The 72,089-nt window shown below is 40.9% G+C and overlaps 1 pseudogene; it reads left to right on the top strand.

Annotated features, from left to right (window-relative positions):
- The first annotated feature begins 53,439 nt into the window (after positions 1-53,439).
- LOC122005462 lies at positions 53,440-57,920 on the top strand (annotated as a pseudogene).
- Positions 57,921-72,089: the final 14,169 nt, after the last annotated feature.

Raw genomic sequence — 72,089 nt, 5'->3', positions numbered from 1 at the left:
GTATGAGTTATTATTGATGAACTTGAGTTGGGTGTTCGGGGCAAACACAGGAAGCTCAAGTTCATCAGGAGGCCAAAACCAATTCCTCCTCTCGATCCTTGTTGTAGCCTCTATAAAGTCTAGCGTTCACCCATTTTGATTTTCCTTCTTACCCAAATGAGGGGCCGACCACATCCTTGCTTGGTGCCCAAGCAAGGGGTCGGCCAAGCCCTCTTGGTGCCTAAGATGTGGACCGGTCAAGCCATGCTTGGCGCCCAAGCATGGGGCCGGCCATACAAGAAGAGAAAAGGAAGTTTTGTTGAAAATAAAATTTTGTTAAAATCTTTCCTTTTATAGCTTTCTACAATGGATTAAAAGAAAGATTTTAATTTTGTTAAAATCTTTCCTTTTTTGTAGTAATCTACAATGGTTAAAAGAGAGATTTTAATTTTGTTAAAATCTTTCCTTTTTTGTAATTATCTACAATGGTTAAAAGACGGATTTTAATTTTGTTAAAATCTTTCCTTTTTTGTAGTTATCTACAATGGTTAAAAGAAAGATTTTAATTTTGTTAAAATCTTTCCTTTTTATAACCAACCATTATAGGAATAAAAAGAAAATTTTGTTTAAAACAAAATTTTGTAATAATCTTTCCTTTTATAGCTATTTACAATGGTTTTAAATAGAGATTTTAATTTTGTTAAAATCTTTTCTTTTTTGTAACCATCTACAATAGCAAATAAAAGGAAATTTTATTTAAAAATTTCCTTATTAGCCACTAGCAAAGATTATAAAAGAGGAGGAGAGGATGCTCTCTAATAACACAACCTAAGGCTCCTCTTTTATTCTCTTGTGTGCTCGGCCCTTCTTCTATCTTCTTCTATTGCCTTCTTTCCCTAAAGGCCAGCGGCGTCCATCCTTTCTTCTTCATTAGGGTTGGCACCCCTTTGGAGAAGACTCTACCTTGGTGGTCGGTTGCTTGGAGGAGAAGAAGAAGGAGGAGGAGGCCTCTCCACTTTGTATTCTTTGGTGGCCGAAAGCTTGGAAAAGAAGGAGAAGGTCGGGTGTCTTCGTCTTGGTAGATTGTCACCCACAGGACGTCCAAGAAGAGGAGAGGAATACAGCAGTAGACTAAGAAGTCTTTAGGTTATAAAGAAAGGTATAACTAGTTATTTATTCCGTTGTATACTAGTTTAGTTTTTCTTTGTATGGATCCTAAAATACCAACACAAGAGGCTAGTGAATTTGTGTTTCAATTTTGTGTATCGATTTTGAGTTTCAATCTTGTGCTTCGATTGAGGTCTCTTTAGTTAAACCTAGGGTTTACTGTCAGGAGTTTAAATATTCACTTTCTTTGAAAGGCTTTGTCTAGGAAGTGGTGGATGATCCCATAACCAAGAAGGTCGAGTGTCTCGCTAACGACCTGGAAGTCAATCCTTGAAATAGATATTTAATCAACTTCTGTAATATGGTTTAACTTCTGAAAAACACGTGAGTTGAACTTGGAGTAAAAATGTTAAGTTTCATTTCCAATCCAAGTTTAACTTATGAAGAACACATGGTTTGAACTTAGAGTAAAAATGTTAAGTTTTGTTTCCAATCCAAGTTTAAGAACACATGGGTTGCGAGAAAAAGTTGTGTGCTTGTACAAATTTTTATACAAGGGAAACAAAACGGTATTCCAAGTAGCACCCAACAAACCTTTCCTCAAGGAAAGGGAAAGAACACCCAAACCCCGGATGTCTCCAAAAATGGGAGAAAACTCCTTTTTATTAGTAGGGGGCATAACCCCTACTTTTTACACCACACGATCATGCCAAAGGGCACGACTGATGTGAGCCCGCAAGTATACGGGTGTTATCAAGTAATAAAATATTGATCATACGAGAACTATTGATTAAGCACTAGTTAACTTCATATGGTGAGTTATCTAGACAATTGAATATTGGCTCACGAATGCTAAGAAGAGAGAGAGAGAAGGGAAGAAGAGAGAGAGATTGAGAGAAGAGAGGGAGAGAATGAGTGTAAGTGAGTGAAAGGTTATACATTCTAAGATATTGATTTCATTATGATGCTAGTTAATGTCCCTATACATTGTTCTAACTCCATGCTTACACTTGTGTAGGAATTCTAATTCAAGTCTGACACAATCCCAAGAAAGTCACATTGAAGAGTTTACTCAAGTTCTAATGTCATTAAGCAAAGAAGCAACTCTAGAAAGTCTGGTTAAAGGGATACCCTTTGTCATAGGGCCCTCGATCATACAATCACTAGAGTTATCCAATTTACTCCCTAACAATAGATTGATGCAATTAAGTAGAAAAGAAAATCTAGAAAGTCCGGTTAAAGGGATACCCTTTGTAATAGGGTCCCCGGTCATACAATCATTAGATTACATAAATTACTTCATAATATTAATTTGGGAGAAATCTTCTAAACTCTAATTAGCTTCCCTTATAGGGAATTGCCCTTCGTTTTAATGATGATACTCTAGAAAGTAAGGGATACCCTTTGTCAAAGGGTCCTCGGTTAAGCAACCCAAATTATACCCTCTACATAGTGAACAAAACCATACATCTATATGAATTGACCTCACACACATTTTGTCAAATATATAGAAGGCACAACACACATAGAACATGACATAAATACTTCATAGAATAAGAAAATATCCAAATACATAGTTTGTACATTAATATCGCATCACAAAAACTCCTTACATCCAAAGAATTAGATGATCTACTCCTTAGAGAAGGAAATACAACTAAGAGACAAGAAGTAAAGCAATCTACAACTAAAAACATAAAAAGAAGAGAAGAGAAGGCTTATCCATATAGCGTTGGCCTTCTTGGATGCAATTCTTGCTCCGGAGGTCGACGGATCGAAAAAGATGAAGCTTTAGGGATCTCCAAATGGGGAGAACCCTTTCCCAAGGAATTGGGGTGAGGCCCAAGCCAAAGATGAGTTAAAGAATGAGGTTCTTAACCCTTTTATACCTTGTCTAAACTGCCTAGGAAAACAAAGATTACAGGGGTCCAGTAAACTAAATTTTCACCCATTAAACCCAATTTTCTTATAATTCACCCTGAACCAAAGTTGTATCCCTTAAATATAATCATATATTTATAATCTCTAAACAAGTTGAAAGCTATGGTGGTTCAAAGTTTGGTTTGCAGTCTAGGCGGAGATCTCGATGAAGTCGCAGTTATGAGGCATGACCATGCCTTTTAGCTATGCTAGACCTTGTTTTCTCTATATTGAACCTGAAGTAAAGTTGTAGATCTTGAAATTATCTATGTTTCGGTATAAGGAACATCCTATAAATTTAATCAAGCGCAAAGTTATAGCCATTTCAAAATAAATCTGCAATCTGCCTAAATTCAACACAACCCTATTTTTGGCATGATACGGTCTCCTCATTTTCTCTTCCATGTGTAGGGATCTAGAGCGCTAAACACGTGAAAACGCAGCGAAAAATAACTAGATCCTCTATCCAACAGATTCATGCGAAGGGAAGAAATATTACTAAAAATAATCTATACTAAGTTATACATGAGAGGTATACCTTTATTGCGTGCCCTTCGCAATCCCGACAGCAACTTTTCTTTGGATGCAGATCTCAACGTGATCAAGCGTCCGCGCCTCTACAATATCCACATGAACACATCCTTCATTCGTCACACGAATGAAGCTTTCGGAGAAAAACCATTTTCTTGTGCTAGCAAGAAGAATGGTTCAGCCAAACTTCAAGAATCAGCCAAGGAAGGAGGAGGAAGAAGAGGGTAATATAAAAGTCACACTTTTCATCTCATTTCTTCTCTTAATCATCTAATGAAAAAATAAATCTAAAAACCTATTTATATTCATCCCATGAATACCAAGGGTTTTTATCTCTTTGTATTCCTCTTAATAGGTTAGATTTATATTGAATTAATTATTAATCCAATAACCCAATAAGTCTAATCCATTGAGTCTAACCCATTAATCCAATGTGTCTAATTTGAATTGAACTCAATCCAATGAGTGGGTTCATTTGAGTCTAACTCAATGAATAACCCAAAAGACCTAATCATCTCATGATGGGCTCTTAGGGCTAATTACTAACACCATGATCATGCCTTTTGGCATGGCCTAGGTGTGAACAGTCTAGCCGTGTGAATCCACATGGCCAGAAGCTACCTTGGCTCTAGTTCGGTGGCACGGTCGTGTGTATTCCACAAAGCCGCAACCTGCTTCATCTCTAGAAATTCCACATGGTCACAGCCTGTTCCTCTGGTTCATTGACATGGTCATGTGGATTTCACACAGTCGGGGCTTTCTTCTTCTTTGCTTTGTGGCATGGCCATGTGGGTTCGCATGGTCGTGTGGATTCCACATGGACGTAGCCTGCTTCATCTCTAGAAATTCCACACGACCACAACCTGTTCCTTCTCTGGTTCATTGACACAGTCATGTGGATTTCACACGGTCAGGGCTTGCTTCTTCTTTGCTTTGTGGATGGTTATGTGGGTTCACACGGCCAGAGCCTTCTCCTCCTCTAGGCATGTGGCATGACCGTGTGGATTCCACACGATCGATTCCCTTTTCTTCGTTTGTTCTCTGAATCATCTACAAGCCCCGTTTTCGCTCCAAATCACATCCTAGCAATCAAAATATATAAAAAGTAGATCTCTAAATAAAAGAAGTCGAAATATGATATTATAATGAAATAGAATGCAATAAACATAGATTATGCTCATAAAATACAAGTAGATGTGCGTTAAAGTATGCCTAAAAGTGTATATAATCTATGCATATCAACGACCATGGCTTGTGAGCTTTAGGATGATGGGGTACGACCTGACCATGGTTTGCTTCTAGAAAAGGGGCACGATAATGCCCTTTTGGCATGGTCTACCTGTGGGAATTTCTATAGGGTGAGACACGACCATGCCTCTAGCATGGCCAAGGCATATTTTGCATTGGAGAGGGGCAGGATCGTGCCTTTTGGTAGGATCGTGCCTTTTGGCATGACTAGTTCTATGGAGGAGACACGACCGTATGCCTATGAGGCACGTCCATATCTACTATTGTAATCTATTCTGACATCCAATTTACTCCATTTTCTCCCAAAATCATATCCTACCAATCAAAACATATAAAAAGTTATACTCCTGATAAAAAGAGTTACTATGATAATAAAATGATAAAACACAATGTAATAATACAAATCATGTTCAAAAAATATAAGTGAATGTGCGTCAAACAATATATAAAAACATATATACTCTATGCACATCACACCCTCATATTTAAACCTTTGCTTATCTTCAAGTAAAAACCTGAAATCTAGACTCATGTGTCAGTATAGTGCATCATAATCCCTAGTGAATCAATCTAACTCTATCAAATAATTTTATTGGTAAGCATGATACCAAAATGATTTGAGTGTGGCCTAAGAAAAAGTTCTCCATGCTCTGTGCGATAAGTGACATAAATTCTTCAAGTTTCAATCTCTATGCCTAGTCAAGTCATCATCTGATTGTATTCATTATACTCTCGACAATAGATATTTACCTACCACATGCTTGGTTCATCCCTCTCAAACTACACAAGGGCTCAAAGGAGTACTTGGAATCAAGAGAAGCATAACATTTATTTCCCCAATAACCTAATTTGGTCTCAAAGCAGTAAACTGCTAGGTTCCATTCACGATAACTATTTTTTATATCCCTTATTCAAATGATTTTTTTTTGTTCTTTAAAGATGTGTCACTATACAAATGCATATATGTAAATGTAAATGTTGGGATAATAATTTTGCCAAGTGAGTTGACGTGATCCAAGCATCATCCACTAACTAAAAAGTAGTTTGAGAAATCATCATGGAAACACAATACTAAAAAATTCTATAAATCATGACTATTTATAAAGTTATCTACTTTCCAAACTAGGAAAAGTAAAAAAGTGAACCTAAAAATAGGTCATCACTCAAATATTTTCAATAAAAATACTGCTCACTTCGTGCTACTAAAAATAGAGAAACATTATTCACTAAACACACTAGAACTAAGGATCAAACAACATAAGTCTAGAACAAGCATGCTAGAATTTTTTTCATTAAGAATAATTCAACAGTAATGTGATTTAATGATGTAACTATAAGAATTTATTATGCAAAAAGAAATATGAAAAAAAAATAAACTATAACCCAACATATATACATCCCCCAAACTTAAATCTTTTATTATCCCAATGCAAATAAAAAAATAATATGGAGGATATTTGAAGTAAGAGAAGTTACCAAATGATATGTGTCAAACACCTAAGTAATTAACTCCTCCATCAAGTAGTCGCATTCCTCCTAATCATTAAATCCTACAAAAATAAGATTAGACAATAAAAACTATGTAGAAAGTTTGGGATATGTAAAAGAGACAAAAGAAAATCAAAGAGAAATGAAAATAAGAAAGAACTTGGGGTGCCTCCCAAGAAGTGTTTGTTTTAGTTATTATCTTGATGCCTTATTAGGTTCATCTAAATCTCTCTTGTGGTGGAATAAGATATTTCAAAACTCTCCTACCAAGGGCTCTTAGTCTCTCAAAAAGTATCCTCTCCTTCAAGATTTATCATGAGGTTGTCCATATGATTGCTATGCAAAATATGCTCGACCACCAACATGCATGAAAAAGAATTGGTTAATGGCTTTAGATAAATAAAATAAAATCTTACCATTCCCAACTACCAAAGAAAGTAAATCATTGAATAAGGACTCAGGTGGCGGTAGGGAAGGCTCTTCTCAATCTTTGAGAATATGAGGTATTTACATTTGAGTAGTGCACTCCTTTGTCAAAGCCTCAATTTGATGTTCCTCAAGTTCATTTTCATAGTCTTTGCTCATCTGAGACTTCTCCCAAGTTGAGAGACGAGCTGACATGCTAGCACATAATGAGGTTATGTTATTGCACTTAGCAATCATTTGCTTGATTTCCTCATGCATTTGAGCTTGTGAGTTTACAATCCATCTTCTCTATTCTATTCCACTGAGATGGTGATCCATAGTTATTCTCCTCTTGATTATTCTTGAATAAATTTTGATGGTTCCTCTAATTGGGGCTATATTTGTAAGAATGCAATTTGACCATTATATCGAGTTTTCTATAGAGATCATCCAATGATGTTTCCAAATTGCATATTTTGATGTAGTTTTTGATTGTATGGTTTGTTACTTTGCAAACCTCACAATAATATTATTCTAAACCTTAATTGTAGTTGGGGAGGGCACCCCATCTACCTCTATGTATTCTATATGTGCAGTCAAATAGTATTAGGCAATCATCGTTCCTATGACTTGTTGCACCACAAATTTGACAATAAACATTAGGAGAATTAACATCAATAATTTGGTCAAACATTTGAATTAGAACATCCATCCTTGTATTTATAGAAACATGCCCTCTGAAAGATAATAGTTAGAATAGAATAGACATATTAAAAAATGTTGAATATTGTATAACAAAAATAAAAGTGTTTAGAGTAATTAAATTACTAATCAACTAGTGTTAATTAGAAACAGTCCCCAACAATAACGTCAAAAACTTGTTCATCAATCCGTAAGTACACAAAATATCATCAAGTAATAAAAATATCGATTTCACAGGGACTGTTGTTTAAACATTAATTAATTTTGCAAAGCAAGTTATTTAGATAATCGAAGGTTACATGCAATCTTGAGAACTAGAGTTTGATAGAAAGAGAGAGAAAATGAGCAAAGGTGAGTGAATGGAATTCAGGATGTGTGAGATCTCAGAAAAATTTAAATAATAGGGTTATTTGAGAAATAGCCTTATAAAATTTTTTGGAATTTTTAGAGATTTTCTGGGAATTTTTCGGAGCTCGTATGGAGGGTTTTGAGGGGATCGATCGGCGGGCATGGATAAAGCCTGTTTGGGATACCCGTTTAAGTGAGGAAAAGTTTTAAATATAAATACTTTTCTTTTTCTTATTCTTTTCCCTAAACCAATCGCCGATCCCATTCCTCTCCTCACCCGAGCTCCTTCCCGTCCTTCTCTGTTCTCTCTCGCGGACAAGCGGCACCGAAGGGATTAGGGCTTTCAACTCCGGCGATCTTCCTCTACCGACATTGGCGGCCGTTGAGCTCAGATCCGGGCGGCGCTATTCCTCTCTGGATCATGGACACGGCGTTGCGTCTTCTCTAGTCGGCAGCCGACCTTTCTTCCCCGATCCGACGAACCGTGCCCTAGGTTCATCGCCGGTGCAGATCGGAGCTCGGAGCACAGAGGTGAGGAGCTAGCTTCGGTTCTTCTTCCCTTTTTCTTGAATTACCGTGCTTAGATCCCTTCAGTCGGATCCGATCAGTGGTCGCGACGACAAGCCGTGCCCTAGCAGCGATCCTTAAGGTAAGGCGTCGTCGAATTTCGATTGATTAAACTCTATTTCGTGTAGATCTTTCTTGTCAGGTTTAGGGAAAAGGGTGGGATCAGGTTCTTGCTGTTTCCCCCTGATCGGATTTTGATCCTCTTCTTTGTGGCTGATTTAGTTTACGGGATTGATTTCCAGTGAGGTTCTGTGTTCTGTGAAGGTGATCTGGGGTCTCCTCTTCCTTGTTGCTAACTGAGGTTCCGGTTGAAGGTGAGTTCTAGTTGGAATTATGTGTTGCTTGATCAGAGATCACCATTTCATGTTGATATGTGATCTTTGCTTGATTCCTTCTTGATCCGGGTGATCCAGCAGGTTGAGTACTGAGGGGTTTTTGGTTGGTGGTCAGTAGTTGCATCCGGGCAGAGAGGTAGATTCCAGCAGCTCATTCGGCAGGACCTCTTTCCGGTAACCCTCTTGTTGGCTGAACTTGAGGTATTGTATATTGATTGATACATGATTAGTGTAATTAGTTGTTGATCATGTGTAGATTAGTTAGGTTTATGTGTTGAATTGGAGATGTTATGGATTACTAGATGGTTAGTATATCACTAGTTGATATATGATTAGTGGATTAGATTTAATTGCTTAGATTAATTTAATGGAATGATTGGGGTTAGGGTAATTAACCCTAATCAACTATTGGATTTAATTTAGGTTAGGATTACTAATCTATTGGTGGTTAGGGATTAGGTAACTAACCCTAATTAACTATTAGATTTAAATTAGGAAGGTTGAGATGATATCGATTAGGGTTTTGCCCTAATTTGTTATTAGGAATTTTATTTAGTTATTCTTTTGGATTTATCTAAATAAAATATATATATATATATATTGTTTGATACAGGACTCTGATTTGAGACAGGCGTCTCGACGTTGGATTTAGCGTGATTGTACCTTCTATTTGAGGTGGGTACCCTTTGACTTATCTTTTGATAATGTCTTATGATATGTGTAGCTTATATATATTTACTAGTGGTAGATAGTAGATCATTTCTTCCCTGGTTTTAGCTAGTGAATACCTATCACATGCTTCATCTGCTAGTTGCTTTACTTCAGGATTGGATATTATATCTCTTGCCATGTGTATAGATGATCATAGAGATGCATATCTATAGTGATCTACTCTACTGGATTAGTTGCTTTACATGTGTGATACATGCTCTTGGATTCATGATACTTACATCATTGTTATATGTGATATCTTTGGATTTATGCGGTTTATTATCATCGTTATATATAGGTTTGTTTGTTTGGCATCTACACATATGGAGGATATGTTCAGGTATGATATATTATAGCCGCATGCACCATATCGCATGATTGCATGCTGGGCGATTGACGACTCCATTATTGTTGAGCTCGTCGGCCGGCTACATTGACCTGCACACCACGTGACCATTGCATGGGTAGTGGCACAGCACACAGGGTGTGTAGGTTGCTCGGTGGTGCTCCGCTGGAGGCTCCACTCATGGGTAGTGTGATAGGCAGCGTGGTAGCACACCGGGGTCCCTCCCCGTCATTGTGTACCGGGAGATGAGAGCATGGCGCTCCCTCCTATAGTGAGGTTGGAGGATAGGTGTACTCCGGTGCATCCCGTCCACTCGGTCACTCTTCAGGGGTAGTGACGGCAGAGTGCACGGTGTCACAGCCCTACCCACGCGGTCTCACCATTGTGTGTGAGATTCTAACTGGCGTCAAGGGTGACCATGTCATTTGCATCATATGCACAGATTGCATTAATTATGATTGATGCATTTTGGTGATTGCATATGATTGACATGCATACAGGTTATATGCTTTTGCTCTGACTATCTTTGTCTGTGTATGTTTACAGTCAGTTGCACAAGCCTCGCAGGTAAGTACAGTTTATTTCAGTTATGCATTTTCTTATTATTCTTGCTATAGACTGTACCTTATGCCTATTGCTAGTTACTACAGTTTATTTCGGCTATGCATATCTGTTGAACTGTTAGGAGACTATACCGTAGGTTGTATGGTTAGAGAACTGTACTATTGATCCTATGGTTTAGGAGACTGTACCTTAGGATATTACTGGTAGTTATATATTGTTGTACATATCTATTGGATTACCAGCTGAGTTCTTTGAACTCATCCCGTTGTTACTACTTTTCAGGTTGAGGCCGTCAGGAGAGATTCCAGTCGCTAGCCCCTTTATCGCGAGGATTTGCCTGTTGTCGGGATCTGTTTTGTTTTTGCATCTTATATACTTGTGATGTGGGTTGTATTGTGGACTTTATATCGAACATTCGGGTTTGCTACTTTGTTTTCCGCTGCGAATATTTCATTACTTCGTGGATTTCATTTCTTCGTTGTAGTGGAGTAGGATGTGTACGTATATCTTCGTTGATTTCTATATCATCTTTTCGTTAAATATAACTGCGTGGATTGTTTACTATTTGTGTGTATTGTTTCGGCCGAGTGTGGCCGAGGTATAGATATATGTATACTGAGATTCATATTGTCCGCCGTACAGGGGAGATGCTGCCGAAATTTCTTCGGACAGGGACTACCTGGGGCGTGACAGGATGATTCTAGGATTTTGGTTTCACTATAATACTATTTAATGTCCCTATGAATAGTTCATCACCTTACCTCCATACTTACACTCTTATAGGGATTCTAACCAAATACCTGTACAGTCTCATGAAGATTACACTGAAGAGTTTACACCAATTTTCAATACTATTAGTAAAGAAATAACTCTAGAAAGTCCGATTAAAGGAAAACCTTCTTATATTAAGGGCTCCCGAGTCATATGATCTCTAGAGTTGTCTCAATTACTTTCTAATGTTATGTCAATGCTATTAAGTAAGAGGTAACCTAAAAAGTCTAGTTAGAGGAATTCACTCTGTTACCTAGGGCCCTCAGTCATACAATCTCTAGATTACACAAGTCACTTCCTAATATTAAATTAGGGAAAACCCATCTAGCTCTAAGAAGTTAATCCCTTTGTAACAAATTGGCCTTCCTTCAATAGGATCATTCTAGAAAGTTTGCTTAAAGGGATACCCTCTATCATAGGGCCCCCACGGTCATACAATTTAACACTTCTCCTCTATAAGGTGACCAATCCACCATAATCCATATGCATGCACCACACACAATTTTGTCAAACTTGAATAAGGCACAATACAATACAAGTTATAATCATATCATTGAATAGAGAAATGAGTAAATTCATAGTTTAAACATTAACATCACATCCTAATTACTTCCTATATTCTAGATCAGGAGAATCTACTTCATAAAGAAGGAAGACACAACCAATAGACAAAGTGAAATAAAGAGAAGAAAAATACTTATCCATAAATTCTGGAGTTGTTGGATGATCTTGCTTGAAATCTGCGAAGACGAGCACTGGCTCCAATGATGAAGATAACCTTCTGTAGATCCGGGAGAAGCCCTCCACGATCATACGTATAATGAGATAAACCAACAAAGCATTAGTGCCCTAAGATCAAGGTGGGGATCTCTGGCTAGGCCCTCCAACGCTCAAGTCAGTTTCTCTCTCAAAAGGTAAAAGAAAGGAAGAAGAACAGTAACTGAAGTGAAACAGAGTTTGGATGCTAGAACTTGTGTACCTTGCCAACGGAGAAGATTCTCCTTTTTATACTACTTCACGTGACCTCCGTAATCGTCAAGTAGTCCCTGGTTCGTTAGGGTTTGTTAGGAGATAAAGTCATCTTCTATACTTCGTGCAATAATCCTTTAAGGAATCTTTTTTGTACCCTAGATGTATCTCTTTTGTCGGTTGTGACTTGTATTTGTGATGGGGGACACGTCATTGTAACTAAAGAGGCTTCTAGAAGATATTTCCCACCAAATCTTATGTTGGGCCTATCTCTGCCGGTCGTTCAAGATCACCGTATATTGAGAATATCTTTTGTTGAATATGTCTCAACCGGTCGTTCAAGCTGGCTGTATATATATATCAAGAATACCTTCTATTGAGCATGTCTTTATGCTCAGGCGGGCTTTGCCCGGTCGAGTGTATATGAGCCCGGTCGAGTGTATATGAGCATAGGGATGCTCACTCGGCCTGTGGTCGGTCGGTAATATGCTGAGAATTATATATAAGGCTAAGTAGCTTTATGCTCAGGCGGGCTTTGCCCGGTCAAGTGTGTTATGAGCATAGGGATGCTCGCTTGGCCTGCGGTCGACTGGTAATATGATGAGAACCATATACAAGTCTACATGCCTTTATGCTTGGGCGGCTTTTGTCCGACCGAGCATATATGAGCACGTGGGTGCTCGCTTGGCCTGCAGTCGGCCGGTAATATCCTAAGAATCATATACAAGTCTTTATGCCTTTATGCACGTGGGAGAAAAAAAGTTTTTTTCCCCTCCTTTAGTGTCAATTCCAACCTGACATTTATATCCATAAGATCCAGTCATGCTACTGGTCCATCTTTTGTTTTCCCTATAATGTCAAGTAATGTGCCAACCAAGCTTTCACATATATTTTTCTCGATGTGCATCACATCAAGAACATGTTGGATATGTAGATGCTCCCAATACTCAAGTTCAAAGAATATTGATTTCTTCTTCCAATATGGTCGACTACCATCCTCTAATGCTTAAAGCTTTTAACTCATTTTTTCCCCAACAACAATAAATTTTATCAACTTTTTTTGAAAATATCATGACCGCTCAATGGTCTCAGTGTAATGTTAAAGTCTTGCTTCCCATCAAATACTTTTTTTTACCTTTGATAAGGATGGTTCTCAGGAAGATACCTTCTATAACCTTTGAATGATAGTTTTTTACTATGTTTCAACCTTGTCGCATATGTGTTTTCACCACACATAGGGCATGCCTTATATCCTTTCATGCAACATCCTGAAAGGTTTTCATATGTTGGAAAGTCATTAATTATCCATATAAGACTGCCTTAAGGGTGAATCTTTTCTTGTTGATATGCATCATATGCTTCAACACCTTCTTCCCATAGGTACTTTAAGTCATCAATCAGGGGTGTTAAGTAAATATCAATATCATTTTCTGGTTATTTAGGGCCTGAAATCAATAAAATAATTGATATGGGTTAGTTTTGTAGGTCCCTGGTGAAAAAGGGAAAGGAGATAGAAGAATTAAGAAAATAGATCAATATCGGTCGGGACGTACCTTGAGAGAGATAGGTCACCCCGGCCGGATAATACCTTGAGAAGAATAGGCCAATATCGGTCGAGAAATATCTTGAGAGGGATGGTCTAATATCGGCCGGTGTATAGCTTAAGAGAGATAGGCCAATACCGGCCGAGAAATACCTTGAGAAGTATAAGCCAATATCGACCGAGATATACCTTAAGGGAGATAGACCAATCTCGGCCGAGAAGGATAGTCCAATATCGGCCGGGATATACCTTAAGAGAGATACCTTAAAAGAGATAGGCCAATATCGACCGAGAAATACCTTGAGAAGTATAGTCCAATATCGGTCGGGATATACCTTAAAAAAGGTAAGTTAATCCAGACCGGGTAATACCTTAAGAAGTATAGTCCAATATCGACCAAGATAACACGCTTAAGAGAATATAGGCCGGGATAGCCGGCTTATGTAGATATGGGCCAAGATCAACCGAGATAACACACTTGAGAAAAGAAAGACCAACGTCGGGCGGGATTGTCTGAGTTAACACATGTGAGTCTAGATTAATATCGGGTGGATGTATATGATCGTCCGGGAATGAGCAAATACAAGACCGTACGGGATTTATAATATATTCTCGGGAGATGAGGACCTGTGTTAAATAAAAATAATAATCCACCTATACGAAACCTCGGATCAATCCTGACCAATACAAAACATAGTATAATATCGGGTTGTCCATGACATAGTGCAGACAGGACAAACCGGGCAAGGGTGATAAAGTATAACTTATAGAACAGGACGAGAATAAACATTTTTGGGATATTTATGAATAGCTTATGAAAATATCTGCTTCATATGATTGTATAACAGGTTGACTAATTTAGCGGGAAGAATGCTTCTAGAATTTTTTGCAGATACTAGACGACAAAGAGGGTACATCTGGGGTACCTAGAAGATTCCTTAAAAGTTATTTTGAGCAAGTACATGGCTTACGTCATCTCATAACAAACTCTAACAAACCGGGGTCCACTTCATGACTACGGAGGTTATATGAAGTGGTATAAAAAGGGGAATCCTCTCCGTTGGCCAGGTAAGTTCACATTACTACTCGCACTCACAAACCCTAATTCTCAACTACTGTTGATCTTCTTCTTCCTTTTTCCACACGAAGAGAGACCACTAACTTGAGCGTCAGAGGGTCGAGCCAAGGATTCTCACCCCGGTCTTAGGTCACTAACGATAGTGTTAGTTGGTCTCTTGTGTGCAGGAAGCTCTAGATCACGGTTTTCTTCAGTCAGATTTCTCTCTCGTCATTGAAGCTCCACACAAGGAGGGCATCCTGTGACTTTATTCTCCCTAATCCGCTTTGGGTTTCTCAGATCAGTATTCAGTCAGGTATTACTCTTCATCAGCAGTAGGTTTTCTCCCCAGCTTTCCATTTTGTCAAGTTTCTCAAACATGATCAAATTTAGCGCCGTCTGTGGGAACTTCACCTGAATCTAAGACTACAAGATGAAAAAGGCTGGAAAATCAAACCTACTCACTATTAGCCACGAAGATCTAGATTTTCTCATTAATACTCATGTACAAAAAGCTTTGCAACAATAATAACAACAACATCAAGCTCATACTGGGACTACTCTGCCGGTAGCTCATAATCCGGCAATTTCGACTACTGAGCACTGGAAGGGAAAGGAGCCAGAAGAAGAAGAACATGTGTATTTCCCTCCATCTACAGCTTCCCTGACTAGGCATCCTCGAGCCTTCCTTCGTACTCCTTTGGAACAGGGAGGATGAAAGCCTACATTTCAGGAATCCTCTGGCGAAGCACCAGACAGAGAGAGGCGCAAAGTTAAGATGATAGCTAGCGATAGCTCGCCGGAAAGAATCATTTCTCCGTTCTCCCAAAGTGTATTGGAGGATCCGCTTCCTAAGCGGTATCAAAATTTATAGATTGGTGAGTACACTGGGACTACAGATCCAGAAGATCACTTGTTAAAATTTGAGAATATCAATTTTCTGATGGAGTGAAGTATCGGATGTTCCTCACGACACTCGGAGGAGCCGCGCATCGTTAGTTTAAGAGATTGCCAGAAAAATCTATCCGAAAGTTTAAGGACTTCAAGAAGGTTTTCCTACACCATTTCTCTAGCAACAAGAGGTACCATAAGACTCCATGGAGTCTATTTTCAATTAAACAAGCATCTAAGGAGTCCATTAGAGTCTATATCAAAAGATTCAATCAGGTAGCTATCGATGTACCCAACGCTACTACTGAAATATTAGTAAGTGCTTTTTCTCAAGGTCTGAATGATAACGATTTCTTTAAAGATCTAGTAAGAAATCCTCCTGCCAATTTTGACTCCTTAATCGAGCGTGCCACTTAATTCATTAACGTTGAAGAAGCTCAGGCTGCATGCAGAAAAGAATGCACTACTTCTTCTCCTACCCCTGTTAAAGAGAAGGCTCCTGCTCCTGTCCCTCCACCGAGAGGACCTCGAGTAGTTCATCCACCTCATCGTCATTCAGAATATCGCCCGCAAGCAGTACAACACGTGGAGATGCAACAAAAAGCACCAAGAAGGTGGTGCACATACCATAAGACCAGCAGCAGTCATCATACAGAGGACTATTTTGTTTTGAAAAATAAGAGAACAAACAGGGATCGTTATCTAAGGCAAAACTATTATCGACAACAATACCCCAGACAGTAAAGTCCGCTCAAATTGGAATATCGCCCGGTTGAGCCTCAACAAGGCGCATTACCAAGTCCGGTCGGTACAACTCAGGTGCCTGAGAAGACTCAGCCTGAATCCATGGCAGCCTGGCAAGAAGAAAACAAGAGTAATGATGCTCGAGGCAACATTAACATGATTGCAGGTGGGCCCACTGATGGAGATTCCAACAGGGCCAAAAAAGCAAATGCACGAAGACTCGAGATCCATGCTATAGGATGCAGCATGGAAAGAGCAGCCGGTCCAAAAATCAATTTTGGGCCCAGAGACCTTGAGGGGGTAGAAATACCCCATGATGATGCATTAATAATTAAGGCTGTGATAGCCAATTATGCTATTTCTTGTACCTTCATAGATACTGGTAGTTCTGTGAATATTATCTTCAAGAAAGCTTTTGATCAACTGCAGATTGACCCGAGTGAACTTCAACAGATGGTGACTCCTTTATATGGATTCACTGGTAATGAGGTATAACCGCTCAGTCAAATAAAATTGGTCATATCTTTGGGGGAGGAGCCCCTAATGAGGACCAGAAGATCTTACTTCATGGTGGTGGATGCTCCATCTGCCTATAACATAATATTGGGTCGGCCGACCCTAAATGAGTTTAGGACGGTCGTTTCTACTTTCTGTCAAAAAATTAAATTTTTCGTTGATGACCAGATCGGGGAAGTGCGGGGTGATCAGAAGACAGCCCGTAAATGTTATGTAGAGATCGTCCGAACTCAAGCCAACGCCGCTCGAAAAATCCAAAGAATGGAGGTTCATGCCATTCAAGAAAAGTCACATGTTCTGGTTTATGAAGAAAAGGAAGAAATCCAGATACAGACCGGTCGACCTGAAGCTACTACTTATGTTGCGGCCGATCTTGATCCTACATTGAAAGCCAAGCTGGTTCAGTGCTTGAAGAAAAATAATGATTGCCTGGATGCCCAAAGAAGTCATGAGTGTTCCCATCTCTCAGTTGTTGAAGAATCCCTGCCACATAATGATTTAAAGCCCCTATGATTCGACGAACATATTCGTTGACAAACGCCGAAGACCTTAGATAAGTTAGGCGTCTCTCTTCCCATCGGCTTTCCTCATGCTCTATGTAACTTTGAAATTCAGCCTGTAGTTTAGCAGCTTGGTCTTTGAAGGTGTCTCTTTCTAATTTAAGTTGCTCTACCTCCTTTCAAAGTGAGGATATTTCATCATCCTGAGCCTTTCTTTGTTCTTGCTCTTCTAGCAGAACAAAATCTCTTGATGCTGACTCTTGAGCCTGATCAGAAAGAAAGTCATTGTAAAGCCTCTCTGTCTTCTCTAAGACAATGTTTTTATGAGAAATATCTGAGAGAGCTTTGTTTTTCAAAGCAGTTTCCACCAGGAGGCTGGAATTTAATCGATCCACTCGTAATTCCAAAGTTCTCCTCTCAAGCTCTTTATTTGCCAATAACTACTACTGATGTTGCAATTCCTTCTTCAAACTCTCTATTTATTGAGTCTGCGAGGCTATCTTCTCTCGTAATTGAGTGAGCTCAATATGAGAAGGAGGAAGATTGGCTTTCAATGCCTCTACTTGAGCTTTTAACTTGTCATTTTCCCTTTCTAAGGCAATGACTAACTGGTCCAGATGAAGACTTGAGGCAAGGAGCTAAAATAATGATACAATTAGCGAAAGTAATAAGAAGTTAACAATATATAATGAAAAATACTTACAGCAACAGCTTGGCGACTATGACTGTCGGCACGGTTGGAAATACTAGTGCCTTTTAATAATTCTTGGCTATGCAACCAAGATTCAGATAGTGGGCCTTGCAATTGTAAAAAATCGTAACCAGGAGGGTCCGAAGTTTGTCCCATTTGAGAGGGAAGACCCATAGCTTTTCTAAATAAAGGCGTGGAGGTAGAAGGAGAAAAGGGTCGTGTGGAAGAAGAAGGAAGAGAAATGAGGGGAGTAGTAGAACCGGGAATGATAGAGGATGAGCTAGAAGGGATGGAAGATGGTAGAGCAATCAAAGTTGATTCAGTTGTCGAGGCATGAATAGCTGATGGCCCTAGACTTAGAGAAGATCTCCTGCAAGGTGTTCGTTTAGCTCGTGGTCCAGAAGCCAGAGGAGTTAAGGCCAATGCAAGAGGCTAAGAGGATACAGAGGGGGTAACGGCCATCTGAGAAGCAGAAGAAGATAAAACAATAACAAAAGAGGAGGGGATGAGTAGAGTCGGTCTCATCATCCTAAGAGAAAGATTGGAGATAATATGGGTAGGGGACATTGGTGTCTTACCTCTCTCAAAAGAAATAGGTGCTGGAACAATGGGGGCTTGTACAAAGGTACCAAAGATGTCGCTAAAAGGAACATCCTCAGTAAGTCTGGGTTTCATGACTAAGGTAATAAAAGGTTGTTCCTCTTCCTCTTCCATAGCAGTGACAGCTTCCGGTGTTTGCTCTTCTTTAGATAATAAACCCAAAGTAGAGGAGGTGGAATCGGCTCGACGAGCTTGCAGTAATTGTTCTCCAAATTTATTCAGAAAAGAATTGGTTATGGCCGGATTCTTGTACATAAAGGCAGCTAGAAGAGCATCAGTTGAAACATAAGAATTGGGCATCATTATAGAAGTTGATTAGCAACCAACTGATAAACATAGTTCAGAATGTTTAGACATACCAAAAGAGACATCCAAGGGAGTGTCGATGTTACTTATCCTAAAGGAAAACATCAAGCCCTCCACAATCAATGATGGTAAGCTGAATTTTGCCCTTTTAGTTTGGATAAAGCGAAAGAGAGAGGGATCATTGAGGAGATTGTCAGTACTAGGAACTGGAGGGACATCATATATCCAGTGGATAGGAAAAGGAGGAGAAGAAGAGAGACGCGTAAAGAAAAATTTGTGATGTCATTCCCCTTGAGGAGGAATTCGGTTGAACAAAATAGCATTAGGGCGAGACTGAAATTTGAAGACACCGATATCTACTTGGCGTGGAATGAAGAAGTGGTGAAAAAGACGAGGGGATAGAGGAAAATCTAGAAGTTTAGACACCCCAACAAAACCCATGAGGATAGAAAAAGACTGAGGAATAAATTGATTAAGAGGAATCTTAAAGTAGATACTAACATCAGAGAAAAAGGGATGAAGAGGGAATCGAAAACCTTGTAAAACTTTGTCTCGAAAGATAGATATACACCTCAGAGGAGGAAGGTGTGGGCTATCCTGTGGGTTAGGGCGAACTATATAAGAAGGAAAACCATAGCTCACTTATAAATCCACTTCCTCTGACTCTATAAGGTCAGAAGCACACGAAAGGAACTATACAGGGGAAGAAGTGGTCATGGCGGAATAACAGAAGGGAAGCAAACAAAGGAAGAGGTATGGATAGTCAAAAAGAAGAAGATAGCATCTTAAACCTCCTTCTCTCTCCCTCAGGGCCTTATACCCAAAAACCCTTAAACAGGGAGGAAGAAGAACTAGAAAAAGGAAAAACCCGAAAGCATAGGGGTATATAAAATAATAATATCAATGGCAGGTCGTGTAGAACTTATGTATAAAAGTGGGTATGAAAGAAGGGGTATGAATCCAACAAGGAAAAATACCCGGAATCATAACCGCCATAAAAAAGTAATGTCATCAAAGGATAGAATCGAATTCAAAAAGAATGATGAATCCCAAGAAAAAGGTATTAAGTTTGGTAATCTTCCTCGGGAAATGCGACTAAGTTTTTCTCGCTATATGCTTGATTCTTAAAGAATCAAAGAAGTATGGAGGAAATCGGTCGGGTACGAGGTTGATAAGATAATTTCTGTTGGTGCGGGAAGCATCCGACGATCGAACTCAAGTTTTGATAATGGTAAAGGGATTCAAAGTTAAGTTTAATTGTTATCTAATGCGTATGAATGAGCTTGTAGGAAAAGTCCTAAGTGTACTTAGGCAAAAATCCTAGCTGCGGTTAGACTGGACCAGCCGGGAAGCGGAACCCTAGGTCATAGGGGGTGGTAACCCTATACGGAAAGTCTTGGCGGGTCGAGAGCTTCAGGCAAAAGTCCTGGGGGGGTAACCCTAGGTGGAAAGTCCTGGTGTCGCGAACTAGGTGAAAGACTGGACCAGCCGGGAAGCGGAAGTCCAGCAGAAAGTCCGAAAGCTTCGAACGCTGAGCAAAAGTCCAGTCGATCTGGAGGATCGCACTAGCATCAGGTAAATCTCCTGAGTGGAGTAGGTGAGGACACGTTCCCCGTAGCGGGAACAGTAGGCTTCGGGTCGACCTTGTAACGCCCGCCCTCCCACTGCTTAAGGAGGGACGGGACTTACATACGTGCATACATATAAAATCATGGCAGCGGAAACAGTTATTCAATTTTTTTTTCTACACTAATCATCATGCTTATCATACTGAACATGTAGACTTACTAGTATTCATGTATACAACTTAATTAATACCAACTACTTGAAACATAATTCATGATATCATAAGCATATTAGCATGAAACATGAAGAGCATAAGTGCATAACTATCCATACTAGTTAAAGTACTATCAAAGCATAAAGGTAACACATGGTTCATATGCAAACTTAGAACTTAAAAACATATAGCAGTTTTCTTCCACCGTGCCACTGCCACACACACTCTTGCCCTTCCTGCTGCTCCTCTTAGTTTAGTCATTCCTTTCCTTTTCCTGCAGTATAAGGAAACATAAAAACTATAAACCCATAGGCTTAGTAAGTACCTTTCCTACTCACAAAAATCATGATTCATGCATGAACATAAAGTGATAACATGTTTATTTGGTAAATCATAACATAACATGTGAGAGCATAACATAAAGTCATATCATATCATGTGAGAGCATAAACATAAAGTCATATCACATCATATGAGAGCAGAAACATAAATTTATATCATATCATGTGAGAGCATAAACATAAAGTTATATCATATCATGTGAGAGCATAAACATAAAGTAGTAACATGATCATATAAGCATCTTAGACATATTTCAAGAGCATCTTTAAGAAGCATAAAGGAAAACATATAACATGAACTTGTAGATACAAGATGTTCTTTTGAAAACATGTATCATGAAATGAGTATATGCAAAATGCCCTTTTGAAAACATATATCATATGCATACTTAAACATAATCTCAACATGAGGGTCCGGCTTGTACCACATACATACATAAATGTGTGCATCCTAAATAGATCCAAAGTAGCTAATCTTGAACCTACTAGGAACTAGGCCCGTTTCATAGACCATCGACCTAGGGCCAACTTAGGAGCTCATCCCTTTTACTAGGCCCGTTTCATAGACCATCGACCTAGGGGTGCTTGTGGAGCCCACCCTTGGTACAAGTCATACAAAGTAAAATAGCATGTCATATCATGTCATATCATAACATATCATGTTCTTGTCATATCATAACATTTCATGTTCTTGTCATATCATGAAGAGTGCTCTTGATCCCAACTTAAGGGAAGCATCTCTTAGGCTTTTCATCTTACATAAGCCTTGCATAAACATAGCATGATGGCACCAAGTGCACATAACATATAGCATATCATAAAAACATAACATGATAACATGAAGTGCACATTATATAGCATCTCATAAAAACATAACATGATAACATGAAGTGCACATATCAATTAACATGGTGACATAAAAATTCATATCATATCATAAGAGTCAACATCATGTATTATTAAGGTTTTGAAACTTCTTACAAGCCCTAAATCATGCTTGGCCGAAACATATAAACATACATCATGGATTTTCAAACAACATGGATACATGAAATCAACTACCTAAGTCTTCATAATCATTAATCATCGCATGTAAGACCTTAGGAACCCTAGGTAGCTTCTTAACCTCATTCTTTTTATCTTGGCCGAAACATGAAGGCATGTTTTAAATTTTTCCCTTAATCAATTTAAAGCATGGAACTTTGGAAACCTACATAGCATAGCAAGTGAGTCCTTTGGTAACCATAAGTGAGGTTCTAACTCTAATATTCAACCTTGGCCGAAACCTCAAGGTGGTGTTTCTAGGTTTTTCATGCAACATAAGCCATGGAAATTTAACCTAACATTGCATAGGAAATCATACATCATGAGGAAGCATAAAACAAATATAGTTTAGGTCTACAACTTTCTCCAAGCCTCTAATTCAACCTTGGCCGAAACCTAAAGGTAAGGTTTCTAGGTTTTTCATGCAACTTAAGACATGGAAATTCAATCTAACATTGTATAGAAAATCATACATCATGAGGAAGCATAAATAAGCATGGTTAGATTTCAAAACCTTGCCCTAGACCTTGTATTCATCCTTGGCCGAAACCTAAGGTAAGACTCTAGGTTTTGTTTATACATCATGTAGCATGAAAACTTAACTAACAACATATAATAGATCATGTATCATGAAGGAGCATAAACAAGCATGTTTAGGTTTCAAAACTTTGCTCTAAACCTTGTGTTCCATCTTGGCCGAAACCTAAGGTAAGATTCTAGGTTTTGTTTATACAACATGTAGCATGAAAACTTAACTATCAACATGTAATAGATCATGTATCATGAAGGAGCATAAACAAGCATGTTTAGGTTTCAAAATTTTGCTTTAAACCTTATGTTCATCCTTGGCCGAAACCTAAGGTAAGGTTCTAGGTTTTGTTTATACAACATGTAGCATGAAAACTTAACTAATAACATGTAATAGATCATGTATCATGAAGGAGCATAAACAAGTATGTTTAGGTTTCAAAACTTTGCTCTAAGCCTTATGTTCCATCTTGGCCGAAACCTAAGGCAAGGTTCTAGGTTTTGTTTATACAACATGTAGCATGAAAACTTAACTAAAAACATGTAATAGATCATGTATCATGAAGGAGCATAAACAAGCATGTTTAGGTTTCAAAACATTGCTCTAAACCTTATGTTCCATCTTGGCCGAAACCTAAGGTAATGTTGTAGGTTTTGTTTATACAACATGTAGCATGAAAACTTAACTATCAACATGTAATAGATCATGTATCATGAAGGAGCATAAATAAGCATGTTTAGGTTTCAAAACTTTGCTTTAAACCTTATGTTCATCCTTGGCCGAAACCTAAGGTAAGGTTCTAGGTTTTGTTTATTCAACATGTAGCATGAAAACTTAACTAATAACATGTAATAGATCATGTATCATGAAGGAGCATAAACAAGAATGTTTAGGTTTCAAAACTTTGCTCTAAACCTTATGTTCCATCTTGGCCGAAACCTAAGGTAAGGTTCTAGACTTTTTGTTACAACATGAAGCATAAATTGTAAACTTGACAACCATAAGTGACCACAACTCCTTATCTTGGCCGAAACTTGCAAGGAAATCCCTAAGTTTTTTTTTTTTCAACAACCTTTAAACATAAAGCGTATGAAAACTATTGTACTGCAGGTGAGGGGATACTTACATCTCTCGCTTAATTCTCTAAGAGAAGTAACCTTGGTTGTGAAGCTTTTCCTAGAGAGAAGCTCCTTTGCTTGGTTCGGCAATGGTGAGGAAGCTGAGGTTTGTTTGGTTTCGATGGAGAGGAGGAGGGAGGAGGAAGAGAAGAAAATGAAATTTTCTCTTTCCTTTTCTCCTTTTATTCCAAATGAGAGCAAGAAGGAAAAATGAACTTTTCCTTCCCTTTTTCTTTTACTCATCCTAAATGAAGGGAGGAAGTAAAACTCTCTTTTCATTGTAAGAAGAGGAAGGAAACTTGGACTTCTCCTTCTTAGTGAAGAGAGCCTTCACTTTCCTTACCTTTAACCATAATTTCCCTCTTTTCCTATCAGCACACCCCTGCTGGGGCTACTGGTTATAACATGGAACCACTTACCAAGAGGTCCAAGGTTCAATCCTTGGTCATGCCTCTTTTTGGTTCTTTTTATTATATTTTCTTTTAAAGAAGAATCCACATGAAACCTATTTAATCATGCATAAATTCATGTAAAATTTCTAGGGATCCTATGGGTGTTACAGACCTAGGGTTTCTGGTTGGAAATCCGAAGTCAGACCCGGACAGTCCGACGACTGTCAACTATATCCATAAATATTGTTTCTGTGCTAACTTTGTTTTGCAGGGTTTGTGTTTGGGACTAACACAATTTGCAGGAACAAAGGAGCAACTTAAACCTCGGATGAATAGTGTCCGAGGCACCTCCATGGGGCTTGGAGGCGCCTCGGGTGCTAGTCGAAGCCAGCTGTCCCGAGACACTGGAGGCGCCTAGGAGGTCACTGGAGGTGCCTTAGACCAGGCGTTGGAGGCACCTTGGAGCAGCTTGGAGGCGCCTTCAGTAGGATAAGGTGTGACCAGATCAGAGATGCTCCACGCGTGCGACTCGGCGGCCTGGAGGCGCCTCGGACAGGCTTGGAGGCGCCTCCAGCACTGTTTAAAAGAGGGACTCGACCAGCAGCTTGAATACACACCTTCTGAACAAACCTTACGCCATAAGCTGCTAACGAGACGACCCAGAAGTGCTATAGCGACATCCCGACGACCCGGAGCTTCAGTTTCAATCTAGTTGTTGTCGGTATAAAGTTTATTTCAGTTCATAATTGTACTTAGTTTGTAATACTCTTCGTGATTATAGTTGTTACCCAATGTAAATGGTCAACGAGCGTAGGCCTTGGAGTAGGAGTCGCCACAGGCTCCAAACCAAGTAACCAACTTGTGTTAGCGTGTGTTTGTGTTTAATTTCCGCTGTGTTTTACTCATAAGATTTCCGAATCAAACGAAATAACCACGAGCGCTATTCACTCCCCCTCTAGCGCTTTCGATTCAACAATTGGTATCAGAGTGGGGGTGCTCTGAATTGGTACAACTACCATTCGAGCATTTTTTTTTCGTCGTTTTTTCGCTCTTATAGGGTAAAAATAAAATCTTACGCCTTTCGTTTTTTCCCTCCAAAATTATTTTCAAAAAATTCATTTTCATCTTTTCACGGTTTATTAGTATTGATAAAATATCGAATTTGGCATAATTTGAAATAATATTTTTTTAATATTTTTTTTAATAATATTTATTAGTATTTTGTTATTTTTTCTCAAAATTCGTGAATTTCTATTTCTATCCTTCCATACCGCACTGCTAATCCAGGATCAAGTCCTGGTACATTTTTCCTATTTTTTGTGTGCAAGGTTCTTTTAAAATGACATTCCAAGAAGGATTTTGCGCCGTCTGACCGCCACTCTTTTCTGGCGAGAACTTTGGATATTGGAAGAACCGGATGGAATACCACCTCAAGACGCAAGTCGAGATGTGGATCATTATCCAGACCGGACTCGAACTTCCATGTAACGACACCGGAAAACTTATCTCATGCATCAACTGGGATTCTAGCACAATGAAAAAAGTTGAAGCCGATGCCAAAGCGACCTGCATGCTACAATTGGCCTAACCAATGAAGAACTGAACTGCATTAGCCCCTTCACAAGTGCAAAAGAGTTGTGGCAAAAGTTGATTGAACTACACGAGGGCACTTTCGACACTCAAGTAAGTAAGCATAAGTTAATAAATGATTTATTTGAATTAGATGAGTAGAATGATACTACTTCAGCCGAGGAAGGTATTACAATGGTTGCAGGTATAAGTAAGCCAGAGGAACAGATGTTGAAGGCGACATGGTCCGAGTCTTCAGATGAATCCGGGTCTGACGAAGAAGAATCGACAGGCTTCCTCGCATTGCTAGTACAAATAAACCTTGATGAAACCGAAAGTGAATCAGACACCGAGTTCGAGCAAAGCCACGGATCCACATCCGTTTTCGAAGGATCAAAACCCACAGTAAGTGCTTTAATGTCTAGTATTAACTTAGATGACTCAGATAATTTAATTCCGTACTTGCTTAATAAGTTGGCTAAATCCAACGTCCGAGTTAAATCGCTCCAAAAGGAGGTAACAGCGCTTAAGGGAGCGACTGACTCGAGTTCTTTAACTGAGTCAGTTCAAATTGGAAGTTCAACTCAAGTCCAACAACTTGAGGAAGAAAATTTCAATTTGAAAACTCAAATTAAAGAACTCAAGGACACGTTGGAATAGTTCACCTTGGGTTCCAAGAATCTAGATCTGATTCTTGGAAAACATCGAGTCGTTTACAAAAAATCCGGACTTGGATTTAAGACCAAAACAAAGTATAAATCATATTTGTCGTTAGTAAATAGAAATAATAGAAAAATTGTCCAAGCATGGGTGCCAAAGTCCAACTTGGTTAATCAAGTTGGACCTGGTCACTATTGGGTCCCCAAAGATCAGATCCATTTCCTTGATAGACCACATCGAGGTTATAATCCAGGGGAGCCAATAGAAAAATCATCTCAATAAATAGATAAATTGATTGATGATTGTTTATTTATTTTTCTTGCAATATACATGCTTAGACTAGGATAGCTTAAGGATCTAGGCGTAATTTACACTTACTAGTTAAATCTAGGAGTTTCAAAAAGAAAATTAAATATATATTTCTTTGAGCGATTCTATCTAGGAAGGGATGGATGATCCCATACCCAAGAAGGCCTAGAGCCTCGCCCTGACCTGAGAATCAATCATAGAAAGACATATTTAATTGACTAAATGGAAAACCTAAGTTTAACTCAAATGTAAATTAATCCTTAGAAATAACCTAAATTAAAGATAATCATCTCACAAAATTACTTAAGATTACCTGATTGAGAATTTAGAATCAGGTGAGATCGATTTAGGTTCAAATAAGTTCAAAGCGTTCAAAATTTAAGCAAATTTAATTAAAATCAACTAAACCCAATCAACCTTTATCTTAAAATTCTTTGAAAAATCAATTTAAAAATTCTTTAAAAATCATTTTCAAAATTCTTTTAAAATTTATTTTAAAAACTTTTCAAAATTCATTAAAAATCCTTTTAAAAATCATTTTCAAAACTCTTTAAAAATTCATTAAAAATTATTTTCAAAATTCTTTTAAAAATTATTTTAAAAGCTATTCAAAATTCTATAAAAATCCTTTTAAAAAATATTTTCAAAACTCTTTTAAAAATTATTTAAAAAGCTTCTCAAAACTCTATAAAAATCCATTTAAAAATTATTTTCAAAACTCTTTTAAAAATTATTTTAAAAACTTTTCAAAATTCTTTAAAAATCCTTTTAAAAATAATTTTCAAAACTCTTTTAAAAATTATTTAAAAATCTTTTCAAAATTCCTTAAAAAACCTTTTAAAAATTATTTCCAAAATTCTTTTCAAAATTATTTAAAAATCTTCTCAAAATTCTATAAAAATCCTTTTAAAAATTATTTTCAAAACTCTTTTAAAAATTATTTTAAAAAACTTTTCAAAATTCTTTAAAAATCCTTTTAAAAATTATTTTCAAAACTCTTTTAAAAATTATTTTAAAAACTTTTCAAAATTCTTTAAAAATCCTTTTTAAAATCATTTTAAAAATTCTTTAAAAAGCATTTGAAAAATTCTTTAAAAATCATTTTAAAAATTCTATAAAAATCAATTGAAAAAATCTTTTAAAAATTATTTCAAAAACTTATTTAAAAATCCTTTGAAAAGTATTTCAAAAACTTATTTAAAAATAATTTAAAAATTATTTCAAAACCTTATTTTAAAAATCCTTTGAAAATTATTTCAAAATTTTATTTTAAAATCCTTTGGAAAATTATTTCTAAAACTTATTTTAAAATCCTTTGAAAATTATTCCTAAAACTTATTTAACAATCTTTGAAAAATTATGTCAAAAACTTATTTAAAAAATTTCACTTATATCTTTCAAAATACTTTGAAAAATCATTTGAAAAATATTTTAAAAGTATACTTTGGAAATTATTTGAAAATTTTAAACATTACTTCTCAAACTTAAATTTTAAAATCCTTGAAAAAATTGTGGTTCAAAACTTATGGCAAATTTTCTAACTTAGCTAAAACATTTATAAGAAAACTTATTTTAAAAGAGCTAAGTGTTTATGTTCATACTAATTTTACTCTCTTATTTATTTTGATATATGGCAAAGGGGGAGAGTATAAGGAAATTCAAAAGAAATTAAAGAAAATTTAAAATAAAAAAAAAATATTTTAAGGGGGAGCTTCTATTAAGGGGGAGCTTTAATGTGCTTGTGTTTTAAGTATGCTTGTGCAAATTTATGCTTATCTATTATTACATTTTTTTTCTTAACTTTAAATTTCGGTTACCATAATCAAAAAGGGGGAGATTATTGGTGCGGGAAGCATTCGACGATCGAACTCAAGTTTTGATAATGGCAAAGGGATTCAAAGTTAAGTTTAATTGTTATCTAATGCGTATGAATAAGCTTTTAGGAAAAGTCCTAAGTGTACTTAGACAAAAGTCCTAGTTGCGGTTAGGCAGGTGGAAAACACTAGGGGTGGAACCCTAGGTCATAGGGGGTGGTAACCCTATACGGAAAGTCTTGGCGGGTCGAGAGCTTCAGGAAAAAGTCCTAGGGGGTAACCCTAGGTGGAAAGTCCTGGTGTCGCGAACCAGGTGAAAGACTGGACCAGCCGGGAAGCGGAAGTCCAGCAGAAAGTCCGGAAGCTTCGAACGCTGAGCAAAAGTCCAGTCGATCTGGAGGATCGTAATGGCATCAGGTAAATCTCCTGAGTGGAGTAGGTGAGGACGCATTCCCCGTAGCGGGAACAATAGGCGTCGGGTCGACCTAGGGTTTCCGGTCGGAAATTTGAAGTCAAACCCGGACAATCTGATGACTGTCAACTATATCCATAAATATTGTTTTTGTGCTAACTTTGTTTTGCAGGGTTTGTGTTTGGGACTAACACAATTTGCAGGAACAAAGGAGCAACTTAGACCTCGGATGAACAGTATCCGAGGTGCCTCCATAGGGCTTGGAGGCGCCTCAGGTGCTAGCCGAAGCCAGCTGTCGCGAGACACAAGAGGCGCCTCGGAGGTCATTGGAGGCGCCTTGGACCAGACGTTGGAGGCGCCTTGGACCAGGTGTTGGAGGCGCCTTGGAGCAGCTTGGAGGCGCCTTCAGTGGGATAAGGTGCAACCAGATCAGAGCTGATCCACGCGTGCGACTCGGCGGCTTGGAGGCGCCTCAGACAGGCTTGGAGGCACCTCCAGCACTGTTTAAAAGAGGGACTCGACCAGCAGCTTGAATGCACACCTTCCGAGCAAACCATACGCCACAAGCTGCTAACGAGACGACCCAGAAGTGCTATAGCGACATCCCGATGACCCGGAGCTTCAGTTTCAATCTAGTTATTGTCGGTATAAAGTTTATTTAAATTCATAACTGTACTTAGTTTGTAATACTCTTCATGATTATAGTTGTTACCCAACGTAAACGCTCAACGAGCGTGGGCCTTGGAGTAGGAGTCGCCACAAGCTCCGAACCAAGTAACTAACTTGTGTTAGCGTGTGTTTATGTTTAATTTCTACTACGTTTTACTCATAAGATTTCTGAATCGAACGAAATAGCCATGAGCACTATTCACCCCCCCTTCTAGCGCTTTCGATCCAACAATTTCAAATTATCTATTTGATTAAAACAACAAACCCGGACAGTCATACTGGACCGGATGAGATTTAGTTAAGTATAAGGTATTGGTCGATATGTTCTGGCCAAATGGTATATCGACCATGTATAATAAACCAATTGATATTGAAAATATTATATTATGAAGTACCATGTTATATCGAACGGGACTCGGTTAAAAACAAAGTACCGGACGATACTTGTGAGCATAAGTATGAATCGGTCGGTTACGATAGACCGACCGAGATGGATGATATTATAATATATTGATTAAGGATTTATAATGGCAAGCCAGGCGGCATTTACCATAATGAATCGGATGAAATTTAGTTAAGTATAATTCACCAGATGGTATTCATAGACACAAGTATAAATTGACCGATTATAATAAACGGAACGATATTAATAGCATTACGACAGGCCACACTAAATCGGACAAGACTTAGTTAACTACAAAGTACCGGACGATATTTATAAGCACAAGTATGAATCGACCGATTACAATGGATCAACCAAAATGGAGGATACTATAGTAAAGAGATTACTATAGTGGCAAGTCAGACGATATTCGACATGCTTAAAGAAAACGAGTTACCACCACGAATAAAAAAGAGCAAATTTAGTAATAAAAGGAGAAGTTTAACTTTGCACAGATAAGCCAGGTTGTCATAACAAATTCTAGTTAGCTTTACAAGGGGCCAGATTCAGGTAAAGAGATTACTCTATAGTCAACTGAGGAAACAGATCAGCGGGCCTATTATCAAGGAGCTTGCGTCGGTTTAAGAAGTTAGGAGGAGGATCACGAGATAAGAAGTCTTCTTCTCGTAATTGCTTCACCGCTCCTTTAGCTCCGACAGTGTAGGCCGCCAAGATAGACTTTACGATGGCCATGTTGAACTCGGGAGATTGGATCAAGACGGTAGCTCAATCCTTGAAACGATTGTCTTCACCAGCCTTGTAGACGACCAAGGCCGTTTAGGAAGTCTTCAGCTCAGCGTCTTTGGTGGATGCCTCTGCTTTAGCTGTGTCCAAAGAGGTATTCAAAGAAAATATTTCACCATCTTTCAGATGCAGAGCCTTGAGTTTATCAGCCAATGCAGACTCATAATCAGATTTTAACTTGTTGAGCTTAGCCGTCTGTTTCTCTAATTTGGAAGGTAATTGCTTGTTGAGATCCGTAGCTGATTTGAATTGCGATTGAAGACTCTCAATTTGAGATTCATATTGTCTCTTGGATTCTTCTGAAACTTTAGCAGAAGACATCTCAGCAACTTGCTGCTTCAATTTCTTGTTCTCATTATATAAGTTATGCATCAGCCAAGACAGGCCCATGTTTGCTAGCCATCGCTGGAAATATAATAAAGGATCATAGAATAATCAAGGATAAATAATAAATAAACATTCATAAACATACCCGGGTTTCCTTGTGAGAGAATAGATCGATTGTCTCGGGAGTGGTAAGCTCCCCAAAGAGAGGATGAATTTCCTCCCAAGCATTAGCAAAAGAACCCCCCAGCAAGATAGAGAGGACAGGAATGGTAGAGGAGCCCATGGAAAAAGAAGAAGTTGGAATAGAAGAGGGGGTGAAAACTAGATAAGAAGAAGGTGAGGAAGGTAAAGATCCAGATTCTGGAATAGACAGAGGAAAAGTGAAAGAAGTGCCACCAGGAGTAGTGGTACTAGAGGAAGGCGAATAAGAGAAAACAAGAGAAGGATAAAGGTCAGCCAAAGTGGGCTCAGCAGAGGGAAGATCAACAGAAGCTAAATCTTCTGAGAGCAATTCTTCAGCAGAAAGAATCAATCTCCTCTTGGGAGGAGGAGCTCTGGTAAGTTTGTGGCCGGGACGTTTGCAGGGAGCAACCTAAGCCAAGGACTTTTCCGAGCTTACGGGGGATGTAAGCTCGATAATGGGAAGGAAAGTAGTTGCTGGAGAAGCAACGACCACTGATAAAGAAGTAGCTGGCAAAGAAACAGCAAGAATTTCCGTAGGTAGGCCCCTAGGGACCTCAGGAACCACCTGAGAGCTGGAGGCTTCCACCACAGGAATTGAAACCTCAGTTGAGGAAGGTTGATTAAGTGCAGTAAGGAGCTCTTGCTCTTTTGCACGGAGCTGAGCTTCCTCTAAACGCAGCTCCTCATCAATCAAAGCAGCATAAAACTCAACCACTGCACAAAGCAGGACGAAGGATTTTAGTTAGTAAAAATCAATAAGGAAAAAAGTAAAACTTTACCTAAAGAGTCTTGTGTATCAGGCTTGATAGGGCTTAGATCAAACAGATACAGAAGATCAACCCACAACCATCTAGGGATAGAAAGATGGTGACATAGCAATTTCGCAATAGAGAGGAAAAGTAGGATGAAGGTGGAACTCCTTGACGTCGGGCAAGGGAGGCAAGGAAGATTTCCAAGAATGGGACCAAAGGATGAGTCCAGGAAACTTTAGAAAGAAGAAGCGAGATTTCCAAACTTTGAGAGACGAAGGCATATTCTCAAAAAGGACCATCTTAGTTCGAGATTCGAAAAGGAAAATGTCGGGCTCCGAACATTTTGGGTAAGAAAACATGAAAAAATTTTAAGGAGTAGGAGGAATATCTAACAGGCGGAATAACATGTAAGTACCACACAAATAGCGAAAGACATTAGGTGCGAATTGTTGCAAGGGAACGTCGAAGTACTGACTCACATCAATTATAAAAGGAAGAATGGGAAACCTCAAACCCCCTATCAATTGATCCCTGAAAAAAGTCACGCAATTATTGGGAGGACGATGAGGATGATCATCTAGCTTAGGAACCAAGATACTATATTTCCTGGGAATTTCATATTGATTGCAAATAGCAAGTCTAGTATTCTTGTCAAAAGAAGATGAAATTTTGACATACCAGGGGACAATCTATTCTTCAGCCATAGACGAAGTAAAGGTTAGCAGAACAACAAGTTACTTACTGAAGTCAAGAGAGAAGATCACTGGGAAGCGGTTAGTGCGAGGATTGATCAAAAACTACAGCAAAGGAAGAACGCTAAGGCAAGAAAAAAGTGGCAAAGTCGACAAGAAGATGAAGGGTTTAGGGTTGAGAAGACACACAGCCACCGTTAGATCAGAACATCTTTTTTCAATAGACGCTGTTGATTATATAAAAAGGGAAAAGGCTAGTGTTACGCAGAAGAAAGAGAAGACACGTGTCATATGATCATAAATGGCCATTTATGTTGGACATGACAAATCGAATCACGCTGGGGTTGGTAACACCTCGTCGTGCGCCTCCAACATTCTCTTATCATTGAAGAGCCAATCATAATCAAGAAAATTTTGAGAAAAGGCGCAATTTACTATGTGTAATAAAGGAAGATAGAACGGGTTTGACAGAGAGCCTGGACCGAGGACAGAAAATAAAAGATAAAAGTCAGGCAAGCGTGGAGCACAGTTTGAATTAATATCATTATGAAGCATAGGCTAATATCGACCGGGATAACCTTGTCTGCAATAGGCAAGCTAATATCGGTCGGGATAACCTTGTCTGCAATAGGCAAGCTAATATCGGTCGGGATAACCTTATCTATAATAGACAAGCTAACATCAGTCGGGATAACATGGCTACCATAGATGAGTCAGTACCGGCTAAGTTAATATGTTTATAGAAGATAGGTTAATATTAACCGAAGTCAAAAGGAGTTTGATTGAGTCTAACATATTGATTGCATTTAAAGTGTTTAGTCTCACATAGCTCGAAATATATCATCACTTAAGTAAAAGAACAAGATAGGATTTACATATACTCAACAGGCAAAGCCTGATTGAACACGTGATATTACCTAAACTAGGTAATTCAACTAAACATGAATTTATACACCGTCTTCAGATAGACTTGAATAGAAACTGGCTGAAACAGGAGCGCTTATACTTCTTAGAAAACTTCAACCCAACTAAGGGTAAGCTTGACCAAGCTACAGAAGTGGAAATATTTTGCCTGGCACAAAAGAAGCTTGCCCAGGCTGCAGAGTGATAATATTTTACCCTGGATGAAGGAAACTATGAAGCAGAGTGGCCTCATGAACAAGGAAGGGCAAATTTATTTATGCCCCGGTGGAAAGGTGACTGAAGAGTCCCTTTCCTACTTGAGCTTTGAAGCTCTGCTTCCAGAGGGTCCGCCTTAGCCTGCAGATAACCTGGGCTATGCCTTCGTCAGGACGTCCATGGGCTATTTAGTTGACCCTCCGTAATTAGTGTGAACCCCTCTGAAGCCTATTGAGTCTACGGAGCAGTCATGCCTTTGGCTTGAGATTCTAAATCTTGAGGAACTTGGTTCCTCGGGATAGTTTCTCAAACCAAATAGTTAACCAAAGCCAAAGCTTGGGCAACCGCGTATATAGATTTCACCTTGTTCAACAAGAATTGCCCCCAAAGAGGGGGATCTGAAGCCATACTCGCGGTAAGAAGAAGGCGAACAAGGAGGAAAAATAACTGAGTTGAATGGAGAATGAAGAGAGGATCATAACCCTATTTAAAGGATCAAAAGACTCACGGGATCACTGTAGTTGGGTTCACGGGATTGTTGTACCAAAAGTCACGAGGGCTATTATAAAGATGATCACGAGGCCACTACAGTGCCCATAGCAGAGTCACGGGTAAAGATATGCAAAGGATCAAAAATAGGCTTGTGTCTAGTCAGTCGGCTACACCTCCTTCGACTAGACTTGAAGAGAAGGCTAGTGATATGGGTTAGGTTTTGTAGGTCCCTGGTGAAAAAGGGAAAGGAGATAGCAGTGATCCTGTACGAAAGCTGAATCAACGGACGCTGGGCACGTGGCGCTCTCCGAGTCGTTGATGTAGATCTCCGACCGGTAGTACGAACCTCCGGCGAACCTTCAAGGAAGTTGGCCCGGGAAGGGGTTCCCGACGACGACCCTCCGACGCTCAAGTCAGGCAAAGCTCGACAAAAAAGAAGTGGCTCCAAATATCATAGAATGCATACCTCCAGCGAAGTATAAGGCTCCTTATATAGAGCTGTGAAGGAGCTCACGCACACCTACCGAGGCAAATACGTGTCCTTAGCCCATACCTCGGTATGTGCTTGTCAGACAAGGTTACCTGACACCATACTGCTACAGTCCGAGCACGTCTATGATGTGACAAGGGAACCCGCTGTCATAAGATCCTGCGTATGGTCCAATCGTCGAACATGCTCGCTGTCAGAATATGTTTCTCTGTCCTTTTGTATCTTCTGTTCCTGCGCCGAGCGTCCTACCGGTCGGCAGTCATGGGCATTGTCCGACCGGTCATTTGTGCTGGTCCACTTAGGAGCTTCCCGGTAATGTGCTCTGTGGAGACTGTTCGTAGTATCCGCTCGGCCATATGTCTCTGTTCAACGAGCGTCGGAACCCCTAGTCCCGTCGGGTCGTCTTTGGTTCAACTGGGACCCCGTTCGGCCGACCAATCTCTGCTTCTCCGGTCGGACGTTGGATACTCTGACCTCCCCATGGCGTTGACTTCCCAGAAAGGGGGTCCCCCATTCTCACCGCCGGATCACTTGCCTCCCCTTCAAGTCTAGTCGAAGGAGGCGATTAGTCCGACTGACTGGACCATCAGTTGGGTCGAGCAGCGCCATGAAAATACCATCCGCTCGGAAACAAGGGGATAGCCAAAATGCCTGTCAACGCCAACTTTCCTCAGCGTCTCTTCGAATTTTCCACCAATCTCCATCATTAAGGTCGAGCACGCGCTCATTAAATGCATTCCAATGGCTGAATGCCACGTGGCGGTGCTGCCGTCATCGTACGGTGATGGCGTGAGTTTTGATGGGATCGAGGCGGTTCGAAATGAACGGTGCGATGCGTGCTCCGATTCTCACAACCTGGATCCAACGGTGGAGGACGCTCGGGCTCCACCCTATAAAAGCTTCGTTTTCTTTCCTTCACCTCACGTATGCTGTCGCGTGCCTCCCAATTCCTCTTGTGTTCCAGACTTCCGGCGATCTTGCGCTTCTGTTTCCGGCGGTCTCCGGTGCTCTTCCCTCGATCCTCCTCTCCGTTGTAAGGTTCTGCTTCTTTCTCTCTTTGTTTCTAGCATTTCCGTTGCTTTTCTTTCTCAAGTTTTCATTCTTGGGCTACTGTTTCGTTGCCATCTTCTTCCTTCTCTTTTGATTTCGTCCGTTCAGACCATGGCCCAATCTTCTCAACCCGAAGACGAAACCCTCGTCCCATGGTACACTACCATGGAATCGCGCTTCGATCGGCGCGACGTGTAACGCCCACCCTTCTTACCCAAGGGCGGCGCTACGATCTTATACTACTTACGTACATGCTTTAGTTATACTATAACAGCGGAAAATTTTAAATCATTCCTTTTATTTAAATAAGCATGATATCACATATTCTGATTAGTTCAAATGTGCATATATTGATCATATAACTAAAAATATTAATTTGTCCGAATCGTTCTTGCCGAGCCACCACCACACACATCACTATCTGCTCCTCCTGCTGCTCCGTCGTTCCGAATATCTGTCCCCCATATCTGCGGTACAAGGAAAGTAAGCTGTGAGCACTCATGGCTCAGTAAGTTCCTTTCCTACTCACTAAAACCGAATTCATATCATTGCATATCAATATCATGCGAGGTATCATAAGCATACGACATACAAGGGTATCATATTCATATTCATATCATAATATCACATGACATTATATCTAATCATCAGATAATTCAAGCACATATGTAGGCAATGCATCATGAATTTGAAAACTTATACTTATAAGTACTTGAAATTAATATCATCATTAGAGGGGATCCCGGTTTGTACCACATACATAATGCGCGCGCTTCATAGGTAGGTCCAAGGTAGCAAGTCTTGAACCCTACCATGCATACATACTAGGCCCGAGTCTTACTCCATCGACCTAGGGCATTCAGAGGCCCATTACTGACGAGGCCCGAGTCTTACTCCATCGACCCCGGGGCGTTTACGGAGCCCACCCTTGGTACAAACCATACAAAAAATAACTTATCATGCATAACTATCATATCATGTCCCTAACAATCTTTCATGCATTTCCTTTTTCATTTCTTTTCATTATGTATAGCATTTCCTATGCTATAACATATCATTACGTAACATAATTTCATTTCTTCTCATTATGTATAGCATTTCCTATGCTATAACATATCATAGCATATTACGTAACATAATTTCATTTCTTTTCATTATGTATAGCATTTCCTATGCTATAACATATCATGGCATATTACGTAACATAATTTCATTTCTTCTCATTATGTATAGCATTTCCTATGCTATAACATATCATGGCATATTACATAACATAATTTCATTTCTTCTCATTATGTATAGCATTTCCTATGCTATAACATATCATAGCATATTACATAACATAATTTCATTTCTTCTCATTATGTATAGCATTTCCTAGGTTTCTTTCCCTTTTTCTTTTATTTTCCTTCATGGCCGAAACCTACCAGTCCTTAAGCTAGGTTTCTTAAGTGGCCTAAAGCATGGAAAGCCTAAGTAAATATCATGGCAAAAGTTACTAAGAACATCATACACAAAATTGGATCATAAACAAGCTAGGACTCTTGTGATCTTACATGTCTTATATCATGTAACTAATTTTCTACATTCCAATTAAACATGAGAGCATTAATCAACTTTCATATCATAATATCACAGAGGTCTTGAGCATATTAATATTTTTGTTTAGGCTAATCTAAGCTATCCCTTTTATCATGGCCGAAAAACCCTAAAAAGAGTTCATGAGTTTCTAGCAATGTGAACACCCTTTAAGAAACTTTATATCCTATCATAGGAGCATGTTTATTTAAATTTTTGAAGGTCTTTCTAACCCTTAACCTTTCTGGTCCGAAGCATACAAGTGAGTTTTCTTTTGGTTCCAATTAATTTCCAAGCAAGAAAACCATAGAAAGGTCCTTAGCATTTCATAGAAGGAACCTTGCACTAGTTTGGTTAGACAATAATCTTCCTAGCCTCTTTAAAATATTTTTGGTTAAATCCTAGGGTTAGATACTCCTCTGATCATACATCATATCAGTATAAAATCATGGAAAAGAATCCTTCTACATAGCATAGAAAATCTTATCATGAAATGAGGTCTTGTTTAAATCATCCTAGATTTGAAAACCTTTTCTTTAGCCGAATTTTCTTAAATTCTTTCCTAGGTTTTCTAATCCTTATAAATCCGAAAATCACATAAAAGCCTTGTACCACAGGTGAGGGGAAGCTTACCTTCTTTGCTTAAGTTTCCTAGAGTTGAGAACTTGCTTGTGGACCTTTCTTCCTTGCTTGTTTTGCTCGGCACCAATGGAGGAAGAAGTGGCTAGGTCTTTTGGTGGAGAGGAGGAGGAAGAAGAGGAGGCTTCTTCCTCTTGTGTTGCTCGGCAACAAAAAGAAAGAAAGAAAAGAGGGAGTGTCTCGGCACCTCTAGGAGAAGAGGAGGAGAGTGAGTTGAGGATGAAGTCACCCCTCCATGCCTATTTATACTAAAATGAGGGGAGGAAAACTTGACTTGATTCATCCTCCTTATTTATTTCTCCTCTTTAATGATAAGAATATTCTAGAGAAATGCTTCTTGAGTTCTCTCTTTTCTTTCCTTTAATTTCTCTCTTTTCTTTCCTTTAATTAAAATTCCTATCTCTCCTCTTACAATATCCTCTCCTATCACACTTGGTTAACATATGCATGCATCCACAAGAGAACCAAGGATCAAAACTTGGTTATGTATATTTTTACTTCTTTTTACTTCCTTTTCCTTTTAAGTAAAAAGAATCCTTTCTTATTCTTAACTACTTAGTCCTTTCTCTCCTTATCAATAATTCTCCTATCCCCTTTGATATCCTATACATGTTCCTTACAAGAGGTCCAAGGTTCAATCCTATTTCTCTTCTAACATATTATTGATATTCTTTTGTACATAATAATTCATATATCACCATATTATGCATTATGCATAAATATTTCATACACATATATATTATCTCATATTCCTTCCTTTTGTTTACATTAATCTCATGTATTATAAATATAAATGATTTATATTCTTAACTTTATTTTCTTTCATAAAGTTTTAATCATCTAAATCCTTCCCATCTTAATATTCAACTTAGAATATTTACACCTTCTTTTCACTACCTTCAAACTCTCATTATCCTTACTTTCTTATCTAGGCTTTCTAGGGGTGTTACAAGACGCCAATGTTCTGATTAACAGTTTTGACATCCCCTCCAACCTTGAAATCATCCTACCCACAGACTCTTCTCGGCCAAACAAACCTCCGCGCGGCGCTTTTTGTGTTTTCCGCGACCAGTTCACGGCCGGTCTGCGACTCCCCATTTATCCCTTCTTTGTAGAAGTTTGTAACTTTTTCGGCATTCCGCTCGAAAGCCTAGTCCCCAATACTTTCCGCCTCTTATGTGGTGTAGTCGTCCTCTTTAAAATCCATAACATTCCCCTCCGACCGGAGGTCTTCTACTACTTCTATTACCCAAAACAGTCCGAGTCGGGCACTTACATGTTCCAGGCTCAGCCTGGCTTGGTTTTCTTCAATAAACTTCCTTCTTCCAATAAGCATTGGAAAGAATTCTATTTTTATATTCGCCTTCCCGAGCGGGCTCCCTTCCGAACCCAATGGCAGGTCGGAAATCCACTCTCCCCAGAACTCAAAAGATTCAAGACCCGACCGGATTATCTCCACGCTGCTAACATGTTATCCGGTCTGCGGCTTGACATCAACAAGTTCCTTCCAGAAGGGGTTATGTACATCTTCGGCTTGAGTCCGATCAGAACCCCACTACCGAACGGCTTCGGTAAGAATTTAACTTGGTAAATTCATTTTAATTGCTAACTAATTTTCTCTGTTTTCCTTTGCAGCGAACACCATCATGGAGTCAGTGATGGCTGGCATCTTGAAGAGAAGGGCGGTGGTGCTCGAAGCCGCGGAAGCAAAGGAGATGGAAGCGCTCGGCATCCAGCCGGTCGGATCGCATAAAGGGGAGAGCGGGACCCATGCTGGGGAGTCGGCTGCTCAAGCTTCTCTTCCAGAGCAAGTGACTGGCGCAACTGCTAGTCGAGAGCCTTCCGCTCGGGAAGAGGGCTCGGCGCAACAGGAAGAGCTCCCCCTCCGACAAAAAAGACGCCGGGAGGAAATGCACTCCGCTCGGCTGCTTCAGCTATACATCCATCCGAGCGGGTTACCGCCGCTTCTCGAGGTAAAGCTCCAGAGATCAAGGCGATTTCGTCCGATCGGACTCCCTCCCAACTTGACACGTTCGCGGACCCTCTCGAGGCAGTTCCAGTCAGCGTCCTTCCACCCGCTCCCCGCCAGGTCCATCGTTCTACAATTTTGTCCCAGTTTTCTGTGCCGGCTTCCGCTCCGTCTCTGGCTTCCGCCCAGACGACCCCCGGTCGGCGCCGCACCATCCGAGTCTCACTCCACCTCCCGACCGAAGAACTGTTGCATGAGGCCGACCGACCCACAGCGCCCGAGCACATGATCACGATGAAGGGGCCCTTAGCTGAAATGTGGGCCGACGCTCAGGCGCGTGTGGCACTGATTCCTCTCCACAACTTGGCCGATAGCCACATGCAACAGGCCACCGGGGTAGGTGTATTTTCTCCCAACTCCCTCGCACATTCTTTCCGATCGGCTTATAATAAATTTTCTTTTGTTAGAGATGGGTGGAGGAGATCGCCATTTCCAATCGGCTTGCCATGGTGGACGAGGAGCTTAAAAGGCTACGGAGCTCGGGCGGCGCTCCTCCCCAAGACCCTTCGTATGCCGAGCTTCAGAAGGAGCTCAAAGAGACTCAGGATTTGCTGGCGGCCGAGCAGAAGAAGATGGCCGATCAGGCCCACGCCTTGGCCGAGTCCGAGCGGCAAGTCAAGTCGCTCGACCAAAAAATAACCCTGGCCACCACTCGAAAAAACACGGCCATCTCCGATCTGGAGAAAAAGAATGTCGAGGCTCGGGGATTGGAGCAGAAAGTCAAGGAGTTGATGGAGCAGCTCGATAAAGAGAAGGTGGGCCACTCGACCGACGCAATCAAGCATAAGGACGAGCTGAGATCGCCATTTCCAATCGGCTTATAATAAATTTTCTTTTGTTAGAGATGGGTGGAGGAGATCGCCATTTCCAATCGGCTTGCCATGGTGGACGAGGAGCTTAAAAGGCTACGGAGCTCGGGCGGCGCTCCTCCCCAAGACCCTTCGTATGCCGAGCTTTAGAAGGAGCTCAAAGAGACTCAGGATTTGCTGGCGGCCGAGCAGAAGAAGATGGCCGATCAGGCCCACGCCTTGGCCGAGTCCGAGCGGCAAGTCAAGTCGCTCGACCAAAAAATAACCCTGGCCACCACTCGAAAAAACACGGCCATCTCCGATCTGGAGAAAAAGAATGTCGAGGCTCGGGGATTGGAGCAGAAAGTCAAGGAGTTGATGGAGCAGCTCGATAAAGAGAAGGCGGGCCACTCGGCCGACGCAATCAAGCATAAGGACGAGTTGAAAACTCTGCAAGATCCCTTGCTGCCTCCCAAGCGGTCTTCACAGAATATCAAGAGGTCGAGCCGAGCCGGGTCGCCGCCCTGAGACAGAATTACATCCGCTCGCCTGAATTTTCGGAGAAGGTTTGCGAGCGGATGTATACTGCATTTGACCTTGCTATGGCCGCCACGATGACCTATTTGAAGTCCAAGGGGCACCTTCCCGACTCCACCATCATCCCGGCCGCGGATCAAGTGGCTCTTCTCGACAATATCCCGAAGGATCTGTACGATTATCTTGAATAAGAAATTTATATGTAACTCGGCTGCTCGGGCAAAGACTACCCTTTTTGTAATTCGGCCGATCGGCCTTAGTTTCTTTAATATAATCTCCTTTAACTTGCTTTGTCCTTTTGCTAGTCAATATATGTGCTGTCCGCTCGCCTCTTATCATACCTCTCGTGTTCGAAAGGGATTTTTACGAAGTTTTTTAAGTAAGTGTGCCGCTCAGATGAATATGTCCTGCTTCGACAGAAGCTGTTGTTCGAGGATATTGAAGTACCTTTGGTTACTGGGCCGAGCGGAACGTAGAGGCGGTCGAACGATTATCGATGGCGAATACCCTTCTGCTTGTTCGCAGGTCTTTTTTATTGCCTTCTTCCACTCGGATGATTTATAGACGCCGGCTCGTCTCTCGATTTTTAACGTCGGAGCTCGACGGTCTTTCGCTCGGAGGGTTTATAGACGCCGGCTCGTCTCTTGATTTTTAACGTCGGAGCTCGACGGCCTTCCGCTCGGAGGGTTTATAGACGCCGGCTCGTCTCTCGATTTTTAACGTCGGAGCTCGACGGCCTTCCGCTCGGAGGGTTTATAGACATCGGCTCGTCTCTCGATTTTTAACGTCGGAGCTCGACGGTCTTCCACTCGGAGGGTTTATAGACGCCGTCTCGTCTCTCAATTTTTAACGTCGGAGCTCGACGGTCTTCCGCTCGGAGGGTTTATAGATGTCGGCTCGTCTCTCGATTTTTAACGTCGGAGCTCGACGGCCTTTAAGGCTAACTTTAACACTGCCGTTCGGCGAAGTTATTTGTCATCCTTTATCATTTTTGGTGCCTGCATTACAAGTACATAGGCGACCAAAGCATATGCAAAATTACATCAGCGCACCTCTTACCCAGCTCGGTACGGCTGGAGATGATTCGCGCTCCATGGTCGATCCAGCTGCCGCCCGTCTTCATCCTCCAAATAATAAGCACCCGAGCGGAGCTTTTCGATGACTTTGAAGGGGCCCGCCCAAGGAGCTTCCAGCTTACCAATGTCGCCGACCGGCTTTACTTTCTTCCAGACAAGGTCGCCAACCTGGAATGCTCTGGGGATTACGCGCCGGTTGTAGTTTTGCTTCATCCGTTGCCGGTACACCATCAGCCGGACGGACGCTTTGGCTCGCTCCTCGTCAACCAGATCTAGCTCCATGTTTCTCCGCTCGGCGTTGCCATCATCATAGTTCTAGATCCGGACGGACTCGACGCCGACTTCGACAGGAATAACCGCTTCACCACCGTACACCAGATGGAAAGGCGTGATGCCCGTTCCTTCCTTTGGGGTCATGCGGATGGCCCATAAGACGCCAGGCACTTCATCCACCCAGCTTCCTCCCAAATGGTCGAGCCGAGCGCGTAGAATGCGAAGAATTTCCCTGTTGGCTACGTCGGCTTGACCATTACTTTGGGGATACGCCACAGACGTGAAGTGTTGCTCGATGCCGTAGCTTCTGCACCAATCTTCGAGCAACTTTCCCGCGAACTGCCGCCCATTATCGGAAACAAGTCGACGAGGGATGCCGAACCGGCAGATGATGTGTTGCCAGATAAACTTCTTGACCATCTGCTCGGTGATCTTGGCTAGCGGATCGGCCTCCACCCACTTGGAAAAATAATCGACCGCCACTAGTAGAAATTTTCGCTGCCCGGTCGCCATAGGAAACGGACCCACAATATCCATTCCCCATTGGTCGAACGGACAGGAAATAGTAACTGCTTTCATTTCCTCCGCCGGTCGGTGGGAGAAGTTATGGTACTTTTGGCAAGAAAGGCACGTCGCAACGGTCCGAGCGGCGTCTGCTTGCAGAGTTGGCCAAAAGTATCCAGCCAGCAAGATCTTCTTAGCCAGCGATCGCCCGCCCGGATGGCCTCCGCACGATCCTTGATGCACTTCTTGGAGGATGTACGCCGCGTCTTCCGAGCTCACGCACCCCAACAGCGGGCGAGAGAAAGCCTTCTTGTAGAGTTGATCTCCAATAAGCGTGAACCAACCGGATCTCCTTCTTAATAGCTGGGCTTCATCCCGATCGGACGGTGTAGCACCTGAGCGGAGAAACTCCATGATGGGTGTCCTCCAATCGCTCGGAAACGCGAGGTCTTCCATCCGGTCGACGTGCGCCACCAAAGATACTTGTTCAATTGGCTGCTGGATGACGACTGGTGTTAATGAACTTGCGAGTTTGGCTAACTCATCTGCCACCTGATTTTCCGCGCGGGGTATCTTCTGGATAATGACCTCTCTGAAATTGGCTTTAAGCTTTTCGAAGGCCTCAGCATAGAGTTTGAGCCGAGCGTTGTTAATTTCAAAAGTACCAGATAGCTGCTGAGCGGCCAACTGAGAGTCTGAATGCAGCATCACCCGTCCGGCCCCCACGTGTCGGGCGGCCTGCAAGCCGGCTATGAGGGCTTCATACTCTGCTTCGTTGTTTGTGGCTCTGTAATCCAGCCGGACGGATAGATGCATCTTTTCTTCTTGGGGAGAGAACAATAATACACCAATCCCGTTCCTGAGCTGAGTGGACGATCCGTCCACGAATATTTTCCACATGGCTTCGGGTTCTGGCCTTTGTACTTCGGTGACAAAATCCGTCAAGGACTGTGCCTTTATCGCAGAACGGGGCTGGTATTGAATGTCAAATTCGCTCAACTCCGTTGTCCATTTGATGAGCCGCCCGGACGCTTCTGGATTCAACAGCACTCTTCCCAATGGGCTATTCGTCTGGACGATGATAGTATGAGCCAAGAAATAGGGACGGAGGCGTCGAGCGGCGAGGACCAGAGCGAAAGCCAGCTTCTCGAGCCCAGTGTAACGAGATTCAGCATCTTTTAAAATATGGCTTAGAAAATATATAGGTTCTTCTCCGCTCGCCCTTACTAGTGCCGAGCTGACTGCTTGCTCAGTTGAAGATAAATAGATACAAAGTGGCTCACCTACAGTCGGCTTGGCTAGTACAGGTAGAGAGTTCAAGTACGTCTTCAGATCTTCGAACGCCCGATCGCATTCTTCATCCCAGTGAAACTTAGTGGCCTTGCGCAAGATTTTGAAAAAAGGTAGGCTCCGGTCGGCGGTCTTGGAGATGAATCTGGACAAAGCAGTTATCCAACCGGTCAAGCGCTGCACTTCCCTCAAATTTCTTGGGGGCGGTATATCTTGTAGTGCTTTCACTTTGCTGGGATTTGCCTCGATACCCCGCTCGGTCACTATGTATCCCAAGAAACGCCCGCCTTTTGCTCCGAACAGGCACTTCTGAGGGTTTAGCTTAACTCCATATTTCCGCAGCGTTCGGAAAGTCTCTTCCATGTCTTCAAAGAGATCGGCCGCTCGGGCGAACTTGATGAGAATGTCATCCACGTATACTTCCATATTTCTCCCGATCTACTCTTTGAACACTTTGTTCATCAAGCGCTGATAAGTGGCTCCCGCGTTCTTCAGTCCGAACGGCATCACATTATAGCAATAGGTGTCGTTGGCTGTAACGAAGCTGACTTTTTCTTGATCTTCTCGAGCGAGCGGCACTTGATGATAGCCTTGATATGCGTTGAGCATGCATATCAACTCGCAGCCGACCGTGGAGTCCACCAATTGATCGATCCGGGGCAGAGGATAAAAATCTTTTGGGCACGCCTTGTTAAGATCCAGGAAATCGATGCACACTCTCCATTTGTTGCCCGGCTTGGAGACTAGTACCATGTTCGCCAACCAGCTGGGGAACTGGACCTTGCGTATGTGGTCGGCCTCCAGGAGTTTCTCGACTTCCGCTCGGATGATTGCATTCTGTTCGGCGCTGAAGTCCCTCTTTCTCTACTTCACTGGCTGAGCGTCCGATCGAACATGGAGCTCATGCTGCGCTATACTCGGTGAGATTCCGGGCAGCTCATGCGTTGACCAGACGAAGACATCACGGTTTCTCTGTAGGCACTTGATCACTTCCTCTTTCTGGCTTGCCTCCAGATCGGCCACAATGAACGTTGTGGCCTCCGATCGAGTCGGGTGAATCTGCACTTCCTCTTTTTCTTCATAAACCAAAGAGGGAGGTTTTTCAGTTATAGCATTCACCTCGATCCGTGGCGTCTTCCGAGCAGAATTGGCTTCTGCTCGGACCATCTCGACGTAGCATCGCCGAGCCGCTAGTTGATCTCCTCGTACTTCTCCCACTTTGTCTTCAACCGGGAACTTGATTTTCTGGTGGAAGGTGGAGACAGCCGCTCAGAATTCACTGAGAGCCAGTCGTCCCAATATAACATTGTACGCCGACGGAGAGTCCACCACAACGAAGTTTGTTGTCCGCGTCCTTCTGAGCGGCTCCTCTCCCAGCGAAATGGCCAGCCGGATCTGTCCGACCGGCTGAACTTCATTGCCCATAAACCCGTAGAGGGGGGTTGTCATGGGCAGTAGCTCGGCTCGATCAATTTGTAGTTGATCGAAGGCCTTTTTTAATATGATATTGACCGAGCTTCCTGTGTAAATAAAAATGCGATGAATAGTGTAATTGGCTATTACCGCTTTGATGAGAAGAGCGTCGTCGTGTGGCACTTCGACTCCCTCCAAGTCATTGGGCCCAAAACTGATTTCAGGTCCGCACGCCCGTTCCTGGTTGCAGCCGACCGCATGGATCTGGAGTTGCTGGACGCTCGCCTTCCTTGCTCGGTTAGAGTCGCCTCCGGTCGGCCCGCCCGCTATAATGTTGATTTCGCCTCGGGATGTGTTACTTCTATTTTCTTCTTCCTGAGCGGACGGTCGGGGCCGCTCCCTAGACATCCGGAGATTCTCACGCCTGGGAGTATGATGCTGCTCGGGAGTCTATCTTTGTCGGTGGTCGGGTATCGTCCGATCGGCTTCATGAGTTCTCTATCACCTGTCCGATGATGACGACCGACGGCCGCCACTCCGGGGAACGGGATGAGCGATCAAGGGAAGACTCCGGCAATCTCTTGTGTTGTGCGTGTCCGTCCAGTGGAATGAGCAAAACATAGGGGTCCACACCTTTTTCTTCGGTCTGGGCCGTTCTGCAGCTACCTCTTGTACATGAGACCTAGCATAGGGGGAGCGGATTGCTTCGGCCCTCGGTCCTCTGGGCGGCTGATGAGTAGTGTGGGCTTCCGCTCGGCAGGAGGAGCCCGCTCGGTTGGAGTTTCCTTTCTTCGGGCCGCTTGGGCTTCCTCCACGTTGATGTATTCGTTGGCTCGGTGTAGCATATGGTCGTAGTCTCGGGGCGGCTTCCGAATGAGCGATAGGAAGAAATCCCCATCCACGAGGCCTTGTGTGAAGGCATTCATCATGGTCTCCAAGGTGGCCGTAGGAATATCCATGGCCACCCTGTTGAACCGCTTGATATAGGCTCGGAGCGATTCGCGGGCTTCTTGTTAATGGCAAACAGACTAACACTAGTCTTCTGATAGCGCCGACTGCTTGCGAAGTGGTGGAAGAAAGCCATTCGGAAGTCTTTAAAACTTGTGATGGATCCATCCGGCAGCCTCCGAAACCACCGTTGAGCCAATCCCGAGAGGGTGGTAAGAAAAACTCGACACTTCACTCCATCTGTGTATTGATGAAGAGTAGCTGTGTTGTCGAACTTACCCAAATGATCATCTGGATCGGTGGTTCTGTTGTATTCACCGATCTCCGGAGGCACATAGTGCTTTGGCAGAGGGTCTCGTAGAATAGCCTCTGAGAATTGACGATTGATCCGTTCGGGCGAGGCGTCTGCTCGGGGGGCTTTGCCTTTTCTGCTGTCTCATCTTGGTAGTGTTGGAACCCCGAGGTGTTTTGATGTGATCAAACAAGTTAAGTTAGGTCCTGCGTTGTTTAACCCTTGTGTCTAAGTGTGCAGGAACTTAGGAACACAGGAAGTCGAGCGGAAGACGCGGCTAGCGAGAAGGACGGCACGGGAGAGAGCCGACGGGCTCGGTGCGTCCGAGGGACGAGGTGTCCACGGAAGAGTACACCGGTGGACGAGAAGAACGTGCGCGGCGTTCGAGGGACGAGAAACCGGGAAGGAAGGCTGCTCGAGGAGAAGGCCGGAACATGGGTTCGGGTGAGCCCTATTCCGGATGGCCGAGATCACCCAAGCTAGTGGAGCCGGAACAGAAGACCCGGACCGAGACGAGCTGAACCGAAGCGGAGCGACCAGACGAAAAAAGTCAACCAGAGTTGACTTTTGGGGTCCGGGGCGCCCGGAACCATCCGGGGCGCCCGGAATGAGGTTTTTGACCAGATCGAGTCAAACTCGATCTGAACGTTGGGGGATAAAGTTTTATCCCCCCAGGGCGCCCGGAACCCTTCCAGGCGCCCCAACCAAGGCTATAAATATAGCCTTGGTCCAGAAGCAAATCAATAAATCAAAACTATGAACTTGTAATCAACTTCTGTGTGCTTTACTTTTCTTCTTGTACGTTCAACGCTGTAAGAGGCTACTCCGCCCAGAGGAGAATCAGATAGTGCGCTTACATTCCTTGGATTAGCAATCCCCTGATTGCAAACCAAGTAAAACTCCAGTGTCTGTTTTTCTTTACTTAGTCTCTTTTATTTATTTATTACAAGCGTTCATTATATAGTTGAAATCCGAGAAAGGTTCGTGTTTTAATTTGTAGGGCAATTCACCCCTTCCCTCTTGCCGGCCTACAAAGGGACCAACAAGTGGTATCAGAGCAAGGACGCTTCAGGAGGACTAACCGCCGATCGAAGCAACAAGATGGCCAGACCAAGTATCGTCCCACCAAAATTCGAGGGGAACTTCGCAGACTGGAAGCGTCGTATGGAGGTATTCCTAAAAACAGATTTTGAAATTCGGTTTATTATGAAATATGATTTTATAGCTCCAGTAGATAAAGATGGAAAAGAAAAAGAAGAGAGTAATTGGACAAAGAAGGAGCAGAATGAGTCGGTAGCAAACAGCCGTGCGGAACATCACCTGCTGAGTGTGTTACCGCCTCAAGAGGTCAATCGCATCGGAAACTATGTGTCTGCTAAAGAACTTTGGGAGAAGTTCTTGGAACTCCACGAAGGCACGTCCGAAGCAAAGCTCGCTAGAAGGGACATCCTCCGTAACAAACTGATGAACATCCGTCTGGAAAAAGGTGAGAAAGTAGCCAGTCTACACGCGAAGGTAAAAGAACTAATTACTAGTCTCGAGAACCTCGGAGAAAAGGTATCAAATCGGGATACAATACGCTACGCGCTCAACGTATTTCCTCGAACTCCGGAGTGGACTTCAATCATCGACGCCTACTACATCTCAAAAGATTTGGAGGTACTTACATTAGAGGAATGTTTTTCTACCCTTGAATTACACGAAACTAGATATGCAGAGATATCAAAGGACACAACCCAGACTATGGCGCTGAACGCAACCAACAAGGATGAACCCGAGTCAGAATCCGAAGACGATCAAGAAGCGTACATGGTAAGAAACTTTAAAAAGTTTTTTAGATCTAATAAATTTAAAATGCAGAATCAAAAGAATCAAAAAGGTAGAAGAAAGGTACGGTGCTACCAGTGTCAGAAGGAGGGACACCTAAGAGAAGACTGCCCAGAACTCAAAAAGGCCAAAAGGAAGTCTCCCAAGAAACACAACCTAAAAGCAACTTGGGATGACACTTCTTCATCCGAATCAGAAGCTCAAGAATATGCCGGGATAGCACTAATGGCAAGCTACGATAGACAAAGTATATCAGAACCTAGCATCGATGAAGGGGGAGCGACCTCGGATGAAAGCAGTGAAGCAGGGGGAGATTCAGGTTTCAAGTCCGACATGGTAAGTGAGGTATGCCTCTTACCCCCTGATCAACTTTATTCTGGCATTAAGGCAATGACTAAATCCATGTATAAATTAGAAAATGAAAATATCAAATTAAAAAAATGAAATTTTGGAAACAAAAAGAATTTTAGTAAAATCATGTCTTATAGAGGATTTTGATAAATTGAAAACTGAAAATGAAAAACTAAAAGAAGAAATAGAAAGATTGAAAAAATATAAAAGTTCAAATATTTCTACTTTTAGAAATTATAGAGGTTTAAATTGGTACTATAGATTTCATCAAAGTCAAATTAAAAATATATCAAAAATCTATGTACCTAGGAAATACTTGGTTAACCCTGTAGGTAGGAACCTCTACTGGGTTCCAAAAACCTGTTTAATTTAAAATTAAACTTAGCATTTTCAGCAAGGAAATTAAATGACTAATTTCATTATAAGGCTTTGTCTAAGGAAGTGGTTGTTGCTCCAATAACCAAGAAGGCCTAGTGCCTCGCCACGACCTGGAAGCCAAGTATCGAAATGAAAAGTTTAATTGACTAACTGAAAAAGCATTAATTTTAATTTACCTAATGCTTTAAAAGAGTTATTCAATTTGTGTTAGAAAATATTTTAAAAAAAATATATAATAATAATAATAATAATAATAAATTTTTTTTCTTAGAAAATTTCTGATAATTATTGACTTAGATATTTTTTTATTTTATTAACTTAGAAATTTTTCTATGAATATTGTCTTAGACATTTTCCGTTGAAACATTGCCTTAGAAATTAATATTAATTGCCTTAGAAAATTTTATGAAAATTCACTTAAATTTTTTTTTACCTTAGACTTGTTTAAAGAACCCCTATTTTTAATGTGATCAAAGGGGGAGAAGAATGTTAAGTCTAGGGGGAGGTATATAAACTTTTTTATGAAATATCTTTGGACTTAATTACAAATAAATTGTTTTTATTGCATCTGTTTTTCCCTAGCTTAACTTGGGTTGCTCACATCAAAAAGGGGGAGATTGTTGGAACCCCGAGGTGTTTTGATGTGATCAAACAAGTTAAGTTAGGTCCTGCGTTGTTTAACCCTTGTGTCTAAGTGTGCAGGAACTTAGGAACACAGGAAGTCGAGCGGAAGACGCGGCTAGCGAGAAGGACGGCACGGGAGAGAGCCGACGAGCTCGGTGCGTCCGAGGGACGAGGTGTCCGCGGAAGAGTACACCGGTGGACGAGAAGAACGTGCGCGGCGTTCGAGGGACGAGAAACCGGGAAGGAAGGTTGCTCGAGGAGAAGGCCGGAACATGGGTTCGGGTGAGCCCTATTCCGGATGGCCGAGATCACCCAAGCTAGTGGAGCCGGAACAGAAGACCCGGACCGAGACGAGCTGAACCGAAGCAGAGCGACCAGACGGAAAAAGTCAACTAGAGTTGACTTTTGGGGTCCGGGGCGCCCGGAACCATCCGGGGCGCCCGGACCCCTCCGGGGCGCCCGGAACCATCCGGGGCGCCCGGAATGAGGTTTTTGACCAGATCGAGTCAAACTCGATCTGAACGTTGGGGGATAAATTTTATCCCCCCAGGGCGCCCGGAACCCTTCCAGGCGCCCCGACCAAGGCTATAAATATAGCCTTGGTCCAGAAGCAAATCAATAAATCAGAACTACGAACTTGTAATCAACTTCTGTGTGCTTTACTTTTCTTCTTGTACGTTCAACGCTGTAAGAGGCTACTCCGCCCAGAGGAGAATCAGATAGTGCGCTTACATTCCTTGGATTAGCAATCCCCTGATTGCAAACCAAGTAAAACTCCAGTGTCTATTTTTCTTTACTTAGTCTCTTTTATTTATTTATTACAAGTGTTCATTATATAGTTGAAATCCAAGAAAGGTTCGTGTTTTAATTTGTAGGGCAATTCACCCCTCCCCTCTTGCCGGCCTACAAAGGGACCAACAGGTAGTTCATCTGAAGAAGATCCTCGATCACGATTAACTACTGCGGCTTTAGGAGTGTGGAATAGGGTCCGATGGAATGGAACTGTGGCCGGCGGTGCTTCCGCTCGGCCCCCTGATACTGATGTCGCTTGCTGCTCAATCCGCTCGGCTTGTGCCCTCTGTTTTTGCTCCACAAGCTTAGTGACCCTCGACTCAATCAGAGCGTCAAGTTCCTCCGTGGAGAGCGTCACTGTATGCGGTCGTCCAGCTTCGTCCATTGCTTCCGATCGGATGCAGGAGCGTTCCCACAGACGGTGCCAAATTGATCCTGTCTGAAAGCTAAATCAATGGACGCTGGGCACGTGACGCTCTCCGAGTCATTGACGTAGATCTCCGACCGGTAGTACGAACCTCCGGCGAACCTACAAGGAAGTCGGCCCGAGAAGGGGTTCCCAGCGACGACCCTCCGACACTCAAGTCAGGCAAAGCTAGACAACAAAGAAGTGGCTCCAAATATCGTAGAATGCATACCTCCGGCGAAGTATAAGGCTCCTTATATAGAGCTGTGAAGGAGCTCACGCACACTTACCGAGGCAAATATGTGTCCTTAGCCCAGGTCTCGGTATGTGCTTGTCAGACAAGCTTACCTGACACCATACTGCTACAGTCCGAGCACGTCTATGATGTGACAGGGGAACCCGCTGTCATAAGATCCTGCGTATGGTCCAATCGTCGAACATGCTCGCTGTCAGAATATGCTTCTCTGTCCTTTTGTATCTTCTGTTCTTGCGCCGAGCGTCCTACCGGTCGGCAGTCATGGGCATCGTCCGACCGGTCATTCGTGCTGGTCCACTTAGGAGATTCCCGGTAATGTGCTCTGTGGAGACTGTTCGCAGTATCCGCTCGGCCATATGTCTTTGTTCAACGAGCGTCGGAACCCCTAGTCCCGTCGGGTCGTCTTTGGTTCAGCTGTGACCCCGTTCGGCCGACCGGTCTCCGCTTCTCCGGTCGGACGTCGGATACTTTGACCTCCCCGTGGCGTTGACTTCCCAGAAAGGGGGTCCCCCGTTCTTACCGCCGGATCACTTGCCTCCCCTTCAAGTCTAGTCGAAGGAGGCGATTAGTCCGACTGACTGGAATACCTTGAGAAGGATGGTCCAATATCGGTCGGTATATAGCTTAAGAGAGATAGGCCAATACCGGCCGAGAAATACCTTGAGAAGTATAAGTCAATATCGACCGAGATATACCTTAAGGGAGATAGTCCAATATCGGTCGAGTTATCCCTTAAGAGAGATAGGCCAATACCGTCCGAGAAATACCTTGAGAAGTATAGTTCAATATCGACCGGGATCACTATAAGAAAAACCCTCATAGACATCGGTGGAACAACATCGGTTTTAAGCAAAAATCGATGTCTTTGAGTATTTTACATCGGTTTTTCCAAAAATCAGTGTCTATAAGCGCAGATTTTCACTCATAGACATCGATTTTTTAAGCTGATGTATATGAGCGCCTTTTTTTTGTTAATAGACACCGATTTTAACAGCGGTTTTTAAAACACGGTGTCTATGATAAAATAAAATAATTTATTTTTCCCACCAATACTTAAGCCAAATTTGCAACACTTCAATATTTCCTCCAAACCTAAACCTATATCGCGCCGCCCACCATCTCTCTCAACCTCATCTCCCTCTTCCCCTTCCTAGATCGACGCACGATGCCCTTGCTTCTTCAGCCAACCACACCGCATCTCCTCCATCTCCTCCTCTGGGTAAGAAGAGGTTGCCTGTGTGGATTGGAGTCATCGCCGAGTCACTAGAAGTAGCCCTCCTCCACTCTTACTCGATCTCATATCTGGTAACCTCAATTCCTCATCTCCTTCTTCTGATTTGATCCCTCCTTGTCGATCCTCGTGTGGCCAGGACTGATCGAAGCTCCTTGCTCGCTGATTTTCCTGCTCACGGTAGGATTCGGCGCTGCCTCCGGGTGTGTTATCGACTAATCGGTCGACATGGTGAGGGGGAAGACGCAGATGAGGAGGATAGAGAAACTGGCCAGCCGGCAGGTGACCTTTTCCGAGCACCGGAGAGGCCTTCTGAAGAAGGCCTTTGAGCTCTCCGTGCTGGATTAAAAAGGGGTGTTGTGTCCTAGGAACACTAAAGATACTCCCGCTATGGGTTTAGGAAATGCATGATAAATATACCCAATTATTTACCTGGTCTTCCAACTTCCAATCCCGAAGCCATGGCTTCCTCCTCCAAAGCCCTAGGCGAGCTCCTCCGCTCGCCGAAGCGTCTCCGCCCGATCTCCCTCTCCCCGGAATCCATGACCTTCAAATCCCCCCTCACCACCCTCCACGCCCCTCCTCTCGTCGCCGGTGAACACCCCTCCTCACTCATGTCGGAGCAGGCGAAGAGGGCGAAGAGGGTCGACGCCGGCCGATCCCTTTCCCGATGGAAGCGGAACCTCAGTATCTGTTCCGAAAGGATCGCGACAAGGAAAGGTACTCATTCCGATCCCTATGTGAAGCTAGGAGAGCTCTTGGTCGAGGAGACATGGCTGGAGGCTCTCCCCGGCGAGCTTTAGAAACCCTACGCGCAGAACCTGTGCAGGTTTGTGGAGATGGAGATGCGCGACAGCGTCCCTATCTACCCTCCGCCCCACCTTATATTTAATGCTCTTCATTTGACTTCCTTTGATGAAGTCAAGGCAGTCATTATTGGACAGGTAGACTCCTTGACCTGAATCATTTTGTTATGCCTCATTGTATGTCCTGTTCTTTGAGTTTCTTGTTTCTTACGCATGCTACAACTTTGACATTTTGTGCCTCCTGATTCCCATTTATTAACTAGATGAATATCAAGTTTATTCATACTGTCATAGTGTATTGATCTAGTAGCAGTGGCTTGTAGAATGATGTTGGTCATTTTATCTGAGGCCTCCATTATTTGGTTCCATGTAGAAAATCGAAAAGAACATGATTTAAATTTTGGTTTCTATGTCTTGCTTTGGTTTGATGAGTTTGATAGTTTAATTATATTTGGTTCTTGTTTTTTTTTTTGAAAAAAAAATTTAACCAAAAATGCCAAAATATAATTTGTAATATATTTTCAAGTAAATCCTCAAAGCCTTGTCCAACCATAATAATCTTGTCAAATTTTATGATGCATGTGAGGATGCACTTAACGTCTACGTAGTCATGGAGTATGTCTTAATTAACTCTAGTTAACTTAACAATGAGTAACAACGTTTCTACATATGATATTTGTTCCATGTCACAAGATAGAGTTGATATATCCAAAACTTTTTGCATGTAGTATCCTACTAATATGCCTCTTTGCTTTCCACTTTGTATCCTGCACTAAGGAAAAATGATAATACTTTTCCATACAAATTTTAAAATGAACACTTCTAAGATGATGGGCAGCAATTTTTTTTAAAAAAAATTATGTAGTACTTCTGTTAATTTGGAACTCAACAATATGTTTTTCTCTTTTCCAGATTATGTGAAGGTGGAGAATTATTAGAAAGAATTTTATCCAGGTAAAAAAGTGATTTTATTGGCCATAATTTATATCTATTTGATTATTTGAATTTGAAAATTAATAACTTTTGATTGCTTTTTTTCCCTTGTGTTCTCAAGAGGTGGAAGGTACTCAGAGGAGGATGCAAAAGCTATAGTTATTCAAATACTGAGTGTAATCGCCTTTTGTCATCTTCAAGGTGTTGTGCATCGTGATTTAAAGCCAGAGGTTTGTATCATAGAGAACTTTGATTCAATTTATGCAGACATGATATTACTTTAGATCTCTTATTTTACAGGAGCAACTTAGGGTATTCTACTGTTCATTTCTTTTTCAACATATATTTTTCAGCGCTGTTAATATTTCTTCCTTGTATTTAACAACAGAATTTTCTTTTCACCACTAGAGATGAAAATGCTCAGATGAAGTTGATTGATTTTGGCCTTTCCGATTTTGTTAAACCAGGTGAGCATTGTTTAGTGGCATGGTCTAGTTGATTGCTTTTTTGGTGATGTTAAACATGAAAATGTTATCCTATTTTGTTATGGATTCCTTTGTTGTTTTCTCTGGTACCATTTGTTGTGAGTTTCCTTTGCCACTGAAGTTTTTGAATGTGTCATTCAACCTATCATTTTCTGCATTATATTTTAGGTATTTTACAGATTTTTGCTGTAATGGAATAGAATCCTCTTTTTTCAGCTTTTATTTTTTATGAAAGCATCATGTAAGAATTGTTGCATTAACATAAATCTATCAAATACAACAGCAAATGATGAGAAGTAATAATAATCTTGAATAGGATATAAGTAATATTAGATTGGAAAGAGAAAAGTGGGAAGGGTTACAAACTAATAATTGTCAACATCTCGTGGCACTCATATTTAACTTGGCTACTTGGAAGACATTTTTGAGTTTGATCACCTCAAGATGCCAATTGAAATTGTTTCAAATTTTTCCAACAGGTCTTTTCAATTATTCTTTAGTTGGCTTTTGATTTGTAGAATTTTATACAGTAGTTACTTGTTTGTTCACATCATTCTTGAATCATATGTCAAATTGTTTTGTGACAACTTATAGCATCCACTGTTACTAAGAAACTATTTCGACCTGATAATTACTCTCAATTATCCATACATTGATAACCCAAATATCCTCAGTTGATATGGGTTAGTGCATGAGATGGAATTTCCACAACAAACTTAAGCAATGCTAATGTAGAATGGGGAAGGATTAAATACCAGGTTTAACATGAAAATAAGATAGAAGTATTTAACAATATTAGAAGGCAAAATTTCAACTCAATGAATAATGCATGCAAGTGTTAGATATATGTGTCTTGAACGTTAAGGGATCTACAATGTATGGTGCCTTTAAACTAACAATTAAAGGTTCAAAAATTGATATAGCAATAGATGACTTAGAAGGCAAACCCAATATGGATATCTTAGAGCTACTACTCTACAAACCCGGTAAATGTGTGCTTAAATTTCAAGTCTTGTAGCACCAAACGGAGAAGGTCTTTCAACTGGCATGGTTAAAACTTTTATGTATTATTGACCTGTAGAGTCTTGGTACTTGGGAGGATGTATGGTTAAGTTTGGCTTCTTCCTCCTCATGGATCCTTGAGAATACTTCGTTTTCTTTTTGGACAAATTATTTTATGGCGACTTGAGAGTAATCTTTTTATTGAATTTCAACAAAGTTACATAACTTGGGAGAGAACTAATGAAAAACATAATCAGTTGACCTTTGTATTCTAGTAATTTCATAGGTTACCTCTTAGAGTTTTCAGCATCGAACAAAATTTGACAACCTATTCTTGGTTTTTAGCTTGATCATAATGAATTTGATATCGCTATATTTCTTATGTACCTATGTTAGTTCCTTATTGATGTTGTTCCTTCATATTTCAGAAGTATCACCCTACAAGAGTTCTCACAATTGTGTATCAACCATTTGCACTTGTAACAACTGCCATATTTACATACCATGAAGCAAAAGTTAACACTAGGCTGCGTAACTTAACTGGTTATATCTTGTTTTTCCTATGTTCGCTTTGCCTTATCATGGTAAGCTCCTATTATTCTATGCCAATTTCTCCTAAAATTTCAGTTTAGATTGTAATTTTCAGCACTGAAAGGTTCCATACAGTTGGACGTTGCTACATCTGGAAAAGGAGGGATTGGAGTTTATATTGGTATATGCGTTATCAGTTGGGATTGGTGTTTTTTGAACCTGCTCAACTTCCTCTAAATATCTAACACATTGATACTCGAATTTAACCTAACCTATTAAGATAACACATTAATACTCGAATTTAACCTAACACATTGATACTCGAATTTAATCAAACCTAAAGGGTACCCATTACCATATTTAGCTATACCAATGAATTTCAAGTTCAACTAGAAGTAAGAGTGAGTGTCAATATGGCTGTGGGTATCTCCTACATGAAGCAAATGAATAAAAACTACAAGTAAAGTTTACCTACGTACCCTGTTATGACTTCAGAAGAACATGCTGAATTTTCCATGTATGCTGGCCTTTAATATAGAGGGCTACAAGAGGATTATATCTTAGGTCAAGACACTCCAAATCCATCATAAACCAAAGGGAAAATAGTTTCTACTTACTAGAGGATTGAATGGACCCAAAAGGAAGCTCTAACTAGAGGATTGCTGTTTTGGGTGCTGAACTAAGGAGGCAGCTGCCTTCTTGCCACATTCCTTGCTGCTGTGGTTGGTAGCAGAAATCACAGAAAATAGGGGGCTTTGTGCAGGATATTCAGGATACTAAGATGGCATCAAAGGTAGTACAATAAATAGTATATCTCTTCATCAGAGGTAGCTTTGTTCTTCTATGCTTCCTTCACTGGATTTATTGTGTAGTCATATTTCTTTGTTCAACCATTATCATGCCTAGTAAGTTGTTGTATGATGCTGTCGGTTCTTATCAATCTGTACACTTGAATTAGAAGGAGCAAATTATCTATGTTATATTCTAAGCAGCATATATAAGTGTCATATATGAAAGTTTTAGATTTTATGTTATATTCGTTATCTTCCACAGCAGTCTTTAAAAACTCAGTATTCTATTTTATTTGATACATGTACACATTTGTTTTAGTTATTTGACATATGGTGGATTTATGTATTTTTACAGTTTACAAATCTCAAGTACCCCAGAGTTGAAATTGATGAAGTGCGGTTTGAGTGGGCTGAATGCATGCTAGATTACATTTGAAGTGCGGTTCTACCTTGATGTGTTAAAAGAATGTTCTACCTGGATTTTGATATCTATTAGCTAGCTTTTGATGTAAAAAGAATGTTTGGGTATTTTATGGATATTGTTGTAAGAAGATTATTTATATAATTTGTGAATATTTGTGTATTTTATGGATATTATTGAATGAAGAATATTTGTATAATTTGTGAATATTTGTGTATTTTTTTTTATTGTTAGTTTTTCATTGTTTCGGAAATCAAATGTGTGCTGTTAAAAAATATACATATTACATCGGTTTTCCACCGCTGCAAAACCGGTGTTATTAACTAATATTACATCGGTCATTTACCGCTACCAAAACTGGTGTTATTAACATATAATATTACATCGGTTTTACACCGTTGATGAAACGGTGTCGTTAAGTGATACTACACCGGTTAATAATCGATTCGAAGACCGGTGTCGTTAAGAGATACTACACCGGTTTTTACCCGATGTCTAAAATGGCAGACTTTTAACATCGGCTTCATAGATATCGGTCGAAAATGAAATAGACACCGGTGGAAAACCGATGTCTATGAAGGTTTTTGTTGTAGTGGATATACCTTGAGAAATGTAGGCTAATCCCGACCGGGTAATACCTTAAGAAGTATAGTCCAATATCGACAAGATAACACGCTTAAGAAAATATAGGTCGGGATAGCAGGCTTAAGTAGATATGGGCCAAGATCAACCGAGATAACACGATTGAGAAAAGAAAGACCAACGTTGGGCGGGATTGTCTGAGTTAACACATGTGAGTCTAGATTAATATCAGGTGGATGTATATGATCGTCCAGGAATAAGCAAATACAAGACCGTACAGGATTCATAATATATTATCGAAAGATGAGGACCTGTGTTAAATAAAAATAATAATCCACCTGTATGAAATCTCGGATCAATCCTGACCAATACAAAACATAGTATAATATCGGGTTGTCCATGACATAGTGCAGACAGGACAATCGGGCAAGGGTGATAAAGTATAACTCATAGAACAGGACGAGAATAAATATTTTGGGGATATTTATGAATATCTTATGAAAATATCTGTTTCATATGATTGTATAACAGGTTGACTAATTTGGCGGGAAGAATGCTTCTAGAATTTTCTGCAGGTACTATACGACAAAGAGGGTACATCTGGGATACCTAGAAGATTCCTTAAAAGTTATTTTGAGCAAGTACATGGCTTACATCATCTCATAACAAACTCTAATAAACCGGGGTCCACTTCATGACTACGGAGGTTCTATGAAGTTGTATAAAAAGGGGAATCCTCTCCGTTAGCCAGGTAAGTTCACATTACTACTCGCACTCACAAACCCTAATTCTCAACTACTGTTCATCTTCTTCTTCCTTTTTCCACACGAAGAGAGATCATTGACTTGAGCGTCGGAGGGCCTAGCCAGGGATTCCCACCTCGGTCTTAGGTCACTTACGATAGTGTTGATTGATCTCTTGTGCGTAGGAAGGCTTGGAAGCTCCAGATCTTGATTTTCTTCGGTCAAATTTCTCTCTCGTCATTGAAGCTCCGCACAAGGAGGGCATTCTGTGACTTTATTCTCCCCGATCCGCTTTGGGTTTCTCGGATCAGTATTCAGTCAGGTATTACTCTTCATCGGCAGTAGGTTTTCTCCCCAACTTTCCATTTTGTCAAGTTTCTCAGACAGGATCAATAATCATAATAAATTTTCTCTTCATACACAAAAATAGAGAAAGATTGTAAGTGATTAGCAGAACTAACCAACAACTATATATAGAACTCATTAATCTATGAGGATTGATTCCATCTACCGATATGACCAATCTCAAATTTCTTATCTCAAAAGAAAATTTTGGCTACTTATGATCAACTACCTTCAAAAAGAGTAAATCTATTGGATAACATAAATGGCCATCACGTGCTCTACTATCAGCATGTCAAGTTAACACCTTAGACCATCCACACCAGCTTCCCTATCCAAAATACATAATTTAGGGTAAAAAGTTACTTTATTAAATTTAGATATCCACTTTTCAATACATCATATATCAGCTTCCCTATTTCTTCTCTTTCCTCTATAATGTTTAGGGAATGGAATTCATTCCCTAAATTTAGAGAAGTACTGTTCATAAATACATAATTTAGGGAATCGATAGGGTAGTTGATGTTAAGATTTTTTAACTACCCTATCCAAAATTTAAGGTAAAATTTTTGAATAGGGTATCTGATGTGGATGCTCTTAGAGGTTCCTTGGTTTTGAAATTTTGGAATAGGTATAAAGTACCATAGGTCTTTTGTAGAAACTCCTTAATTGACTTTAGAATTCTTATATATCTTCCATCTTGAAATCCCATAAATAGGGTAATTAATACAATCCATATATTCCTTCTGATATAAGATATAATCATTGGGACATGCATGAATTTTTTCATAGTCCATACCCAATGCAACCAAGGATTTCTTTGCAACATACATTGATAAGGTTTCCTTTATCTATTTAACTATATTTGGCTTCAGGCTGTATAATTTAACAATGGTCGATAACTTTATAAATTTTGTACATCATGGATATAATGGTTTCTTAACATCGCGAAGTAAGTTATTGAATATAGTTGGATTCTCATCATATTCATATGTCATATTTACCATATCTATAAGATTCTCATCAAAGAAATTATGTTCGCCTTGTTGGGCTTATTCACTATCATTCATTGAGTTGGCAAATGAGGGTTTTTCTCTATGTCATATCCACACTATGTATGTTAAATCCATACTATTACTTCTTAAATGAGCTCTTATGATGCCACCTGGCACATAGAAAAGATATTGCATTAGAATCATTAGAATTTTACATTGCAAATTGCAATGACTCTACTCCAACTGTGTACTCACATGATAATCTATCCTTGGACATTCATTCTTTATCTATTTTGGTACATAAAAAAATCAATTAACAACATAATAAACCTTTATAATACTTAACACCAATAGATCATGTTATTGGAGCATTGTAGCTACAACTAATAGATTATATTAATCACTAATATCAAAACTTTCAAAAGAATAAAGGAGATATAACTGCTTCATAGACTGTTTTAAGATTTAGTAACATCTTAACATATATTTACATGAAAAATAATAAATCTTATTTTGAGTTTGACCCTAATTGAACAGCTGCACTAATTTGTGAGTCTCCTTCCTTTCCTAACTAAGTTGACAAATTTATTAGCTGTGACCCAAAAATCACCGATTAGGTGATGAGAAAACATTGTAGTAATCACATATGTTAGAATTATCATGTTGAATGATACAATTTTCTTATTTTCATAAAAAAAAAAAGTTGGTTCACTCATCAGTTCAGTTCATCACTATATTGTGGCATGTGAAAACAATTACATAGAATTTGCTTAAACTAATTCATTTGTGACATAGTCAAACAATGAAAACATGAGATGAAAACTATGTACCAAATTAGAGAATAACATTACAAGAGGAAAATAGTCATGCAGCGATGATTACCTTGATGGAGATGTTGCCATTATGTTTTTTCAATATGTCAAGAAGAACTCTAGTTTAGTACCCTATATAATTTAATAGATCAAGATCAGACAACGATGTCTCTGGGTTCCAACTTTATCCTCCTTTTTTGAAAGTTCATAGGTTGCTCATGTAACGCCTACCCTTACTCATACCCTTAAGCTACAGGACAAACGTTACACATTCCTCGTACTGTCTTAAGTTTTCAGCATTCTTACCTATTACAGGCTGCTTAGTCCATAGACCTATTCTAACCTGTTACGACTGGTAGGACTTAACTTGCAGCCACGTAGGGCCGAAGGGAGTCTGAAGCTTCTAGCGGGTATAGGCCGTGTGGCCCTAACAGGTGTTGTACTCTCAACTGACATAGGGCACGGCCGTGTGAGGGGTCGCACGACCGTGTCACCTAGAAGTCCACGGTCGTGTGAAGGTCACACGGTCGTGTCCCCTTTGACAGAGGGGAAGAGGGGCACGACCGCGTGAATCCACACGGTCGTGTCACCTTGGCCGAGAGGGAGAGAGACACGCCCGTGTGGTTTCACACGGCAGTGTAGCGTTGGCCGAGAGGAGGAGGTGCACGACCGTGTGTTTTCACATAGCCGTGTCATCTTTGCCCGAGAGGAGGAAGGGCACGACCGTGTGCTTCCACATGACCATGTCACCTTGGCCAAGAGGAGGAAGCGCAGGGTCGTGCGAACCCGCACGGCCGTGCCACGTGTCATGCCCCGGAGGAGTCCCTGTCCGAAGAAAATTTTGGCAGCACCTCCCCTGTACAGCGGACAATCTGAAACTTTCTACATCCACAATATACCTCAGCCACAGGCGGCTGGCATATATATACACACAACCACGCAGTTTATATACAGCCTACTCGGCTGATACCAAATAAGTTAAAATACAGCGGAAAAGGATAAAAAACCAAATATACAAGACTGCTAGCCGGCTAGGCTTACACCACACAACAACACAATACTCCGGAAACAAAACCGGAACACAAGGCCAAATACACACATACCATATACCACAATAAACATAAATAAATTGCGAAGACTGGTCTTCTAATGTGACGTGGGGACCGGCAGTCAGGATACTCCAAGCGACTCAATAAACAACCTGGTACCTGAAAAAGATAGTGTCCACGGGGGTGAGTTCAACAACTCAGCGAATACCAATAGACATGCCTAGTAAGATATATCTAACAGTAATAAACATAGAATACAGTTTCCTAATCATATATAGAAAAAAATGCAAGACTGAAAGGTAACTGAGGAAGCTGTACTCACCAGGAACTCCTATCCAGACAAAAGGGTCGTCAAACCAGATACACACTATGCCTCCTATATGCATGTCAAACAAATACATCCACCAAAATGCAGCATATAAGTGCAACAAACACAAGCAAATAAATGCAATAAATGCATATGGTGCCAATGACATGGTCACCCCTGACGCCAGTCAGTCATCTCACACACAAATGGTGAGACTAAGTGGGTAGGGCTGTGACAACCGTGCACTCTGACGTCACTGCTCCTGATGAGTGACCGAATGGATGGGATGCTGACGGAGTACACACATACTCCTACCCCAAATCATAAATGGGGGAGCGCAATGCTCTCATCTCCCGGTACACCATGACGGAGAGGGATCCCTGACGTGCTACCACGCTGCATCACACTACCCATGAGCGGACCAACGGAGCACCGAACAGAGCAAAAACTGACGTGCTACCACACTGTGTCACGCTACCCATGAGCGGACCAACGGAGCATCGAACAGTGATGAAACTGGCGATATGCTCTACAATAATGGAGCAGTCTATCACGCAGCATGCAATCATGAGAATAGTGCATGACACTAAGCATGACAATATCCTGAGCCAAATCCACATATATATATAAAAATGTATACCTTAGTACAAGTACGTCAAATCCACATATCTAGGGTATACAGGTCCCCTATGGTATAGCAACCTAGGTCCAGAATATATCCACCTCCATAAAATATGTACCAACAATATACATGGACCAAAGCAAAAGGTCTAGGTACACAGATCATATATGATAGAAAAAAAACATAGGTATCAGATAATCTAGATACACATGCCAGAAAATAAAATCCAGAACCTAGTCCTAACCTCAGTAAGGTATGGTATGTCACTTACTCTAGGAACTAAGGTACTCATGGCAATAATCACGAAACGTAAACATGGATACATAACAAACACCCAACAGAACATGCTATGGGTAACAAACAGTGACATACCAAAGGCAAACATGATTATTGCTTGTAGCTATAAAATACTATGCATATCAAATTGACAATATCATAAAAGATTAGTCAAGAGGTACCCGCCTTTAACTGTAGATCATGTCCAGAAATCCTACGTTGAGACGCTCGTTCCAAAACAAACTCCTGCGATCACATATGGTATGATATCACTAGTCAAGTAAGAACTAGTTAGCTAAATTCATCATAAACCAAATAGCTAACTTATCCCAATCTGAATCAGAATCTATATATTAATTCCATTTCAATTATCAACCCCAAATCTGGTAGTTAACCAATCTCATTAATCCTGTTAGGTTTAACTCAATCCATAACCTCTTATCATTCCACAACCCAATGTGTAGCTCAATTAAATTTAACTATTCCACAGCATCTAGTTTGTAACACCCCTAGAAAGCCTAGATAAAGTAAGGGCAATGAGAGTACGAATGTAATGAAAAGAATGTGTAGATAGTCTACGTTGAATGTTACGATGGGAAGGATTTAGATGATTAAAAACTTTATGAAAGAAAATAAAGTTGAGAATATAAAGTTCTATACATGATTTATAATGCAAGGAATTAATGTAAACAAAAGAAATATGAGATATTATATATGCATGTATGAAATATTTATGCATAATGCATATATATGAATTATTAAGTACAAACGAAAATAAAATGTTAGAAGAGAGATTGAACCTTGGATCTCTTGTAAGGAACATGTATAGGATACCAAAGGGGATAGGAGAATTATTGATAAGGAGAGAAAGGACTAAGTAGTTAAGAATAAGAAAGGATTCTTTTTACTTAAAAGAAAAGGAAGTAAAAAGAAGTAAAAATATGCATAACCAAGTTTTGATCCTTGGTTCTCTTGTGGATGCATGCATGTGTTAACCAAGTGGGATAGAAGAGGATATTGTAAGAGGAGAGATAGAAAATTTTATTAAAGGAGAGAAAAGAGAGAAATTAAGGGAAAGAAAAGAGAGAACTCAAAAGGCATCTCTCTAGAATATTCTTGTCATTTAAGGGGAGAAATGAATAGGGAGGATGAATCAAGTCAAGTTTCCTCCCCTCATCTTAGTATAAATAGGCATGGAGGGGGGACTTCAACTTCATCCTCAACCCACTCATCCTCCTCTCCTCCCTTTGTGCCGAGACCCACTCCCTTCCTCCTTTCTTCTTCTTGTTGCCGAGCAACACAAGAGGAAGAAACCTCTTCTTCCTCCTCACTCCCTCCCTCTTTTCTTTCTTGTTGTTGCCGAGCAACACAAGAGGAAGAGGTCTCTTCTCCCTCCTCCTCTCCACCAAAAGACCTAGCCACTCTTCTCCTCCATTGGTGCCGAGCAAGCAAGCAAGGAAGAAAGGTCCCCAAGCAATTTCTCAAATCTAGGAAACTTAAGCGAAGAAGGTAAGCTTCCCCTCACCTGTGGTACAAGGCTTTTATGTGATTTTCGGATTTATAAGGATTAGAAAAACCTAGGAAAGAATTTAAGAAAAATTCGGCTAAAGAAAAGGTTTTCAAATCTAGGATGATTTAAACAAGACCTCATTTCATGATAAGATTTTCTATGCTATGTAGAAGGATTCCTTTCCATGATTTTATATTGATATGATGTATGATCAGAGGAGTATCTAACCTTAGGATTTCAACCAAAAATATTTTAAAGAGGTGAGTAAGATTATTGTCTAACCGAACTAGTGCAAAGGTTCCTTCTATGAAATGCTATACATAATGTTATGTAATATGTCATGATATGTGATAGCATAGGAAATGCTAAACATAATGAGGAGAAAATGAAATTATGTTATATGCCATGATATGTGATAGCATAGGAAATGCTATACATAATGTTATGTAATATGCCATGATATGTGATAGCATAGGAAATGCTAAACATAATGAGGAGAAAATGAAATTATGTTATATGCCATGATATGTGATAGCATAGGAAATGCTATACATAATGTTATGTAATATGCCATGATATGTGATAGCATAAGGAAATGCTATACAAAATGAAGAAATGAAATTATGTTATGTAATATGCCATGATATGTGATAGCATAGGAAATGCTATACATAATGAAAAGAAATGCATGAAAGATTGTTAAGGACATGATATGATAGTTATGCATGATAAGTTATTTTTGTATGGGTTTGTACCATGGGTGGGCTCCGTAAACGCCCCGGGGTCGATGGAGTAAGACTCGGGCCTCGTCAGTAATGAGCCTCTGAATGCCCTAGGTCGATGGAGTAAGACTCGGGCCTAGTATGTATGCATGATAGGGTTCAAGACTTGCTACCTTGGACCTACCTATGAAGCGCGCGTATTATGTATGTGGTACAAACCGGGATCCCCTCTAATGATGATATTAATTTCAAGTACTTATAAGTATAAGTTTTCAAATTCATGATGCATTGCCTACATATGTGCTTGAATTATCTGATGATTAGATATTATGTCACGGGATATTATGATATGACTATGAATATGATACCCTTGTATGTCGTATGCTTATGATACCTCGCATGATATTGATATACGATGATTTTCGGTTTTAGTGAGTAGGAAAGGAACTTACTGAGCCATGAGTGCTCATAGCTTACTTTCCTTATACCGCAGATAAAGAAGCTGGATGAGCTAGAGGAGCAATAGGAGGAGCAGATAGTGATGTGTGTGGTGGTGGCTCGGCAAAGAACGATCCGGACAAATTAATATGATTAGTTATAGAATCAACATATGCACATTTATGTGATATTATGCTTAATAAATTAAATTCTTTAAAGTTTTTATTCTTCCGCTGTTATAACTAAAGCATGTACGTAAGTAGTATAAGAACGTAGCGCCACCTTTGGTTGGGTAAGAAGGGTGGGCGTTACATAGTTAACAACTACACCTTTCCAATTTGAATCTACATTCATGTATAAATCAACAACAACTTACCCAAATCAATGCATTCCATTGCTATCTCATAGCCGGAGAAAGTTGTTGTTGTGAATGCCCAAACCAAGTATCCTACATTACAATCATCACAGTAACATCTTAACATTAGATCTAATTCCACCATAAATCCCAATATCTGAAATCATCCCAATTATGGCACAACAACCTCCTTACTAAAAGGAGTCTTACCTTTGCTTGACTCGTGATCCAGATATCCCGATCCATATTCATCTATTAGATTACCTTACGATTGGTTACTGTCGAAGGCACTGCTTCTTTTCCATCTCTGCCGGAGGATGATCTTGAATACTCCTAGATCCGGTGAGAAAGCGTCGTTGGACCTCCTTGTTCCAAATCTGTGATGAGGAGGGGAAATCGGCCTCCACGAGAAGCAGCTAGGGCTCGGCTCGAAGAGGAAGAACACCCTTGAGAGGGAGACGATGGCGTTGCTCCAAGAAATGGCACTCATGTGGCATTCGAAAGCTCTCACGAACCGACGTCAGGGAGAGGTGACCAACCTTCGGCTGAGTTGGGCACGAACACAGTCGATTGAAGGAAGAAGGGGCCGACAGTGGAGATCGACGACGGCGCTGCTCCGAGAAGCGGCACTCGGGAATTGACACTTGGAGGCTCTCAAGAATCGGCATCAGTGAGAGGCGATTGTCCTCCGGGCGGTGATCGGCAACATCGTGAAGAGAAAAGGGAAGGAGGAGGAAGAACCGGCGTTGTCGCGAGGTGAGGGGAGAAGGGATGGCGGCTCGGGCAGGGTTGTGCGCGAAGAGGGAAAGAAAATAGGGAATTAGGGCTAAGTATATACTTAGGGTTAATTTAATCAAACCCTAAGTTAATTCCTCGCTCAACTCCCACTTAAATGGTGTTCCAAACAGACTTTTCTCCACCCAACCTATTGATCCCCTCAAAACATGTCATACGAACTCCGTTTAAATCTCAGAAAATTCCTAAAATTTCATGAAAAATCCAATAATATTATTTGTCCAATAATCTTATTATTTAAATATTATTTGGATGTTGTATTTTACATTCTTCCCCACGAATAAAAATTTGGTCCCCAAATTTCGTTATCTACCATCAGCAAATACTAACAACAGGCAAAGAGTATAAATGCTGAACGGTAAATTAAATCATATATCTCAAGTGAAAAGATGGGGATATCGAGCTTGGATAGTATCCTCGAGATTCCAAGTAGCCTCCTCATCCGAATGATGCTGCCATCCGATTTCAACAGTCGGATAGTCTTGTTCCGTAACTGATGCCCCTCCCGGTCCAAAAATCCGTACCGGAACCTCCTCATAAATGACGTCAGGCTGAACTGGAACTTTGACATCTGTCAGCACATGTGTCGGGTCAAGTATATACCTCCTCAGCATAAACACATGGAATACGTCATGCACGCCTGACAGGGACGATGGTAGTGCCAGATAAAGCTACCGCTCCAATCCTCTCCAAGATCTGGAAAGGTCCAACATATCGCAGAGCTAGCTTGCATCTGAGGTCAAATCTCTTCACCCCTTTCGTGGGTGAAACTCGCAGAAATACATGGTCACCAATAGAGAACGCTAGGGGTCTGCGTCTCCGATCAGCATAACTCTTTTGGCTGTCATGCGCCTCTGACATCCTCCGTTTGATAGTACGGACCAACTCTGCGTCATGCTGAGCTCTATGAGGTCCCAACAACTGGGCCTCCCCAACCTCATCCCAGAGGGTGTGTGTCCGACAAGGCCTACCATACAACGCTTCAAACGGTGTCATCCCAACTCTGTTGTTGTAGGCAAACTCTACCAATGGCAGATGGTCCTCCCAACTGCCTCCGAAATCCTATACACACGATCTCAACAAATCCTCTAGAGTCTGAATAATCCGCTCTAACTGTCCATCTGTCTGTGGATGGAAAGTTATACTGAAACGGAGCTGCGTGCCCAAGGCCTGCTGCAGACTCTGCCAGTAACATGACGTGAACTGGGGGTATTATATCCGAAATAATAGTCAAAGGGACACCATGAAATCTGATGATCTCCTGGCAATACAGATCTGCCAATCGATCCAGGGAAACAGTCTTCCAGATTGCTAAGAAATGCACGGATTTGGTTAATCAATCAACGATTACCCAAATCGCGTCATGGTCTCGTCATGTCCTAGGCAAACCCACCACAAAGTCCATAGTAATGTGTTCTCATTTCCACTCAGGAATAAGAATCCGCTAAAATAATCTGGTAGGTATCTGGTGCTCAACCTTGACTTGCTGACAGACAAGAGAACTAGCTACAAATTTCCGCGATGTCTTTCTTCGTACCGTTCCACCAATAGAAATGTCACAAATCTCGATACATGCGAGTACCGCCAAAGTGAATCGCAAATCAAGAGCGATGAGCCTCCTGAAGTAGCTCCGACAAAACCGAGTGAGACTGAGATACGCATAAACTGCCTCAGAAGTATATAATACCCGCTTCATCTCGGGGAAACTCAGTCTGCTGCCTGGAAGCTATCCGGTTGCCAATGGACCGTAAATACTGATCTCCAACCTGGGCCTCCTGAAACCTCATCCTGATCGAGGATTGAGCAACCATGGTAACCAAAAATACCTTGCTCTGTCTGTCCCTGCTCCTCAAGGTCTAATTCGGAGAAACCCTGAACCAAGTCTGTAAATGAAACTCGGTGGCAAGCCAAAGTCCCTCTGGACTTTCTGCTGAGTGCATCGACAACCACATTAGCTTTCCCTGGGTAATAGCTAATGGTACAATCATAATCCTTCAGGAACTCCATCCATCTCCTCTGTCGGAGATTAAGTTCCTTCTAAGTAAACAGATATTTGAGACTCTTATGGTCAGTGAGAATCTCAAATGTAATGTCGTATAAATGATGTCGCCAAATCTTCAAAGCAAAAATAATGGCGATCAGCCACAAGTCATGTACTGGGTAGTTCTCCTCATGCTCCTTCAACTGCCGAGAAGTAGGAGACTACCCTGCCGTGCTACATCAAAGCAGCGCCCAAACCCTGTAGAGATGCGTCGGTATAGAGCACGAATCCGTCCTCTTCAGAAGGTAAAACCAAAATCGGAGCGGACACTAGTCTCCGCTTAAGCTCCTGGAAGCTGGTCTCGCAATCCTCAGTCCAAGTGAACTTCACGCCTTTCCTGGTCAGGCGTGTAAGTGGCATAGCAATCCGAGAGAAACCCTCAACGTATCTCTGGAAATATCGAGTCAAACCAAAGGGAGTTGCGAGCCTCTTCTATAGACTCCATCTACTCCCAACGGTAACAACCTCGATCTCCTGTGGCACCACGGTATACCCTACTAGTGACCGTGTGTCTCAAACATCTCACAGAAGACAACCAAAATACGCACTACTGATCTTCGCATATAGATGTTCCATCGAAACATCTCTAGAACTATGCAAAGATGATGTGTGTGACTCACCGCGAATCCGAAATAAATCAAAACATCGTCAACAAAGACAATGGAAACCGATCCAAACATTCTAGGAATACCAAAATCATCAAGTCTCTAAAAACATCTAAGGCTCTGCAAGTCCTAATGGTAAAACCAAGATACATAATATCCATATCACAGACATTCCTAACCATAAGATCTCCGATAACAAGTCAGGAAATTTGATCACCAACGTTATAAATCACCAAAGAATAGATCCTCCAGTGTGAGAGCAACGCTCCATCACACGAAATACTACATATGTGGGAGCAACGCTCTACCACAAGAAATCCTCTATATGTGGGAGCAACGCTCCACCACAAATAATCCGAAATATGTATCTACAATAAATATGGGAGCAATACTCCGCTACAAGCAATTCGCAACATGTGGGAGCAACGCTCCACCACAAACAATCCATAACATGTGTGTCCAAGGCACCTAACTATCCAGCTAGAGACTGCACGAGATCACTCAACCACATATCACTGTGGGCAGCCAAAGGTATAACAACCCAGTAAGCAAATCAAATTCATAGTCAACTCTATCATCATCCTAGTGAGTCGGTCACCCACTAATAGGAGAATTAGTTGACAGGATAATACAACCAATAACATAATGTAGACACTCATCATTCTACATTTAACATAGGTAGAATCATCATGATGCTACCTACCATACATCTGGCACATGTACACACACAACATAGGTATGATCAACATAATCCTCCAATTTGTACACACCACACATACTCACAACATAGGTATAATTCATCGTGATACCTCCAACAATGCATACCGAAACCCGTGTGCATATATCAACATAGGTATAATCAACAATACACCTCAACAACACTCACATGACATATATACACATATGGCAAGAGTATAATCAACGTAATACTTCCAACCAATCATAATCGACACGAGTATACACTCAGAACAATCATATAATAAACAAGATACCTCAAATATTACACCGAACATATCTGCACATATCACAACTCAGATTAAGTCGTTAAGATACCTCCAATAAAACACTCAAACACATGTGTACATTTCACAACATAGATTTAATCGACAAAATACCTCCAATAAACCAATCAGACCACTCGGTATAATCTATTAGAAACCCACAATAATCATCATCTGGATAAATATACACTCACTACATGCAATTTTGACCGTCTATCATAGAACTCCTACAACACATAATAATCCTATGTACACACCACATAGATATACAGAATCAGCATATTTAATCCAATTAACCTAATATTCCCATGCTACATATAAATTATCCAACCAGGTATATAAAGTCTAAAAATTTAAGTACCCATGGAATAGGATACATCGATCCTTTATAGACTGACCAAGCCGACAACGGTATACGGCTAATTCAGTCTTTCCCCGACAGTACAAAACATGTACTCAAATGTGCTCTAAATATCCAACTAAGCACGAATAACCCAAAAATTAGCATCTCTATAAAATAGAGTATGATGGTCCTCTACTGATCGGACCAACAGAAACTAAATCGGTCATCTACCAACTGATCAAGATTACATTAATCCCCTTCAAGCAACTATGGTAAATCAAACTTCTACTGACCGATCTCACAAGGGTAGATCAATTATCTACTAATGAAATTAACTAAGATAAAATGGTATACTACTGGCTAAGTCAACATGAATATGTAGATACTATTCACTACACAGCTAATAATAATAGAGGTTGGTATGTGCCTCGATCTTATAGCCATCTAATCATAACAGAAGCTAAAACTACTGGGGGTATGATATGAAAAATCACCAGAACTTATAATCCTTAATCTCTATTAAGGTCAATCAAGATCAGTGGCTAACCCATCACATGTAATATATGCTACAACAACTAGACAG

The sequence above is a fragment of the Zingiber officinale genome, chromosome 1A (assembly GCF_018446385.1).
Source record: "Zingiber officinale cultivar Zhangliang chromosome 1A, Zo_v1.1, whole genome shotgun sequence".
In the NCBI taxonomy this organism is placed as follows: Eukaryota; Viridiplantae; Streptophyta; class Magnoliopsida; order Zingiberales; family Zingiberaceae; genus Zingiber; species Zingiber officinale.
This window is presented reverse-complemented; position numbering and strand designations above follow the sequence as displayed.